At 45.4% G+C, this 72089-nt stretch overlaps 1 protein-coding gene across 1 annotated transcript; it reads left to right on the top strand.

The window, feature by feature from the left end:
- Positions 1-13287: 13287 nt before the first annotated feature.
- Positions 13288-71571, top strand: LOC308439258 (elongin-B-like; the record flags this gene model as incomplete). Its single annotated transcript, XM_080941000.1, has 2 exons — positions 13288-13300; positions 71159-71571. 2 exons carry the CDS (start codon positions 13288-13290, stop codon positions 71569-71571), a joined length of 426 nt encoding a protein of 141 aa, XP_080797126.1.
- Between the last annotated feature and the right edge of the window lie 518 nt (positions 71572-72089).

The raw sequence follows: 72089 nt of genomic DNA, 5'->3' as shown, positions 1-72089 counted from the left end.
ACCTTTTGACAGGGTTGTGCTTTGTATCCCTGGCTTGGCCTGGGACTCACTATGTAGTTAAGGCAGGCTTCTAACTCACTGCCTGACTCTGCCTCTCAAGTGCTGTCATTAAAGGCGTATACTACCACAGCTGGTCCATTTTGATTTTTAAGATCTCTTCTATGCCAGCTACAGCCTTTGAGGCCTACATCTGCTGTGAATTCCAGCTCTATGTCTCTTCCCATTTGCTGGATACTTTCATCTGGGGCTCCCATTGCCTCAAAAAAAAAAAAAAAAAAAAAAGTCCCAGACAGTGCCCATGGCCTTCCATCTTATCCAGGATCACCAGTCTTCTCGGAAACAGGTGTTGGATACTTGTGCATTTTCTATTGCTGTAACACAATTCTACAGACTGCATATGTTATAGAGAGAAAGGATCTATGTCTGATTCAAGGTCAACTATGAACGAGAGAGGAGGGGTATATGAACGATCCAGACAGGAAGGCTACTTCACTCAGAATCACTCCTTAGAAAACCCCATAACCTACTAATCCAATAAATGTGGAAGTGGATCGGTCCATTCAGGGGGTTAGAGCCCTATTCACCTCTTAAAGATCCCACCTAGCTTTGCCTTTTGCTATCTCACAAGAATTAAATTTAAATCAGTTTCAGAGGAGGCAATAGCATATAAATTCCACCTGTTCTCTTTGCTGATCTGCTGATTTCTGAATCGAAATATCCAATGTTCAATGGTGAACACCCATCTAAATGCCCCAGTGAGGGGCTGGGGTGTGGCTCAGTGGTAGAGCCCCTGCCTAGAATCCCCCAGTGAGGGGCTGGGGTGTGGCTCAGTGGTAGAGCCCCTGCATAGAATCCCAGGCTGACCTCAAACCCACAGAGATCTGCCTGCCTCTTCTAAGTTCTGGGATTAAAGGTGTACACCACCACCCTTAGCTCAATTTTTCCTTTTTCAGAGTTGTGTTTCGATGTGTGCTCCACACCTGTGGGCTGCCTTCCCTCACCTTTAATGTCATTTCCTGTATTTTTAATGATTTTAAAGACAGGGTCTCATTGTGAGCTCAGATTGACCTCAACCTCACGAGAGTCCTCCCATCCTGGCCTCCCAAGTACTGGGAGTGTGCACACACTGCCCAGTGGGAGGAGCTCGTACTTGGAAGTTCAAGGCTTGAGCACTTTCCTCCAAGTTGAGTGATCTGTGTCTTGTTATATACTCTCCACATACCCCAGGGTCCAGAAAGAAGATTGCCCTCCTTCCTCCTGGAGTCTGCCTTTGTGTTTACCTCTTCCTTTAGACATAGTCTGCCTTGTACAAAATGAGTTTGGTATTTGTGGGTATGTTGTGTCTGTTGATTATTATTGTGTGTTATGCATGCATGTTTCTGTGTGAATGTACATGGGTAGGTTTGTGTGGTATGTGTTGTATGTTGCATGTGTGCATATGTATTGTGTATGTGTATTATATGCATGTGTGTGTTTACATGTATGACTGTTGCCTGCAAAATGGCATGTGTATGTATGTTACACATGGTCTGTGTGTGTACATGCTAGCATATGTGTAGTGCAAATGTTGTATGTATTGGGGGTGCGTGTGGAAGTATCTTTGGGTATCTTTGATTGCCCTTCACTTTGTTTTTGATACAGTGTCTCTCGCCGGCTGGCCAGTGAGACCCAGGATTCCATCTTTCCATACTGGAAGGACAAGCCTGCATTGCAGTACCTGACTCTTTGTGTGAGTTCTGGATGATCAGACGCCAGTCCTCAGTTTGTGTTGCAAGCACTTTATCAACAGCCATCTCCTTGGCTCCTTTGGATACAATTTTTATATGTGAGACAGGTGTCAGGATGAATATGCCCCTGTGGATATTCAGTGGCTGCCGGGGCGTTTTTTGAAGAGTAATGCTGTCAATCAAATGGCCATCCATGTACAGATCTGGCCTCTGTTCTGCCCCAAATGGCCCCCTAGTCCCTCTGGGTGCCTATAGCATACATTTCATGACTACAGCTTTTATGTAAGCCCATCTCCAGACTTTATTTCCTCCTTTCAACTTTGTCCTTCACAACTGCAGAGAGCCCCCTCGCTCAGCAAGGCCAGCTTGTCTTTCTATTTATTTATTTGCCACTTTGTTGACGCTTTTAGAATCCAAAATGAAAAATTGCACCAACACCTCCATATAAAGCCAAGGCCCTGCTGATACTCGGTGCTTGAGACGGTGAGAGAGGCTGACGAGCACCCACTCGCACCTCATGGCTCATTTCCATCCCGTCCCCCGTCATCTGCTCGTTCCATATGTATTTATCGAACTCTTGCTGTGTGTCAGGCCCTGTGCAAAGTGTGTGGGAAGGAAAACGGGTGAGCAGAGCACAGACTCGGGTGCAGGCGAGACGGCACTGTCAAAGTGCTGACTTCATCGTCAGGATATCTGGGGCGTGGGGAGCCAGGCAGAGAAACGTGTGCCTGCGATTCCAGTGCTGGGGTCATGGACATAGGTGGATCCCTGGGGCTTGCTGGATGATTGGGCTAGCAAAATTAATGAGCTCAAGGTTCAGAGAGAGACAACTACCTCTTGACACACACACACACACACACACACACACACACACACACACACACACAGAAACAGAGACACATAGAAACAGAGAGAGAGAGACAGACAGACAGACACACAGAAAGATAGAGAAACAGAGATCCTTCAAAGAGAAGACAAAGATGCCATTAGCTACAGACAAACCATTGCATTTCCTATTGTGAAGAGGGTTATGAAAGAGAGAGAAAGCCATGAAAGAGACTATCCAGAGGGTCTTAGTGTGGGCGGTTGGGAAGGCTGAATATGGGAAGGTGTGGGCAGCTCTGAGCAGGAGCTAGAACATTGCAGGGGTCCTGAGGCAGGCCAGTGCCAATCAGCCCTGAAAACAGCAAAGGGGCACATGCCTTAGACACTAACTCACCACCTCCTTCTCCTCTCTTTCATTTCTTTGTCTCTATCTTTCTAGACAGAGTCTCATTATATATCTAAGGGTGACCTGGAACCACTAATCCTCCTGCCTCCACTCTAAGCTCTCCCTGTGCCCAGTGCTATATTACAGATGTGCACCATCCCACCACACTCAAGTGACATTCTTTTAGGCGTAGCTTTGTGTAGAAATGGCTCCTTCAGAGGCTTGCAGCTCCCTGACATGGGGATGGAGTGCCACCATTTTGTTTTTATTTTCTGAATAATTTACGGTGCAGAGGGGGGAATTCGGTAGCATTTGTGGAACGTCCTGTCTCCACTTAATCAGGATTTAGACGTGCTTGTTCATACAGACCACAAGCTCACCTCTGGCTTTTTGAGTAGATGAGTTATTTGCCTTGTTTAAGTGTTGGTAAGAGAAGGAAATCAAATTAATAACCCATGCAAGCATGCCCCAGACCTTCTGGTTTATGTTTAAAGATTTAACATCACCCATTTATTAACTTCTCCATTAATTTATAAGAGCCCCTAGCTCTTAGCTACCTAAAAACCCTTCTTGGAACATCGTAGGATGCAGAGAAATAGGCAAATAATTAGACTGATAATGTCTTCTGACCTTGGGATCAGCGAAAGTAAAGAATTGGATGTTGCGGGCCGTATGCTCAACTTACCGTGGGCAGCCTTGTCATTAACAAGGTCAATAACAGCAAAGTCAGAAATGCTGGACACCAAGAGGACATCACATGATGAATGCCATTTATCATACATGGTGACAGTTTAACACTGGGTACAGTGGCAAGACACAGATCTGCTCTGCTGAGGTGAGTGTAGGCCAGACACACCCATGTCCTCACTACTCTGCCCTTGGTGGTGTGGCATTGGAAAAGCACATTCATAATGGCTTGTCAGATTCTAGGGACACTTGCTACTACCCACCTCATAGGACTGTCCCTCCCTCCCTCTCTTCCTCCTGCCTCACTTTCTCCCTCCCTTCCCCTTCTCTCTCTTCCTCCTACCTTACTTCCTCTCTTCCTCTTTCCTTTTCTCCTTTCTTTGAGACAGACACTTATATACCCAGGGGGTGACCCAGAGCCAGAAATCCTCCTGCCTCTACTGCCCCACTCCCCGAGCCTTGTGCTATGTCACAAGTATGTACCACCCTGGGGTCTTGGAGCTAGTCTGAACTCCCACTCATTTATTTAAAACCTGTCTGCTGGGTAGCTTTTACTTGTATGTGTGCACATGTCCATGTGGGCTTGTGTACATAAGTGTGTGCGTGCAGGCAGAGACCAGAGATCAACACTTGAGTGTTGTCTGTAATTGCTCTCTGTCCCGAGCAACCGTCTCGCCAGCAAGAACGACTCGGCACACGAGTAGGATTCTTCTGCGGTAAAGCTTTAATGCATCTCGAGAGGCAGAGCATAAGCTTGCAACAAGTGAAGACGAAGACCCTGAACTATCTAGCCCGTCTCCTTATATAGGAATCAGTCCTCGCCTTGGACATGGAGCCCCCTGATTGGTTGAAACTCATCAGGCCCTATGACGCCATGGGAGAGGCAGAGCTCAAGGAGTGGAAAGTTACCCAGCGCGTGCGCACACGACTTGTTTACTGCTAACTTCAGCCGGATGTCAGCGCCATCTTGTAATGGAGAATGTGCAGGCAGCGCCCCACAGCTTGGTTTTTGAGACAGAGGTCAGAGCCCACTGACTCACACAGCTGAGCAGCCATGTGCTGGGATCATAAGCACACAGAGACAGCACATAGCTTTCTATGCCTGTGCTTTTTACATGGGTGCTGGGGATCTGAACCCAGGTCCTCATACTGCATTGGCTGGAGTTCTTAGCACCTTTCCTCAGGTCACTGTGGGCTCGTGTTTTCGTTAGGGTTCCATTACTGTGAACAGACACCATGACCACCACAACTCTTACAAAGGCAAACATTTAACTGGGGCCTACAGTTTCAGAGGTTTAGTTCATTATCATCATAGCAGGAAATATGGCAGGATGCAGGCAGACATGGTGCTGGAGGAGGAGCTGAGAGTTCTACATCTTGATTCAAATCAACCAGGAGAGACTGGCATCCTTGGGCAGCTAGGAGGAAGCTCTCTTCTGCAAATGGGTGGAGCCTGAGCATAGGAGGAGACCTTCAAAGCCCACCCCCACAGTGACACACTTTCTCCAACAAGGCCACACCTCCTAACAGTACCACAGCCTATGGGCCAAGCATATTCAAACCACCACAATTCATTTTGGCCACAACTTCCCATTGTGGAGTTTTTCTTTCCAACAGAAACACTATGTGGCCCTTCAAAGTTGTGTTTCTGGGTGCTTCTGGATGTTCTTTGAACTGTTAGCTCAGCAGCTTCCATTTCTTCCTCTAAAACGTCTTAGATAACCCAGGTTTCCTTTGGAAGTTAGGCAGTCTGTGGTTTTCTTTTTAATGAGACATTTGTTGCCTTCAGTTTGGGTGGCTCACTTCAGAGAATGTGTTCTCATGCTGCACAGAACTTCTCTCCGGCTTTGGATGGAAATTCTCTTTAAGTCCATTTCTGTCTGGGAGGTTGGCACAGGTGGAGAAATTCATTTAGGATCAGCCAGAATTCCTCCTCCTCAGCAGCAGCCAAGCACAGGAGACTGTGGTCACCCTGGACTAGATGTCAGCATGATCATGTTCTGTAGAGGTATTCAGTTTAGAGGACAGTGAAAAGACTCTACTCCAAAGACTCCTCTGTTGAGTTGTCATGGAGCACGAGAACAGAGATTCACTGCTTCATTCTCAAAGAACTAAAATTAGAAGTACCATATGTGACCCAGCTGTCCTCCCGGGTAGACAGCTGAGGGACTGTCAGCCAGCCTGCCTCAGGGTTACCAACATCCTGTGTCTATTGCTGCAGTGTTTGCATTTGGTGGAAGCAGCCTTCATGTCTGTCAACAGAATGGTAGAGAAATCATGTGTACACACACACATACACACACACACACACACACACACACAAAGAGTGGTGTTTTCATTAGCAGACTAGAAGAAAAAATTATGTCACTTTCAGTAAAATCACAGATCATTGTGTTAAATGAAATAGGGCAGGCTCAGAGCAGCACAGCATGCTTACTCTCAAGTATGGTATATACATACCTATACATACATATGTTACATGGTAAGTATATGTGCATTTGAGGAGAAAATAGAAGGGCAACTGTGTGGGAAGAGAAAGGTGCTAAAAGGAGGGAGGAGAAGAAGGAGTACACTGGAAAGAAGCAAAATATTTTGTTTTCTCTCATGTGGAGTCTAGACATATATTTTTATATATTTTATGGCTATATGTTATATGGATGTATATTACGTGGATATGCATATTACATGGTGTCCTACTTTGGTCCCTCTGTTGCTGTGATAAAACCCATGACCAAAAGCAACTTGAAGATACCATTTCATCATGGAAAGGAGTCAGGGCAGAAACCAGGAGGTAGGGACTGAGGCAGAAGCCACCAAGGAATGCTTCTTATTGACTTGCTCCTCATGGTTTGCTTGGCTTGCTTTTTTGCATACTCCATGATCTCTTGCCTAGGGATGGAACCACCCACAATGGGCTGGGCTTTCCCACATCACCCATTAATCAAGTAAATGTACCACAGACTTGCTTACTGGCTAATCTGATGGAGATATTTTATCAGTTGAGGGTTGCTCTTCTCAGGAGGCTCTAGTCACAACAAGTTAACAAAACCACACAGGACAATATTGTATTGTTATATAAAAATGTGATGTGGAAGAAGAAAGATGGACTAATATCTCCTGGAACTGTGAGTCAAAATCAGCCTTTTCTTTCTTAACTTGCTGTGGTTAGACATTTTGTCATAGTAATGGGGTTAATAATTAACACAGCTCCCTAAGCCCAGTGTGTATGTGTGTATGTGTGTGTGTTTCAACTCTAATCAAGTGTGATATCAAACCTTATTGAAGAAGATGTTAAACTTTAAAAGACACCAAGTCAAGCATTTAATTTAGCATTTTCCTTATAAATTGTACAAAATTTTCTAGAATTTTCCAACACATTCTCTGAAAAAAGCAGGGAAGCCAAAATAGAATAAGGGCTGGGAGATGCTCAGTCAGTTAAATGATTGTCACACAGGCATGAAGATCTGAGTTTAATTCCCAGAACTGTGCAAAAATCGGTGAGGCTGGAATCCCAGCACTGATGACAAGACAACAGAGGGTCTGTAGGGATCACCAGCCAGTTAGCTTAGCCTCATGGTGAGCTCCAGGCCAATGAGAAATTTGTCTCAAAACCCAAGGGCATGTGTAGTGAGAACCTTGGTTTCTTAAAAAACCCAGTTAGGTGATGTGAATATGCTTTTGTTTGAATCCCAGGTGTGGAGAAGAGGCTGCTTTACAGCAGGTGATTATGATTTGCCTCATGCACTAGCAGGGTGTAATTTTTGTCAGCTGCAGGTAGTTTAATTCTAAGGACCCTGGAGAGGGTATATATGAGAAAGTCCCACGAGGTCCTGAGGAGGCTGCTGTTGTGGGTCCCCGTTGTTGATGTTTGTCAAGTGGTCATGAGCAAAAAGACAGAAGAAGCAGGATATATCCCAATAATAATGAGGATAATATTATCCTGATAATAATTCCAAGTTTCTAATTAGCTGGAAGGAGTCTAAGGAGCTCTATGTCCTATTTCCCCTCTAATCTTTCCCTCTTACCTAGTGTTGGGGAGTTGGAAGGGTGGTAGATATAAGAACCCAATAAAATATCTAACAACAAATATGCCGAAAGTGAGGCTGGAGAGATGACTCAGTGGTTAAGAGCAGATACTGCTCTTCCAGAGGTCCAAAGTTCTGTTCCCAGCAACCGCATCCAGTGACACACAAGTGGCTGTGATTCCAACTCCAGAGACTCTGCCCTCTGCTAGAGGGCAGCACACTGCCACAGACAATACATATGCATTAAAAACAAAGTGGGTCACACCTAGGGCTGACCTCTGACCAGCACAAAGACATGGAGACACGTACATGAACATACACACTCCCCCAGTGCCACAGGTGCACACAGACAGACAACACACAACCCAGTCCTGCCCTCCATGCTGACACAGTGCAGATCTTCTAGAATCTCAAGCTTTATTCTGCCCCTCTTCTCCATCTGCAGTGTCCATTTCTCTACAGCTGGAAATGCCATCCCCTCTCTAGCACCCAGAAGTGGGCTCCCATTTTGCCTTCTCAGCATCTCTGCCCTTTACCTGAATTTGATTTTTCTAAAGCATCAGGTATAGAGAAGGGAAAACTCCAAGTTCAGCAGCCAGGCCAGCTCTGTGCCGGTAGCCTCAGACTCTCACAGCTGTCTCCTCAATTAGGATGTTTTCTGCACCGTTTGTAGGAGATGTAGGTCATAACCTGCCAGGTTTTCTACGCTGGAGAAATCCCACTGATTCTCTTGACATCTCCATGTGAGTGTTAAAAAAAAATCCCATTATAGACATTCAACTTCTGAGAAAATTCTGGAAAAACTGAGCTTGGCCAAAGCCCAACTTGGCATTATAGTTTGACTGTGCAGTGTCCCTCATGGGCCTCCCAGTTGATGGTATTATCCTGGGAGATTATGGAACCTTCTAGAAGTGGAACAGCTAGAGTAGTTAGGCCAATAGAAATGTATCTTTGAAGGTTGTACCCACTTTTAGTTTTGGTGTAGGCTTTTGCTTCCAGGTCAGGGGTCACTGGGGGTGTGGAGACAGGAGGATCGCTCGGCTCAATGAGCAGCCAGCCTCACCTACTTCTCAACTTTAAGACCAGTGAGAGACAACATGGGAAACTGTCTTTCAGTTTCTGTTCACATGTGTATCCATCTCCCACAAAGAGAAATCCATGTCACAGGGAAAGCCCACAAAACAAAGGCTAATTTTCATTTCTTCTTGCTGGAGTATAGTTGAGGAATCCAGAACTTTGTCATGAAGCTGATCTCTCCATGGCTTTGGGATAAACTTCCAATTCTGCTCAATGACTGCTTCTGGCCACTGTGGTTTCTCCAGGAAGGGGTGTCTTTGTGCTTGATCACAGGGAATAATTTGGAAAAAGGACTTGTGTAATCTGTAGCCAACCTCCAAGTCAAATGGAATCCTTGACTATGTCTGTCTTTTCCTGGGCTTCATGGTGGTCTTTCCTTGCTGATCGTCACTCCTGTCAAACAGATCACACACAAAAGTACACCTCCCCTTAGGATCTTCATGCATGGAGTTCTTTCTTCTTTTCTTTACAGTAAGGTAACAACATTAAATAAAATCAATAAGGTAATAAAACACATTCAGGCATTTCCCCTGTTTACCGAGTCTAATGCTAAGAACACATGGCATCCTTCTTGTCTGGGGGTGGGGGTATGTGCAATGAACTTTATTGATGCTATTCAAGAAAGTAGGGCTCTTTAAGGCATTCCCCTCCTTCTGGGGTTCTGAGATGGAAACTGAAGGAGATGCTCTGTGTTGGGGGCTGAGTTGGGACAGAGACTCTTTAGTAGCAGAGGGGCCCTCTTTTTATCTTGTTCTCATGTCCTTGCTGGGGGGTGGGTGGTCCAGGGTTTCTTACTCCTTAGAGGCCATGTAGGCCATGAGGTCCACCACCCTGTTGCTGTAGCCGTATTGTCATACCAGGAAATGAGCTTTACAAAGCTGTCATTGAGCAATGCCAGCCCCAGCATCAAAGGTGGAGGAGTGGGAGTTACTGTTAAAGGTGCAGGAGACAACCTGGTCCTCAGTGTAACTCAGGATGCCTTTTAGTAGGCCTTCGGATGCCTGCTTCACCACCATATTGATGTCATCATCCTTGGCAGCTTTCTCCAGGCAGCATGTCAGATCCACAATGGACACACTGGGGTAGGAACAAGCAAGGCCATGACAGTGAGCTTCCCGTTCAGCTCTGGGATGACCTTGCCCGCAGCCTTGGCAGCACCAGTGGATTCAGGGATGATGTTCTGGGCAGCCTCATGGCCACACCACAACTTTCCAGAGGGGCCACCCACAGTCTTCTGAGTGGCAGTGATGGGATGGACTGTGGTCATGAGTCCTTTCACAATGCCAAACTTGTCAGGGGTGCCAAGCAGTTGGTACAGGATACATTGCTGACAATCTTGAGCAAGTTGTCACACTTCTTGTGGTTCACATGTCACAAACATGGGGGCATTAGCAGAATAATGGAGATGATGACCTCATTGGCCCCACACTTCAAGTGAGCCCCGGGGTCATCATTTGTGGTGAAGACACTGGTAGATCCCGCAGCATACTCAGTGCCAGCATCACCCCATTTGATGTTAGTGGGACCTTACTTCTGGAAGATGGTGATGGCCTTCCTGTTGATAACAAGCTTCCTGTTCTCAGCCTTGACTGTGCTGTTGAACTTGCCGTGGGTAGAGTCATACGGGAACATGTAGACCATGTAGTTGAGGTCAGTAAGGGGTCATCGATGGCAACAGTGTCCACTTGCCAGATGTGCAGGCAGCTAAGCAGATGCCCAACACAGCCAAATCTGTTCACTAATTTTCACCATAGTGTCTCAGGGGTGAGGCTGGCACTTCATGAGATGTGGCTGTCTCTGGATCAGGGAGGACGAGACACAGTCACATGTATCTCAAGTCTTTTCTCACCATGCAGCTGAGGAAAACTGAACTTCTGATCCTCCTGATTCCACCTCCAGAATCTTGAGAATCCAGATGTGCACTACATCTGTCTTATGTGGTGCTGGGAATGAAATCCAGGGTTTTTGCATGCTAGGCAACCAACTGAGTCACCTCCCAGGTCCTCTCAACTACTTTTAGATAGAACTGTGACAGCTTATCAAGAGCTAGAGCCCTGTAACTCTCGTTTCATCTTGCCTAACACGCATTAAGTCCCAGGTTCTACCCTCAGCACTGGATTTTACACGTAGTGATATATGCCTGTAATTCTAACAACTGGGATGTGGAGGCAGGAAGATCAGAAGTTCAAAGTAATCATCGGCTACATAGTGAGCTCAAGGCTCGTTTGGGCTACATGTGACCCCTTTAACAAAAGAAAACAACAATAAAAGAAGCTATAAGAATGCACCCCTGAGAAGAGCCTGTCTGCATTCTCAGTGTGGTTGGTATCTCTAGGCTTAGTCAATTGCCCCCGAGAGATAACTTAACTGTATCGTAACCATGAACATTTTCCTTGTTAAGGGCAGCCATGCCTATAAAGAGCATGTGTCATTGTCTTGGAGGTAGTAACGACCTCTAGCTGTTTCCCATTGACAGTCACCTGTGTGGAAGAGCTTGGGGTAGAAAGAGCAAGTTGGTCTCTTTAAAGTGAGATTCCACCAGGCTACAGCATGGAGAAAACCTGATGTCTTCAGCAGCTCTTGGGGACTCTTGACTAGGTTGCAGAACACACACAGTTGCTCCTGTCTCCCAGGAAACAGGATGCCCATCCATAAATTCCACTGAACTGTCACATATGGAAATTAGACCCCTCAGACCAACACAGTGAGTATTTACATAGTCTGAAAATCTACAATCTAACTGCCCAGCCTCTCCTTGAACCTGAATCCATTAATTTGTGTGTGTTGTATGTTGTAAATGCATGTGGGTATGCTGGTTTGCATATGCATGCATGCATATCTTCTCCTCCTCTTTCTTTTCCTCCTCCCAATCCTTCTCCCCCACTCAACCGGCTCCCCTCTTCCTCCTTCTTGTGCAATCTTCTATGCAGAGCATCCTGGCCTTTTGCATATAAAGATCCACCTGCCTCTGCCTCTTGAGTGCTGGCATTAAAGGTGTGTGCCACCACATCCAGCTGTATTATTATTATTATTATTATTATTATTATCATTATTATTAATTGATACAGGGTTTCTCACTAAAATTGATTTGGTTAGCTCTGAGATTACAGGTGTATGTGCCACACCAGGCTTTTGCTTGGGGGTCAGGGGCTGGAGATTGGAATCAGATCTTTTTTTTTTTTTTTTTTTTTTTAAGATTTATTTATTTAGTGTATATGAGCACACTGTAGCTGTTTCAGACACACCAGAAAGAGTATCAGATCCCGTTACAGATGGTTGCGAGCCACCATGTGGTTGCTGGGAATTGAACTCAGGACCTCTGGAAGAGCAGTCAGTGCTCTTAACCGCTGAGCCATCTCTCTAGCCCGGAATCAGATCTTTATATTAACACATGGAGTACCTTTCCACTCGGCCATCACCTCAGCACTTGGCCTTGAACCTAGGTCAGAGTGCTCAGTGGTTGAGATGGAGTTGTCTGGGGGCCCCAAAGGAAGAAAGCCTTGTGGTTTGGTTCCTTTTCCCCAGTACTTATGGTGCTGATAGCCAGGGAGTGACTGGGGTAAGTACCGATTGCCTGATAGGCTAGGTAAATGGTTAAAGGAAAAGCCATCCTAATTTAAACCTTCGCTGTCATTCTTAGAAAGTTGTGCTTGGAAGTGGGTCCCAATTAATTTGCCGTTACTGCAGATAAAGGAAGCAGACTGATGTTTATAGATCACAGGACACATGCCAGGTGTGCTCAACTCTGCCCCTGTACTGTACCGAGCCATGATCACTACCATCTGCACTGGAGAGATAAGGAAGGGGCTGGGGAGATGGCTCTGTGTATAGAGTGCTTGCAGTGCATGAGGACCTGAGTTCAAATTCCCAGTTCTCATTCAAAAGCAGACGTGCATTACAGCCCCAGTGCTGAGGAAGCCAAGACAGGTGGGCCCTGAGAGCTCAATGGCCAGCCAGCAGCTCAAATGGTGACCTCCAGGTTCAGTGAGAGACCTTGGCTTGTGGAAGCAAAGCGTGAGTTTTCTAAGAAACATCCATTCACCCCAGAGAGGGAAGGAAGAGCAACTCCTGTGCAGCTGGACTGCAGACAAACCCCCCCTTACAATGTGGTGCAGCTTGAAGCTGTAGTATTAACAGACTGCCCACCTCCCAAACTTCCTGCTTCTATATACTCTATATAGTCTATATACTTCTATATACTCTATATATTTCTATATACTCTATATACTTTTATATACTTCTATATACTCTATAAAGTTCTATATAGTCGATATACCTATATATACTCTATATACTTCTATATACTCTATATACTTTAATATACTTCTATATAGTTTATATACTTCTATATACTCTATATATTTCTATGTACTTCTATGTATTCTATATATGTCTATATAATCTATATATTTCTATATACTTCTATATATTCTATATATGTCTATATAATCTATATAGTCTATATACCTGTATATACTTCTATATACTCTATATACTCTATGTACTCTATATACTCTAGATCTCACCAAGACCATATCCAGCTGGGACTGCAGGGGCGGTGATGGGAACCTCAGGTGAGGATCATCAGGTGCTCCAATCTTCCACAGGGGAATATTGACAGCCTGATCATAGACAGAACTCCATAGTTCTGACTGTATTACTCCTTCTGAGCCACGCCCCAGCCCCTCACTGGGGAATTCTAGGCAGGGGCTCTACCACTGAGCCACACCCCAGCCCCTCACTGGGGAATTCTAGGCAGGGGCTCTACCACTGAGCCACACCCCAGCCCCTCACTGGGGAAATCTAGGCAGGGGCTCTACCACTGAGCCACGCCCCAGCCCCTCACTGGGGAAATCTAGGCTGGGGTTCTACAGCTGAGTGTGTCCCCAGACCCTCACTGGGGGATTCTAGGTAGGCACTGTATTCCTGAATCAAACTGTTGGTCCTGCTTGGGTTTTATATAAGCATCCAGTTATCATAATGAGAAGGAGCTTTTGCCGGGGCAGTCAGGAGCCCACTGGGCAGCAGCTCCTTGCTGCAGATCTCTGTTCTGTCTTGTGTCTTTTTCTTCTTATAGCTGTTCTTACACTCCCAGCTCCTTGTGTTGAAAGTGTTGCACATACGACAGATCCCCAATGACAAGCTGGTATTCTTCCCTAGATCAATAAGTGACGCTGGAAGAGAGCCGCCGTCAAAAGATGCCACGCAGCAAGCAGAGCCTGCTCGCCTGGTTCTGTGATCACACGCACTGCGCACACAGCCCAGTGAGTAACCAGAGTGGTGCTGGGTTCTAAATCACAGCGGTTCACCTGCCACACACAGGCAGCCTCGCTCATTTAAAGGACAGACGCACCTGGAGAAGTCACAATGCCATCCCTAGGAAAAGTCAAGTCACAGTTAAAGATAACTTACTCGTTTGCCTACACTTTTTCTTCTTAGTAGAAAGTCTCACTGTAGCCCAGGATGGCCTCGAATTCGCCATCAAGCCATGGCAGCTCCCGGGTTTGTCTGTATGGGATGACACTTGGAATTCCCACCAAGATGCTAGGAAATCTTCAAATGGCATCAGAAGTTGGTGGTGTCACTCCTGTCCCACAGGACGATCGTGCAAGGGGATCCTGCATCATGGCGTCTCTCCATTGCACACTAAAGTGTGCAGGGACTTTTCTTTGAGAGTGGATTTCCCTAGAAGCCCAGGCTTCCATCACCGGCACCACATATGCAGTGTAGTGACTCACATCTGCAATCCCAGCACTTGGGAGGTGGAGGCAGGAGGGTTAGTAGTTCAAGGTCATCCTCAGAGCCATGGTGTGTTTAGAGTCGGCCTGGGCCCCATGGGACTCTCTTTAGAAAACAAACAAAACAAAAACCAAAATGTTTTGCCTTGCCCAGATCAAGGCATGCCTTCTGTCTGCTCGGTCCTCTATAGTTTTGTGAGGAAGCATTTTCCTCCGTTTGCAGATATTTTGCCCTGAAGGTGGTGTTGTGTGTTGTAATTTGGAAGTGCAGGTTCCCATAGTTTCTAGAAAGTTGAAAAAAAAAATCAGTGAACAAGACCTGGAAAGGGAAAACAAGAAACTGCTCACAATAACACATTATTACTTCTCATTTCATGGAAAAACTATTTATTTATTTTAATGAGAGTTATTTTGTAACCTTGTTTTCTTTGTTCAACCCATTATCTATTTTGCTTGTGAAAATTGTTTTGGTAGTTCATGTGGGATGGAACATGACATGTCTTTTTCCTCTAAAGATGGGGGGAAATTTCCTTTTAACAGTTCCTTTTTCCTTTTACTACAAGAGTTTTCAGGAATAAACCACACTTGTTAAATGTACCTCACTTGCAAGATTCGAGGTTTTTAAAAAATTTAAATTAGGTGTGTGTGTGTGTGTGTGTGTGTTGTGAGTGTGTGTGTGTGTGGGGGGTTGTACATATGTATGGAGTTGCCTGCAGAGACAAGAAGAGGGCATTGGAGCCCTTGAAATTGAAGTTATAGGTGGTTGTGAGCTGCCCAGTGTTGGAGCTGGGAACCAAACTCAGGTCCTTCGTCCTTAACCACTGAGCCACCTGATTAGCTCCCACCAGTCACTGCCTTTTGTTAGTTTTGTTTTGTTTTTGAGACAAGGCCTTACATCCCCCAGGTTGGTCTGGGGCTTGCTATGTAGCAAAGGATGGAAGATGGCCTTGAACTCCCGATTCTCCTGCCTCTACCTCCCAAGTGCTGGGATTATAGGCATGCAGTATCATGCCGAATTGTGTGCAGAGAATTAAACCCAGGAAGGGGCACACTAGGCAAGTACTCTATCAGCTGGGATACTTCCTCAACCCTTGTGATGGTTGGAATGCTTGGCCCAGGGGGAGTGGCACTATTAGGAGGTGTGGCCTTGTTGGAGTGGGTGTGGCCTTGTTGGAGTGGGTGTGGCCTTGTTGGAGTGGGTGTGGCCTTGTTGGAGTGGGTGTGGCCTTGTTGGAGGAAGTGTGTCACTGTGAGGGCGGGCTTTGAGGTCTTCTGTGCTCAAGCTCCACAGTCTTATTTTGCTGCCTGCGGATCAAGATGCAGAACATTCGGTTTCATCTCATCGTCCCGCCATGATGACACTGTGCTAACCTCTCTACCCGTAAGCCAGACCCAGCTAAATATTTTTTCTTTGTAAGAGTTGTGGTTATGGTGTCTGTTCACAGCTGTAAAACCCAAACTAAGACAGCCCCATAGGCTTTAAAGAAATACAAATACAAACTAGGCAAAACTGTTCATTCTGTTGTCCTTAGTGGGCTAGGGAGTCTTGTTCTGTTTGAGTAGAAGTCTCCCTTAGAATTAGCACCTTTCAATGTGAGACCTTTGGCTCCAGTTGCATATGTAGCTGAAGACAGCTTTGTCTGGCATCAATGTGAGAAGAGGCCTTTGGTCCAGGGAGGGCACGGCTTCCCAATGTAGGGGAAGCCAAGGCGCTGAGGTGGAGAGGGGGATTGGGAGCTAGTGCACCTTCATGAAGACAAGTGGAGGGGGAGGGGGGATGGGAGCAGAGTGGGGGAGGGGAAAACGTTTCAAATGTAAATACAGAAAGTATCTAATTAAAAAAAAAGATTTAGCACCTTTGACCTCTGAGTGCCCGGGGTATACATATCCATGGTTTGAAAACCAAAGGCTGACAGCTCTCAGAAACCAGAGGCAACAGCTATATTGGTGACCCTTGATGGCTGCCCAACTGAATCCACATGCCAGAAACTCCCTGTGAATAAGGCTAGCACTCTTTTTCAGGCTCTGCTCTCTGAAGGCCCTTTGCTATCTGGAATGCTTCACCCATCTTCCCACGCTGGGCCACCTCATCCTGGCTGCCTGTGGGGTCACCAGCTGTTTTTGCTGCTAGCAGGACACACTGTAGCTGTGAAAAGACTGGGGTACTTAGATGAGGACTTATTTGTGCCTGGGTGGTGGCAGGGGGTGGGAACAATGCATACAGGAGGGAGAAGATTCCATTCTTCTGGAATGTTCTGTGAACTTTGTCATAGGAGGGCACTAGACTCTGCCTGACACTGTGGGACTCTGGGAGAGCAGCAGCTCCAGAGCAGCCGAGGGGAGGCTCGTCTGGAGTGGCTACAGGCCGAGTTGTCTGAGTCTGAGGATAATAATGTTGGTTTTTGTCACTGGTGAAAAATGAACGTGAAGATGTGATCTCTTCCCTAGTTATTAGATACTTGCTGACTTCTTCACTTTCTCAAGCACAGTGCTTGACACTGCTGATTAACTTGACACGGTCTAGAATCAACTAGGAGACAAGCCCCGGGCACAGCAGTGAGGGTCTTCATTTGGTTCCGTGTGGTGGGCGGCACAGATGGTGAGTGTGGGCTGAGTGGCAGCAGACGTCTCTTTGCTTCCTGACTGGATGTGAATCACCAGCTGCCTCACGCTCCCGTTGCTGTGACTTTCCCCCCATGCTGGACTGTACCGTGGATGGCAAATCAAACTCTACCCTTGCTCTCTCATTTTGTTTTAAATTTCAAGTTAATCAGAGTGCTTTATCACAGCAACAGAAAAAGAAAGTAAGCCAGAGTAATGTCCGCTCCAAGATGCCTGCATTTGATTACCAGGATTGTTGGGGTCCAGGAGTTGCCTCACAAATCACATGGCCACAGGTCTCTGTCAGATGGAGATGGTTTATTGAGCCCCAGAACTGATTGATCAGGGCCATGGTTCAGGCATTGAGTCAAGATCCTATTGGGCTTTTTAAACCTGAGATCTACAAACATCTGTGTCAAGTTATTCCACCAATCAGGATTTAGGGACATTTAGCAACTTATCCTGCTCCCTCTGGTTGGGGTGTTCAACCGAGGCAGGGGACTTGCCTTGTCTAACATTCATGACTTAACTTGCTGACCAGGATGTCAGTCACCCACACATGTGTCTCTTTCTGCCAAGTGGGATGTCGGTTCCCAGGGAGGTCTTGGGAAATTCAACTTTACTTGACCACTACTCAAAATGGAAGTCTTATTCCAAATAGTTTCTTATATTGGCACAGGTATTTCTCTTATGTTGGAGTCCATTCCCGGGGCAGCTTACAAAAGCAAAAATCATAAAAGCTTATACACGGGTGAAGGAAGTGCTGTCTGGTGGTTAGTTCAGGTCCAAGCTTATTGTGGGTAACTAACTATACCAAGCAGTTCTAACTGATTTCTGTTGTGATTGGTTTCCAAGGGCACAGAACATATAGAATCTGTAGTCACAAGGGCATGAGAAAGCTTCCCAGTAGCAGCAGAAACAACATAGAAGAAAGTTTCCTTATATTAGTAATAGCACAAAATAGCAGGCTATTTAGGTAACAGTTCCCTAGAAATTAACATTTCGCCTAGGCCTTCACAAGAATATCATTATTATTAGTAGATATGCAATGTCCATGAGTTTTGTGTGTGTGTATGAGTGTGTGTGTTTGTGTGCATGTGTGTGAACATGGGTGAGGGGTCAAGTTTCGTCAATATAATTATTTTTTATTTTTTCATTTTCATGTGTGTATGGTGAGTATTAACATGTATGAATGTTTGCCTGTTTACAGCCACTAAAGTTGGGTGTCTTAGTCAGGGTTTCTATTCCTGCACAAAACATCATGACCAAGAAGCAAGTTGGGGAGGAAAGGGTTTATTCAGCTTACACTTCCACATTGCTGTTCATCACCAAAGGAAGTCAGGACTGGAACTCAAACAGGTCAGGAAGCAGGAGCTGATGCAGAGGCCATGGAAGGATGTTACTTACTGGCTTGCTTCCCCTGGCTTGCTCAGCCTGCTTTCTTACAGAACCCAGGTCTACCAGCTCAGGGATGGCTCCACCCACAATGGGCTGAACCCTCCCCCCTTGATCACTAGTTGAGAAAATGCCTTCCAGCTGGATCTCATGGAGGCATTTTTTCAGCCGAGGCTCCTTTCTCTGTGATAACTCCAGCTTGTGTCAAGTTGACACACAAAACCAGTCAGTCCAGTTTGTTTTTGTGTACACGTGTGTAATGTATATGTAGAGGTCTTGACGTTGATGCTAGGAAGTATTCTGCCATTCCTCTTCATCCCTGAGTCAGGTTTCCCCAGAACTCACTGGTATGAATGCTCTAGCCAGCCCGCTCCCTTGGGGTGCCTTGTTTCCACCTCTGGAGGCTGGCATTGCTCATAGGTGGCCATACCCACCTGGCATTTTTATAGGTGCTAAAGATCTGAGTACTGGGATTCACACTTGTGTGATAGGCATTTAACATCGAGCCATCTCTCCAGCCTAAATTTAGCCAATATTCTCCTTGGAATGTTCTTGCATTGTGTGGAAGCTCCAATGCATCAACTTGACTGGGCTAATGTAGCTGGGTACTCAGTCCCACAGTCATCTTAGAGTTACTGCGAAGGTATTTGGTTCCACATCTACAATCAATTGACTCTGAGTAATAGAGATTAATCTTGGTACTTTGCCCAATCAGTTTTAGGGCTCGAGGTGGGAAAAACAGGTTTATAGAAGAAGAAATTCTAACTTTAAGACTCAAGATCACAGCTTAGTCCTGACTGCATTTCCACTCTACTGGCTTAAGCAACAGTGGGGCAGGGGAGATGTAGGTCTGTAAGTGCTTGCTATGCAAGGGTGAGGATCTGAGTTCAATCCTCAGCCCACTCCCCAAGTAGAAAGGCAGGTGTGGTGGTGTAGGCTTGTAATGCCAGCACTGGGTAGGTAATGGCGGGTATAGTCCTAGGGTTTGCCACTCAGTTCATCTAATCTAGATTAGCTCCAGGGTAGTAGGAGAAACTCTCAAAACAAGGTGAAAAGTGAACCGAGGGATGACATCAGAGGTTGTCCTCTCAGTGTCATATGTATGATGAGCACACATGCACACATGTGCATATGCACACACATGCACATAGATTCTTGAGCTAATAGCCTATACAACTGAGTTAGCCAGTTCCTTCAAGTAAATGTTCCTATTCAGAATTATAATTATATAGGTAGCAATAGAGTACAATTAATAGTGCTTTTTTCAAATATAATTAATTTATCGCATACACTATGTACATGTTTTAAAGATCTATATCTTTATCATATGTTTATATCTATGGGGGATGTACGCATGTGAATGCTGGTGCCTGCAGAAGACAGGAGGGCATCAGATCTGCAGCTGCAGTTACACGTGACTCTGACCTGTTCAGTGTGGGTCCTGGGAGCTCTTTCTTGACTGCTGAGTCACCTCCCCAACCCCTAATTTTTATATTAAAAAATTGAAACAGAGTCTCAAATAGTCCAGACTGGCCTTGAACTTGGTAAGTAGTCCAGGATTGCCTTGAACTTCTGACCCTCCTGCCTCCACTTACCAGGTACTGAGATAGCTCTTTTCAGTGTGTATAATATGGTGTTATGTACAGAGGTACATATGTATAGATATGTAGCCTGGTACATGCATTATACAATATTTCATGTGCAAAGTTATTTGAGAGTTTGGATGACAGGCCATGTTGTCATGGGAATGTGGCATGAGAGATACTTGAAATTAGACCAGCTCAGACAGCGATGACCTGCAGGCTGGGCCTGGAGAGTCCTCTATTAGTCCTCATGTTAACAACATGGTCCCAGAGAAGCACAGCTCAAAGGTGGGTCCTGGCAGAAAGTTTCTAGGTCACTGGGGGTGTAAGTGTGAAGGGGATTATGGTGTGGAACCCAACCCATTTGTTTCCGACTCTCTTTTGCTTCCTGGCCGCCATGATGCCAGCAACTGGCTCCATCATGAATCCTGCCATGGCAACTGGCTCCATCATGAATCCTGCCATGGTGCGTGGTGCTGCCACAGGACCAAAGCGACAGAGAGTGACCACGAACTGGGAATCCGAAACTGTGCACCAGAACTAACCTTTCCCGGTGATGAATTGGCTGGCTTTGGTATTTTGTGAAAACAATGGGAAGCTGGCAAAATCCGCAGCCCCAGCCTCAAGGGGCAGCTCAGGCAGGAGAAGTGCCTGAAAGTATGTGGATGTGAGCTTGATCCCCCAAATTACATGAAAAGGCTTGGGTGTGCACACACATGTACACATGCATGCACACATGCAGGAATACATATGAAATCCCAAGTCCAGCTGAGGTCCAAGTCTACAGATAGATGCATATTACCAAAGGTAACTCAATTAGTACTATTCAAAATAGTGGCCATTAACTACTTAAATTTAAACTACTTGAAATAAAATTCTCTTCTCCCTTCTTACTTTTTTTTTTTTTTTTTTTTTTTTTTGAGATAGGATCTCTCTGGGTAGCCCTTACTGTCCTGAACTCACTTTGTAGACCAGGCTGGGCTCGAACTCAGAGATTCACTTGCCCCTGCCTTCTGATTAAAGGTAGGTACCATCACTTTTCTCTGAAATTTAATTTAAAAATATGGGCTCTTAGCTGTACAGGCCACATGTTGCTGTACCAAAATGCACTGTTCTAGAACTCTAACATCCTCCCAGACTTAGGCATGGTAGAGGTACAGAGCTAAACTGCTCTGAAAGAAGTGAGAAATTTTCTCCCCCCCCCCATCTATGTGGAAACAATGGCCCAGAGGTCCACTCTGCCTTGGCCTAAGGGAATTCTTTGAGTAAACAATTCTCAGGAGAATTGTAAAATGTGCTGACTGATAGCCATCTGACCCTCTGAAGAGTCCCAGTTAGGGTCCTGACTGCTTACTAACCCAATAAGTTTAAAGGTCAATATGCTTAGCCAATGAATTTAAATTATAATCTTGCTAATGTAACCTGTACCCCTAAAACGTATAAAAAGAGCCTTTTGGGGTTGCTTCTCCTCTGGATTGCATCGATTCCCAATCTCTTGTCTCATTCATGGGAGCCTCTAATAGATAAGACTCAATTTGGGTCTTACAGCTCTTAAGACTCTGACCCCTGCCTCACAGGAGTGAGCATGCTACATTAGTTCCCCCAGTTTCAAAGCTTCTATGTGGTTTGCTCTGTAGTTGTAGCATTGGGTGTCCCACAGGAAGGCATGACATTGTTTCTTGGGAGAGAGGCTACTATTAACCATTTTACACACTCAGGAAGGGGACAGAAGGGGACAGAGACACATGGACAGGGTCATTGTCTTGTCTGGGTATGAAGTGTCTTGCCTTGTATACCAAGTATCTGGAAACTTTATGTGTGTTCTCCTGTGTGCGTTCACATGCAAGTGTTCCTGCGATGTTTGGACATGTATGATATGAAGTGTCTTTATCTAGTTCTCTATTATACTCTCTAGACAGGGTCTCTTGATGATCCCATTGATCAGCTAGTCCTGACAGCCCTCTAGTCCCATGGATTCTTATTCCCGACTTGACTCTTGTGTTCCAGGATTACAGGTGGGCTACCACACCCATGTGGCTTTTCCGCTCTGGGAATCTGAGCTCAGGGCCTCAGCTTTATCGACTGAGCCTTATCCCCAGTCTCCATGTCTAGAAACTCTACCCCCGGGTCTTGTTTCATTGGACAACTGCAGAGTATCCTCCAACTCAAATTCCTGGGGACCCAGAGGAGACAAAGGAAGGCAATTCACACTACAGCTTTGCAAGGTTGGAATTTGCAGGCAATGGTTTTCCTAACAACACAAGTCCCTTCCCGACTTTCTCATTGCCTGTGGAATCAGGAGGGTACGTCTTCTCCATCATCTTCCCACCAACCACTCCTATTTGTCTATTCCTAACACAGGCAGTGTGGGGGCATCTGTATGTTTAATCTCTTGTCTATTTTAGATATGAATATCAGGTACATGACCTTGTCACATCTGAAGGTCACCAGGCAAGCTTGGCAGTTTAATTTTCTACTCCAAGTCTCTAGTTTGGTGGGGAGGGGGCTGGGGGATAGCCCAGCAGAATTTGAGCTAACTTAGCAGGCTGCCCCTGGGGAATGAGTGTTTCTTGCTCATCTCTGATTGGACAGAAGCTGGCTCAAGGTACTTTTGTTTTGACAACAAACCATCAAGTTTTATTTCTTACTGTCCCCATTTGCTGCTTAAAGAGTTTCTTCTAGGAATTCTTCATGCTGACTTTTGGATAACAATAAAAAATACATTTCAACTTGGGTGGAATAAAAGAAATCACATGTATTTTATAAGTGGGAAGGCAGGTGCTGTGACCGCAGTGGTTGTGAGGCAGTAAAAACAAATGTGCTTGACTGACTACCTTTTATCTGGCCATTAGAAAAAGGGACATTTGGAGGAAAAATGAGTTTAAAAAAATCAAAGTAGAAAGTAGTGCAAAAGAAGCTGTTAGCACAGAGTACATTTTATCTTACTGGTTTATGTGTGTATGTATGAATATGTACTTGTGTGTGTGCATGTATGTGTACATGTGCACTTGTGTATGTATGCATGTGTGCATGTGCACTTGTGTGTGTATGTAAGTGTGCATATACATTTGTATGTATATATATGTGTACACGTGCACTTGTGTGTGTATATGTATGTGTGAATGTGCACTTGTGTGTGTATATGTGGGTAATTTGTATGCATGTGCACTGTGTGTGTGTATATATATATATATATGTGTGTGTGTGTGTGTGTGTGTGTGTGTGTAGGCCAGAGGACAACATAAGCTGTCATTACTCAGGACTCATCCACTTTCTTTGAGACAAGGTCTCTCACTGTATTAGTCAGGGTTCTCTAGAGTCACAGAACTTATGAATAGTCTCTAATATAGCAAGGTATTTGTTGCTGACTTACAGTCTGTAGTCCAATTCCTTAGCAATGGCCGGCAGCAGCTGTGAAGTCCAAGAATCTAGCAGATGCTCAGTCCCACAAGGTAAGCAGGAAAAACCCCACAAAGCAAGCAGATGGAGAGAGAGAGAGAGAGACCTTCCTTGTTCCAATGTCCTCATGTAAGTCTTCAACTGAAGGTGTGTTCCAGATTAAAGGTGTGTGCCACCACACCTGGATCTGGGACTTGCTTGTCCCAGATGACCTTGAGCTCAGTGATCTCCTTCCTTAATTTCCTAAGATTCTTAGCCTCTATGCCTCAAGATCAGGATCAAAGGTTGGCCTCCCAATTCTGGATTGTGGTTCATTCTAGATATAGTCAAGTTGATAACCAGAAATAACCACTACACTCACCAAACCCAGGACTCACCAAGCAGGCTAGGCTGGCTGGCCAGTGAGCCCAGGAATTTGCCTGTCCCTGAGGAATAGGGCAGATCCTGTCCCCAGGATTTTTGTATTAAAAATTAGAAAATTTTAGATGGGATCAAAATAAGGCACGTGGGTTTGTTGATGCTGTACAGTTGTGAGCACAGTTGTGGGTGTCAAGATTCCTATATTGAAGCTGGAACCCCCAGTATGTAACATGAAAATGGAGCCCTAGGGGAGTGGTTAGGATGTGATATTAGCATCCATGTAATAGGATTGGTTTTCTTTGAGAAGAGACATCAGTGCTTGCTCACTCTCATCCCTCATCCCTTCTCTTTCCCCTCCCCCTGCTCCTCCCATTGAGATGGCTCAGTGGGTAAAGCACTTGCTGCATAAGCATGTGGACTGTAGTTTAGTACCCCTGTAAACACTAACCTAGTACCCCTGTAAACACTAACCTAGTACCCCTGTAAACACTAACCTAGTACCCCTGTAAACACTAACCTAGTACTCCTGTAAACACTAACCTAGTACTCCTGTAAACACTAACCTAGTACCCCTGTAAACACTAACCTAGTACCCCTGTAAACACTAACCTAGTACTCCTGTAAACACTAACCTAAGTGGCAAAGCATCGGTAGTCCCATCACCATTCAGAGATCCTTGGGACAAGCCAACTAGCTCTGATTGGTGAGCTCTGGACTTAGTGAATGTCTTAGTTAGGGTTACTATTGCTGTAATGAAACGCCTTGACCAAAAACAAGAAAACAAAAACAAAAACAGTGGGAGGAAAGGGTTCATTTGGCTTACATTCCCAGATCATAGTCCATTATTGGAGAAGTGCAGGCAGGAACTCAAGCAGAACTGGAACCTGGAGGCAAGAAACCATGGAGGGATGCTTCTTTCTGGCTTGCTCCACATGTCTTGCTCAGTCTGCTTTCTTATAGAACCCAGGACCACCAGCCTAGGGATGACGCCACCAACAATGGATGGGCCAGCCCCTATCAATTACTATTTGAGAAAAATGCCTTCCAGTTGGATTTCATGGAGGAATTTTCTCAACTGAGGCCCCTTCCTCTTTGTTGACTGTAGCTTGTGACAAGTTGACACACAAACCAGCCAAGTTTTATGACAAATTCACCTCCATCCCCTTTCTCCTCTCTTCCCTCCCTCCCTTCCTCTTCCTCTGTCCCTTTCATCTCTCCCTTACTCTCTTTACCTCCCTCTTCATTCCTTTCTCTTCTCTTCCTCCCTTCCTCTGTGTCCTTCTCTCCCATTTCTCCAACACCCTCTCTCCTCAGTGAGAGGGCACAGAAGAAGGCATTGGCTCTCCAAGGGCAAACCAGGAACCCATACGAACCTCCCAACATTACATCCCTGCCACCCCCACACTCCCCATCTCAGATCTTCAGCTTCCAGAGATGGGAGAAATAAATCTCTGTGGTTCCAGCTCCAACCCTGAGCTCCACCTGAGCCTGATTTTCAGGCAGCAAGCCCAGGGACAGATGACCAGCCTTATTAGTGATCATAGACATGCAAATTAAGGTGATCATAGACATGCAAATTAAGGTGACAGCTCAGCGGAATCTTAGAAATGCCGAGGACCTGAACAGAAACTGGCATATACTGCCAAGATGGTGACATCAAATTCTGCATCTTGGAAAACCACTCCCAGCGCTCTCCATGGTACCCTCATGTCATCTCAGAGCCTTCCCAGCCCTGGTGTGGACCCCAGAGGACACTGAATGCATTTGTTCCCAAGGCTTTCTTGGAGGACATTCATGGTGACCTTGTTCATAAGGACAGTATGATGGCAGTAATAACTATCACTCAGTGCCTGGGCAATGAGCTGTGTACTCTCTTAGGTACAGGGAGGGGGCTTTTAGGGGTGTAGACCCCAAGGTGTCTATTGCTTTCTTATTGGAGAGTAGAGCTATTTGGGGGTAAAACAGTCTTTTGTGATCATTGGTGCCTAATTAATCTTTGATAACAGTCCTACCTCCCAACATCTCCTGCTGAAAGCTGATGGGAAAATAGATCTGGCTCTCCCTGTCATGGTTTGAGTATGAAATGTTTCTCACAGGCTCTCGTATTTGAGGACTTGATCCAGATGGTGGCACTGTTTCAGGAGGCTTGGAAAGCTTTGGGTCCAGGATGTACCACTGGTTGAGGTGGTCACTGGGGGCGGACCTTAGAGAGTCATAGCTAAGCGACCAGCAAGTGTTCCACCACTAAGCCGTATCCTTATCCACTGCTTCTTGTCTGAGCTCTGGTCTACTTCTGCCAGCAGCTCACAGGACCCTCAGTTGAATTCATCCTCAAGTGGCTAATTGTTCTTTGCCCTCTGGGTTCATCTCCTGATGCCAGGCTGAGCTTGTCTTGGTTTGCTGTGTAGGAGCAATCCCTGGGGTGTCCCTGCAGGTTCACTGCCCCCATGAATAGCAAGGAACAAGAGCTCACATTCTTTGATTCCCTGCAGCTGACTCTGATGTCCCTTTGTGGTGCTTGAAGATGCCAGCGCTCTGCTCCATGTGTAGTTCAGAATCATGATCTTCCAGAGTCATTTTCCGAACTAAAACTCTTAGAACAGCGGTTCTCAACCTTCCGAATCCTGTGATCCTTTAATATAGTTCCTCGTGTTGAATGACCCCCAACCATAAAATTATTTTTGTTGCTACTTCAGAACTGTAATTTTGCCACTGTTATGATTTGTAATGCAAATATCAGATATGTAGTATCTGATATGTGGCACTTGTGAAAGGGTCATTTGACTCCCTCCCCCAAGAGGCCATGTCCCACAGGTTGAGAACTGCCTTAAACTCTAACACCCCAGGAAGTGGGTGCATCACCTGTTCTGGAAGGATTTTCCCACCAAATGCCCCATGACATCTCCGCTGACTCCTCTGTCTGGCTGCACATCCACTGATCAGAGAACACTGAAAAGGGAGACTTAGTTTCCAATCCAGACTAGAACAGCCTTCCATGGACCACACACATCTCATCTTTGGGGAAGGGGCTTGTTATGCCCTTTGTGTATCAGAGAAGGACATGCTAAGCCATGGGCTGTAGAGGGACAGTCAGCTACTCTTGTAATGATTGATATTTAAATACCATATACAAGTTGTCTACTGATAATACACATTTGTTCTCAACACTGTCTCTCTCTGTCTCTCTGTCTCTGTCTCTGTCTCTGTCTCTCTCTCTCTCTCTCTCTCTCTTTCTCTCTCTCTCTCCTTTCCTCCCCTCTTCTTCCCTTTCCCTTCCTGAGACAATGGCTCACTATGTTGCTCGGGCTAGCTCCAAAGGAGCAGTAACCATTCTGTTTTTGATTCTTGAGCATGGGCTGATGGGTGTGTGCCCTGCCTACCTCCCTAGCTTTCTCTTGGACAGTAAGCAAGAGTAGACTTAGATGAGTTAGGAAGAACATGAAGCAAAATGAAAACCGTTGGGTGACTTTAATTGCAATTTCTAACATTAGCAAGTCCGAGTTGTTTTAGCTGGGAATTGCTCACCTTAGCTGTAATTAGAGTAGGCCATGCAATGAGGCTTCAGATCCAAAAGTCTAATGAGGTTGTATTGAATGGTTAATATATTTTTAAACATTGCTGCTCCATTTAAAACAACTGTTGTGGATGTGGTTGTCATTTCATTTTCATTGTGGGTCCCAAACAAAGTTTTGAGGTTGAAAGGAGATGCTAAAATTTATTCTATTTTTTAAAAGGTTTATTTATTGGTTGAAAAGATGGTTTCTTTATATGTGTAGACCAAGAACTAGTTCCTTTCAAATATATTTTTAAAACACAAATAACTATACATTAAAGTAAAACAACCCTAAATTCTTTATGTTTGTTGGTTTGATAATCATAATGATGTGAGGAGAGTATTTGTTCTTGATAATCATTTATTTTACATTTTAGCTATTTGTTTTTGAAGTGAAAGGAAATTTACCAGATTAAATTTAGGGCCTTATGTATCCTAGGCAGGGGCTGTACCACTGAGCCACACCCCAGCCCCTCACTGGGGGATTCTAGGCAGGGGCTGTACCACTGAGCCACACCCCAGCCCCTCACTGGGGGATTCTAGGCAGGGGCTGTACCACTGAGCCACACTCCAGCCCCTCACTGGGGGATTCTAGGCAGGGGCTCTACCACTGAGCCACACCCCAGCCCCTCACTGGGGGATTCTAGGCAGGGGCTCTACCACTGAGCCACACCCCAGCCCCTCACTGGGGGATTCTAGGCAGGGGCTCTACCACTGAGCCACACCCCAGCCCCTCACTGGGGGATTCTAGGCAGGGCCTCTACCACTGAGCCACACCCCAGCCCCTCACTGGGGGATTCTAGGCAGGGGCTCTACCACTGAGCCACACCCCAGCCCCTCACTGGGGGATTCTAGGCAGGGGCTCTACCACTGAGCCACACCCCAGCCCCTCACTGGGGGATTCTAGGCAGGGGCTCTACCACTGAGCCACACCCCAGCCCCTCACTGGGGGACTCTAGGCAGGGGCTGTACCACTGAGCCACACTCCAGCCCCTCACTGGGGGATTCTAGGCAGGGGCTCTACCACTGAGCCACACCCCAGCCCCTCACTGGAGATTCTAGGCAGGGGCTCTACCACTGAGCCACACCCCAGCCCCTCACTGGGGGATTCTAGGCAGGGGCTCTACCACTGAGCCACACTCCAGCCCCTCACTGGGGGATTCTAGGCAGGGGCTCTACCACTGAGCCAAGAGTCCCAGGACTCTTCTACTTTTTGTCTTAAGAGGATCTCACCAAGTTTTCCAGTTTGGTCTAGAACATATGAATCTACTGCCCCGGTCTTCCTAATACTTAGAAAGACAGGCATAAACCAGTAGACCAATCTCCTATAATTACTATTTTCTATATAGTGTCAGTAGTATTTTTTCTGAAAATGAAGTTTTAAAATATCGCTGTGTTATTTTTTTGTAAAATTGCCTGCAATCCTTGTTAAAGTGACTGTTATGGTACAAAATGTGAAAACCTTGACACTTTCAATTGATTCTTTTCCATCAATCATAATATTTTAAGTTGTAAATACACTTCTCTACATATATTAAAGTGTCTGGTAAACCCAGAGTAGCTGTGATTAGTGGAAGCCAGGACCGAAATGTTAACAGTGTTAAACTGTTACAATGGGTAAACCGTCTTTGTTTTTTAAAGAAGATGAATTCCATCTTCTCTCTTCCTGATTACCTTCTGTTGACAAACATTTTTATGAGTTGAAATCTGTGAAATAAGCTTCCCATATTTAAGATCCTTTGGAGTGCTTCACTAATCAAACATGCTAGGAAATTATAGGGACTCGGTATGAACTTATCAAATCCTGAATAAGAACTGTATCAAAAGAGCCCCCTCCCCATTCCCCACAACTTTGGATATTCCCAATCACAGTCTTCAAAGTTTAAAATTAAATCTTGCACATGGCATGTGTTTATGGCATTTAAGTTGTTTACTTCCTAGCTGGCTTTTGTGGGGACAGATTTCAATGCCTTCTTGATTGCAGCCCTTATTCCCAATAATTGTGCTGTGGTAGGATCGTCAAGCATTGCAGGTCTTTTGAAACTTCTTGATTACCTTAATTAAAATTTTATAGCTGATTTGAAAAAAATAATGCGTCTACAATTCAGATGCTTCATTGACTAAAATAAAATAAAAATAAAAGAACACTCAGCATGGTTTCAGGCTGCTTCATTTTAATAAAGATATTCTAAGATTCAAACATTTCTAAAATGTTTTGATGACAGGCAATTAAGTGAGAAAGTATTAGTGTTTGCATATTTGGGGGGGGGCTGCAGAAATGGCTCAGTGGGTAAGAGTGCTCACTGCACATAGAGCTTAGATCCTAGCACCTGTGCAAAAAGCTGGCCTGGCCGTGCACTGTGAGAGGCAGAGACAGAATCTCTAGGGTTTGCTGTCTGCCAGCTGAGCTCCAGTGTCAGTGAGAGATCCTGTCACAAAGCAATAAGGCAGAGATTAATAGAGCAGGAAACCCAACTTTCTCCTCCAGCCTCTGTGAGCACACACACACACACACACACACACACACACACACACACACACATCCTCTTATATCACATGCAAATAAACCATATCCACACAGATATGCTCACACATCACTATCTGTTAACTAATGTCACAACTCACTCTTCGTTTAAACTGCAGTATACACAGTTTTATTTTAGTGGTAGAATATTGCTGTGTCATCAGAAACTATGTTATACCCAGCACAATTGGACCCAAATATAATCTTGTGTTGTAGATCTTTCACTTTGGTCAGAGAGACATTTTCACCTTGACACCACCAAGAAGGTATTATTATGGTCCAAAGACAGTTTTCATCTTCCATGTTGAGTTTTCAAACTGAATTTTCAGTCAGAGTCAATATAATCAATCTCCTATGGATCTTGTTCAGAGGCTCTGACTGTAGAAATTAGATTAAAAAAAACAAAAGAAAACCTACCTACTATTGAAATGATGAGATTTCTTTAAGAAACATCTCCCATCCTTGAAAATGTCAAAGCCAATGAAAACAGGGATGAGGGTGGAAGCATCCAAGAGTGGACACAGCCAGGCAACCTCACTAGTGGCTTCCATATAACTGAAGCTGAGCAATTTCTTAATGTAAAAGCCTACATTAGAGAAAAACAGAACATAAGCTCAGCCAATCAAAAGTGGTTGAGTACTTGGTATGATTAGGAACATCATTAGGAGATAGACCAAAAAGAAGATTTCTATGGCTGTTTTCTATGTTTTCAGTTCTCTCTCTCTCTCTCTCTCTGTGTGTGTGTGTGCATGCATGCATGTGTAAATGTGTGTTGTATGTGCACATGTGTAGGCTTGTGAATGTGTATGTAGTCAGGAAGTGGATGTTGAACACTTTGCTCTACCATTCTTCTTTTGATTCCTTTGACAGAGGGTCTCTCACTGATACTGAAATTTGCAAGCTATATATTTCCTCTTGTCTTCATGTCCCCCGCAGTGTTGGTATCATAGGTATGTAGAGGGTCACACCTGGCTTTTCATGTGGCTGTTGGGGTTTGAACTCAGGTCTTCAGGTTTACATAGCAAGTGCTTTACCCACAGGGCCATATGCCTTGGCCCTCTGTTTTAATTCTTTAGGCAAATCTCTTTGGCATGCATGATCTGTTCATTTCTGGTTTGGATTTTATAATTCACAGAACTGATCATTTAACAATGAGGAAGATTCTGCAAACAAGTCAATATGTATGCTCCTATATATGATAGCCAATCTTCATCATTAACTTGACAGGACTTGGATTCATCAAGGAGATAACATGGCAATGGTTGGTTTTAATGTCAACTTGACACATCTTAGAATCACCTGAATGGTGAACCTCAATGGAGAACTTGTCCTGATTGTCTTGATGTGGAAGACCCATTCCCAATGTGGCAGTGCCTTCAAGTAGCAGCCCAGATGGATAGGGGCCATGGCAGAAGGAGGAGCATTTTCTGTTTGCCTGGGCCTGCCTCTTACAGCCAAGCTGCTGTTTCTGATTTCTTCACTGATAGCAGAACCAGCATTTCCAGCTTTCCATGGGTCACTAAGAACCAGTGGCTTCCCAGGGAATCTTTAGTGTTTTGCCACCAGATGGGGAAAGTTGAGGCACCCAGCCTTGTGGACCAGATACCTCCTGGGATGTCCACCTTTCCAGGGTGGGACTATTCTGACCACTGAGGCTCCAAGCTCTAAGACCAAGAAACTACTGGGTTCCCAGGCTCTGAGGTGTGAGGCAGCTATTGTCACTGTTTCAACATCAGCTGACTTAGTGAATTCTTGATCTGGGCTTTGTTCCTCTAGAGCAACAGTTCTTTTCTTTCTTTTTTGTTTTTATTATTTTTAGAGATTACTATTTGTTGTTGTTCCATAATTCTTTGAACATTCATTTTATTTTTTATTGGATATATTATATTTACATTTCAAATGCTATTCCCTTTCCCGGTTTCTTCTCCATAAATCGCCTACCCATTCTCCTCCCCATGCTTCTATGGGGGTGCCCCCTGCTCACCCACCCCCTCCCATCTCCCTGTCCTGACATTCCCCTACACTGGGGCATTGAGCCTTGGCAGAACCAAGGGCTTCTCTTCCCATTGATGCCCAACAAGGCCATCCTTGTAGCTGTGTCTGTCCATTTGTACTCTTTGGATAGTGGTTTAGTCTCTGGGAGCTCAGGTTGGTTGGTATTGTTGTTCTTATGAGATTGCAAACACCTTTAGCTCCTTCAGTCCTTTCTCTAACTCCCCCACTAGGAACCCCATTCTCAGTTCAATGGTTGGCTGTGGGAATCTACCTCTGTATTTTTCATGATCTGGCAGAGCCTCTCAGGAGACAGCTATATCAGGCTCCTGTCAGCATGCACTTCTTGGCATTAGCAATATTGTCTGGGTTTGGTGGCTGTATATGGGATGGATCCATCCAGATGTGACAATCTCTAGATGACCTCTGCTTCAAACTTTGTCTTTGTATTTCCTTCTGTGAATATTTTTGTTCACAGAAAAAGGACTGAAGCATCTCCATTTTGGTCTTCCTTTTTTTTGAGCTTCATGTGGTCTGTGAATTATATCTTATGTAACCAGAGCTTTTGGGCTAATATCCACTTGTCAGTGAGTGCATACCATGTGGTTTTTTTTTTTTTTTTTTTTTTTTTTTTTTTTTTTGGGATTGGGTTACCTTACTCAGGATGATATTTTCTAGTTCCATCCATTTTCCTAAGAATTTCATGAAGTCATTGTTTTTAATAGCTGAGTAACACTCCGTTGTGTAAATGTACCATACTCTCTGTATCCATTCTTCTGTTGAAGGACATCTGGGTTCTTTCCAGATTCTGGCTATTATAAATAAGGCTGCTATGAACACAGTGGAGCATGTGTCTTTATTATATGTTGGAGCATCTTTGGGGTATATAGAGCAATAGTTCTTAACCTGTGTGTTATGACTCCTTTGGAAGTTGAATGGCCCTTTCACAGGGGTTGCCTCTTACCATCATAAAATGTAGATATTGATTCATAACAAAATTACAGTAATGAAGTAGCAAGGGAAGTAATTTTATGGCTGGAGGTCACCACAACACGAGGTACTGTATTTGAGGGTTGCAGCATTAGGAAGATCGAGAAGCACCCAGTAGGAGGTCTCTGGGTATGTCCATGTGGGTGTTTCCAGAGAGGTCTTAACTGAAGACGGAAGACTAAGTCCAAATGTGAGAAGCTGCGTCCCATAAAATGGAAGAAACAAGCTGAGGACTGGCCTCCAACTCTGCTTCCTGACTGTGGATACAATGTGAGCAGCTGTCTCAGGCTCCTGTGCCGACCCTTCCCACCACCGTAGACTGCGCCCTCGACTGAAGTAAACCTTCCTCCCTTACGGTGCTCTCTCTGGTATTTAGTTACTTAGTTACCACCTTCCAAAAATGTAACAAATGCAATGCCAATACAAATAATATGGGAAACTGCGACACCTGTGTGCACGTGGGGGCAGCTGAGGAGTGGAGAGCTGACGCGGGGTCTGAGGAAGATCCAGGCTTTCCCTGGTGCTGTGGTAACAGATCCTGCCCAATGGCACATATGGGACCACTGTCTGCCCACAACCCTTTTAAAAACTAACTCCTGGGGAAGATACCGCAGTTTCTCTTCCTCTCTCTCTCTCTCTCTCTCTCTCTCTCTCTCTCTCTCTCTCTCTCTCTCTCTGTGTGTGTGTGTGTGTAGACATTTTTATCACTTGGCATCCATGTCAGATAACAAATGCACCTTATGTCAAATATTTACATGTCGTCAATCTTACTGAGAAATGGAAATTCAGTACTCAATTTTCCATTAAACTTGAGTATCTGCCTGCCTGTCTTCCTTCCCTCCCCCTTTACCCTCCCCCCCACTCCTTTTCTGTCTTCCCTTCCTTCATGTTTTGGAGACAGAATCTCATTATGTAGTCAATGCTGGCCACTCTCAGTGATTCTCCTGCCTCAGCTTCCTGAGTGGTTGGTTTACAGGCATCCATGACCACACTATTGTTACTCCTCTTACTTTGTTTATGCAGTCTTAGGGTCTGTTGCCAACACAAAAAGACATCGACAAACACTGAACCCACAACTAGCTGTGTGCATTTGTGTTTGTATCACTGCAGACAAGCACTGAGCATTGGTTTTTTCTAACAAAATCTTTACAATAATGTTCCCCATATAAGGTTCAAGCTCCCCTGTGGGTTTTTGATACCCACAGTGAATCCCAGTAGTGATTTAGGAGTTCTATGTGTTTGTAGAGTCAACAAGCTGGTGGACTGGAGCAGCTGCACCAAGGATGTCCTCTCTCTATCCACGCCCAGATTCTCCTTCCCATCACTCACCTCACTCCAGCAGATCTCCTGGAAAGAGGAGTGTCAGTTAGTGTTGGAGATGAGCAAGCTACTGATTTAACCACAGGGGATTTTGTTCCTAGCAGATGATGCTAACACAGGATTAGGAAAGATAGTTCTGTCTCAGCTGATGGTGAGATCTAGACACACAGATAGTCATAGACAAGAGAAAGACAAGTAGCAGATAACAGGAAGGTAGCTAATTAGGTAACTATACACAAATCCGTGGACAGATCAGTGATAGATTAATATACAGATGACAAAAATATGATAGATCAACGGTAGTTGGATTGGTGGATAGATGTGTGGACAGATAGCTGATACTTCTTAAATCAATTACAGAGAAGTAGATCAATGATAAATGAATGGACAGATGATGTCTTGATGTATAAATTGTAGATATAAAAGTATGTACATAGACATCGATAGATATATAAATATAGATGATGGTAGAATGATAAATATTTAATAGAGAGATGATTCAAAATAGGCAAATGGCCGATAGATAAATGATGGCTAGATGAACAGATAGATAATAGATTGGTAGATAAGTGGGTACGTGGATAGACAAATGATAGATAACATGTAGGTGGTGGGTAGCTAATCAGACCATGCAATTGGCTAATTGTTCCTTTGCAGCCAAGGTGTGCGTGTGAGAGCATGAAGAGGGACGATCACTCATCTGGCCTTTTGTGAAATCTTGGGGTAGCACAAGACTAGTGTGTTGAGAATTTTTCTACTCTGGGACTCCTAATCACTGTCTGTGAGTTTCAGCTTTCCTGAGTTTGAAAGGAAGAGAAGGGCAGCGCTTTCAGCCCACCCCGCAAGAGTGAACATGTAAACAAGGCATGCCTGTGAGTGAGCAGTCTTTGAACAATGCAGAGTAAAGCATTCTCTTTCCAGGAGCTAAAGGTCCCTGGTGTGCTACCCCACTGGCTCTATTCTCTGACTTTCTGTGACATTGCTGCTTTTGGGGGAGAATTTTCCATTATTCCTCATGCTGTCAGGATGACAGATAGAGAGAAGAGATGAGAAGGTATGTTCTCATAAAGATTTACTTTCCTTCCAGCTAATTCTGCTTGGTTTTTCCATTGTAAAACATTTATCAAAGCATTTGGTACAGTTTTCAAAATCAAATTGTATCACAGGGGCTATAATGAGACTCAGACCTTCCTACATCCAGAGCCTTCTCATGCACAACTACTGTGGACTGTGTCATTGTGGTAAATTATACACAACATAAACTTACCATGATAAAATTCTTTAAGCAAGAATTTGAGTGGCTTTTAGCAATGGATAGTGTTGTAAAACCATTACCACTATTCCCCAGATTAAGGCTCCCAGTTAAAATCTCTCTGTAACGTTTAGTTTCAATTCTGTTGCTGTGATAAAAATGCTTGACCCAAAGAAACTGAGGAAAGGAAGGTTTTGGTTGGTTTGCAACTCCATGCTGTGAAGCTCACTAGTGGGGGTGTCAAGGCATGAACTTAAAGCATCATATCCACAGTCCAGGGCGGGGAGAACAAACACATGGCTTCTCACTTGCCTGCTTGCTGTTCTCTCATATTGTCAAGGAGCTCTGCTAAGGAATGATGTCGCTCATGGTGGACTGGGTCTTCCCTTCAGACACTGCCCACAGACCAACCTGATTTAGATTAATTCCTCAGTTGAGGCTCTCTCCCCAGGTGATTCAGGGCTGTGTTAAGTTGGCAGATAAACTAACTAGGACAATTTTCACTCATACTATTTTTTTCTCTCTCTAGGAATTTGACTATTCAAGGGACCTCATAGATATGGGGTCATGAACTGTAATGGCTATTCCTGGTTGCCATCTTGACTATATATTGGTCCAGATATTGAGGCTGGATCTTGTTTCTGACCTGGATCTTGGCATGGAGATCTTGAGGCAGAGTGGCCATGAAAAGCTTAGGCCCAGGCAAGGTAGTACATGCCTTTAATCCCAGAAGACTGAGGCAAGGAGATCTCCAAGTTCAAAGTTAGCCTGGGACAAAGCAAGTCCCAGATCCAGGCAAGGTGGTACACACCTTTTATCTGAACCACATCTTATGCTGGAGACATGCATAAGGACAAAGAAGGAAGACTCTCTCTTCTTTGCCTGCTTGAACTTACTTGCCAGCACATCTGTTGGAACCCACTTCTACAGAAGAGCAGCTGAAACAACCAGCCTTGTGTGACTGAGCAACATCTAGATTCTTGGACTTCCATTCACAGCTGCACATTGTTGGGTTAGTTGGACTACGGACTGTAAGTCATCATAATAAACTCCCTCAATATAGAGAGACATTCCATAAGTTCTGTGACTCTAGAGAACACCGGCTAATACACACATTATATGTGTTTTGATGACTGGCTTATTTCACTCAGCATCTGTCCTCAGGGTCTGTTGGTGCTATGTGGTATGGTTTAAACATGAACTGTCCTCCACAGCCTGAAATACTTTGAGTACTTAGTCTTCATCTGGTGGCTTTCTTTGGGGGAGTTATGAAAAGTGTAAGGAGAAAGATCCTTGCTGGAGGAAATTGGTCAACTGGAAGGGGGGCTTAGGGACTTTCAGTTAGCCCAGATTCTAAGCTGTTTCTATTTCATGACCTGTTGAGATGTATAAGACACATCACAAATTTCCAAGGCAGCAAATGGGAGCTACCATATCATGATGAACTGTATGTATCCTTTTAAATCACAAGCCCAAATAAACCTCTCCTCCCCCTTTCTCTTATTGGTTCCACTTGGAATCATCCATTGGGTAGTTCTACCCGCTTCTGGCAGTTTTTGGAACCCTCTAGGGACAATAAATGGTCCTTTTAAGGGGAAATATCTTTTCTTTCTCTACCTACCTAAGTTTCCCTAACTCACATTATTTCTGGGAGATATGTCTACCCACCCCAGAGAAGGAGCTGACAAGCCAAAGTACAGACACCACCAAAGAACAACTTTATGAACCATTGAATTTTATTGGGGTTACTTAAAGGAACAAAAATGACTCAAAGACAGCTGTATCACTAAAGCCTACCCCAGCATGGATAACAGCCCAGAAAGCTCGGGACATGGAACATACTAAGGGGACAAACTTCCCCAGTGAGGTATTCTAGCTCCAAGGGGAAAGTTTCCCCAAAGCCAAGTGTTCCAACTCTGAAGGGAAAGGTATCTTGGCAGTCAGGAGCCAAGGAACACCATAAAGTCACACTGTAGGACACATGCCTTACAGGGGTCTGAGCAGAGGAAGGGTTTCTTTGGGGAGGAGTTTTCTAGGGTGAAAATTTCCAGGGCATGGACTGTCGAGATTTCAAGCCAAGCCCAGGGATTGGTGGAGTTTAAACTCAGGAACTGGTGGGTTTCCATAGGTTTTTCAAAAGTCAGAGCTTTTACCCTACACTGTTCAGCTTGCAGGCTGGAGGGTGGACATTCCAGGCAACTCAGCCTCTTCTTGGTAGCTTGGCCAGTCTTTGTTTCTTCTAGGTAGGTCATCTGCTCTCAGATTCTTCCAGGCTGCTTGGTCTGAGGCTCTTCTGAGTAGCTCGCCTTGTCTGAAAGTGACTCTCAGCTGTCTTTATGGCTTATATCCTCTTGGAGTAGGGGAGTGCTTAGTGAATTTGGTTAGTTTTGGGGGCTTCCTGAAGACTTCTGAGTTTACTTCCTGTATTATTAAGCCTTCCTTTAGGAATCAATGTTTCAATCTGGGAGTAAACTGCCACCCAACAACACTCCTTCTTGGTTAAAAGAATGGGTCCAGGAAAGCTAGGATTGAGAAGTGAGAAGCTTGTGTCTGGGCATCATAGCCAAGACCAGCGATGAAAGCCCACGAGGAACATGTGGAAGGTGCTACCATCTTTCACATATCCTTGCATTTAATGAAGCTAACTGCAACAGACTCAGTAAAGATGGCTTCTAAGCAAGACTGTCTTTCAGGAAAAAGACCCAAGGCCACCTCACAAACAGAGCTAACTAGTAACTATGGCTACTTATGTATCATCATGTTTAATTAGCAGAACTTGAGCATTCTGCAAAGATGGAGGTTAGCAAAGCAGGTGAGGTGACTAACAGATACAAGGTTATCTGCTAACAAAACAGTGTCAGAGATGGACAGAGGAAGCTTCAATCCTCCCTGCTGGTGGTTGGTGAATGCACACTGATCATTTCTGGTGGTCCCAGTGCCACACAGACTGTGTGAGCCCTCCATTGGCTCCCGTGATAGCCCAGGAGCTAAGTCATCTCGTAACAATGCTCTTATCCTTTTCTAGGATCTCCACGGCACCAAGACAAACCCTCACAGGAAGTTTAATGGCCTGCTGGGAACTTCTCCCTCTCTTGGGAGTTTCTCTTGCTTTTTCTATCTCCTCCTCCTCCTCTTCCTCCTCCTCCTCCTCCTCCTCCTATTCTTCCTCTTCTCCCATACAAGGTCTATGCAGCCCTATTGGAACCAAACTGGTATTGAACTCATAACTATCCATCTGCCTTTGCCCTCTGAGTGCTCAGATAAAAGGCATGCACCGCCATGCCTAGTTTCCTCCATATTTCTTACTAAAGCTTGCTTGTTCACATTCACATGCACACACACACACACACACACACACACCAGGGTTTTAATCAAATATTGCTCTAGAACAGTTATGGCAGCATTTTTTTTTTTTTTTTTTTTTTTTTTTTGATGGACAAGGGTTTTAAATGAAACCAGTATTTCCTAGTCCATTACTGTAAATCCCACAGTCATGTGTGTAAGCTGTGTGGGTCAGTGGCTAGAACACTCATGGCTCACACAGTCATTTCAGCAAGGAAATCTTGAGTAAGATCATCATTGTATATGTGGTACATGTACATACTCTGTGGATGTGCGTTGGCTGATGTGTGTGTCCGTGCACGCAGAGGCCCGATGTTAACATCAGTGTACTTTTCTCTGGTCTTTGAGACAGGGTCTCTCGGTGATGCTCCCTGTCACCTCAGCTGGCTGGGCGGTGAGTCCCAGGCTCTGCACTTCCCCAGTCCTTAGGTAAATGTTTTCACCGTTTTAACTGAGAACTATTTAAAAGCCTCCAGTGGTACACCGAGTGGCCCCACCTCTGAGTTAGTGTGATGTAGGTGGCTATGACATTGCTTTTACATCTGTGTGGCCACTGCTGGGATGACTTAGGCCACCAAAGCATAACGAGTGTTAAAGCATTTAATTGTGTCATTTAGATTGTTGCTATCCTTGACCGCTGTTCAGTGTACGCTCAGAATAAACCATGTCCAAGTGTAGGAAGCAGAGAGAACTGCGTTTCAAGCGAAAGCTAAGTAGAAGAAAAAGAAATGAGAATTCTTCAAATTTATCTCCCACACAGCACACTCACCATATCAAAATGGCACGAGTTCTTTCTGTTTTTAAAAAAGTGCTATAAAGAGAAAGCAGAGCAGTGGCAGGAGCCACGGCCACTTTCCATCCTTTGAAGCTTCCATCGGCAGTCTGTCTGTCTGCAGTGTGAGACCAGGGAACAAGATACCAGGGATGGAACGGCCTAGAATGTGCTAGGCAAGGGTTCTACTGATAATGCACATCCCCAACCCCTCACTGGGGATTCTAGGCAGGGGCTCTACCACTGAGCCACACCCCAGCCCCTCACTGGGGGACTCTAGGCAGGGGCTCTACCACTGAGCCACACCCCAGCCCCTCACTGGGGGATTCTAGGCAGGGGCTCTACCACTGAGCCACACCCCAGCCCCTCACTGGGGGATTCTAGGCAGTGACTGCCTCAGCTTCCTGAGCTGGGTTGATGTCCTGGGCCTTCGAGTGTGGCTGCTGTTCTTTTTCTCTTACAATTGTTTTGTTGTTGATTTTTGACTTCTGCCAGTCTGGATGATATGCTATACTTCCTCCACCATTGGTCAGGCTCTCTCAAGTATAGTCTGCTAGTCAACCCTCCTGTATTGGTTCTAGAACCTTCTAAGACTGCGCTTTTCTTTGTTATTGTATTTTCCAGTGAAGTTTTCCTTCCATGGTTTCAGTGTCTTTCCCTAGTCAGTACTGAGTTTATGTTAGATCGCTCCATGTGGACAGCAATGGCTACTGTTCTGGTTTTTTGTTTTCTATTTTTCTTTAATTTTTTTTTTTTTTTTGTGTGTGTGTGTCTGAGTGAAGGTATCAGATCTGAGACTCCCAGACAGTTGTGAGCTGCCATGAGGTTGCTGGGAATTGAACCCGGGTCTTCTGGAAGAGCAGTCAGTTCTCTTAACCACTGAGACATCTCTCCAGCCCTATTTTCTATTTTCAGTTATGTGTACATATGTCTGTGTGTGGGTTTGTGCGTGTGAGAGCAGGTGCTTGCAGAGGGCAGAAGACAGAGTTGGCTCACTTAGACCAGTCATTTTAGTGTGAGCAATGGAACCAAACTCAGGTCCTCTGCAAGAGCAGCAGTGTTCTCAGCTGCTGAGCATCTCTTTAGCCCTGCCCACTATTGAGCCCTCCCTCCAGCCCTGCCCACTATGATTTGGATGAAGAATAGGTGTTATATGCCTCAATCTGGCCCCATTCTTTTACCACTTGCTGCTAGTATCCCATGGTTTAGCCACACCAAAGTACCCAGAGACCTTCAATATGGCTGACCCCTTTCTTCTTTGTTTTAAATGCCCTTTTTCCTCTCTGACTACTCTGATACTCTGACTGTTCCCAGTTTATAGCACCATCCATCAGAAATGTCCACCAATAAGAAGACGTGTACTGCCTCTGGTTCTCCCCAGTGCTGGAATGAACTTTTGCATAGCACCTATTTTCTTTTAAATAAAAAGATAGTTTTTTTTTAATTTGGATTAAATATGATAATGACATTTATCTGGATTAAAAAAGATAATGAAAAATACTGCATTCTGTAATTGGGTGCATTCCTTTGGTGATAAAATGATCATCCTTTTTTAAAAACTGATTTTATTGGATACATTTTATTTACATTTCAAATGTTAACCCCTTTCCCAGATTTACCTCCATATCCCCTATCCCATCCCCTCCCCCTACATCTATGAGGGTGTTTATCCATCCATCCACCCATCCACCCCCTTATGCCTCCCCGTCCTGACAGTCACCTACACCAGGGCATCGAGCCATTGATGCCTGACAAGGCCGTTCTCTGCTACGTGTACTGCTGGGGCCCAGCACCTATCTCAAGATCGCTCACTGACTTATGATTTCCCTTTAACTCCAATTTAACCTCCTTAATTCTGGAACCATCCAGAAGTTAAAGTTGCTCAACGTTGCCCCATCTACCCAGTTTGACCCTACAGTGAATGTGTATTAGTCAGCTAGTGCTGCATAACAAGACATTCCACACCCACTAGTATATAGTAGCAGTTTTTCTTTGAACTTCACATGTCTGCTAGTTGGCTGGGGCTTATGGGAACTGGATTTGTCTGCTCTGCATGTTTGTCATTTTTCTGGGATTAGTAGGACACTGGGGTTATAGTCTTCTTGTGACACTTATCTATGTGTGAGAACGCAAACTCATCCAGATGGAGATATCACACTTTACTCACTGACATTTCATTTCTGTTGCTATGAAAATTATCAACTGATAAAAAGCAACTTAGAGGTGGATGGGTTTACTTTAGCAGAAAGTTCCAGGTGACAGACTATGAGAGAAGGAGTCAAGATGAGAAATTAAACACCTCACCTCCATAGTCAACAGCAGAGAGAAACACATACTTGTTTGCTCTCTCAGCTAGCTTTCTTCAGCCTTATACAGTATGGGGTCTAGCTTAGAGAATGGCAGCACCTATAGTATGGGGCCCAGCCTAGAGAATGGCGCTACCCACAGTGGACTGTCAATTAACAATCAAGACAGTCCCATATGGACATATCCCTTGGCAAACTTGATCTAGATAATTCCTTAATCAAGACTGTCTTTCCAAGTGGCTCTTGTTTTTTGCAAATTGACAGTTAAAATTAACAATCACATCTGCTAACAACCATCACATCTAACCTAACCATCACATCTGCCTGAAATGTGACATCTGGCCAAGCCCAAAATCAAGTTGTAAAGGAAATACACAGCCCACCATGGATCCAACCATGTAGACAAGGATTTCATGCCATTAATTCAATCCTTCCCAAGGTGTTTGTGAAATCAATAACAATAAACTATTCCAGTGATTCCAGTAGGTTCTTCCCCAATTGCATGGAGTTTAATCTCTGAAACTTTACATATATATTGCTGACTCTTGGGGCTCAGCAGCCGTGGCTTCCTGTGTAGCAGAATTGTGGGGCAACAAGGTCTAGTGTCAGATGATGGGGTTTGCTGGAGGCAGTATCTTGTTACACACATTCCTTAGGGAAGTTAGTGGAAATCTCTTGGAATTCTGGTTAGTTCTCTTGAGAATAAGTCAGTATAAAGTCAGGCGACCCCAAGCACTAGAGCCCTTCTGCAAATAGCTGGTTTTCTTCTTTATTCCTTTCTATATTGTGATGCAATTAGAGGACAAAAAGATTGAGCTGCCCAACCTTAGACTTACAGCCTTTAAAGCTGTGAGCTAAACAAATCTCTTTTCTTTATAAGGTATCTAGCCTTGGGTATTTTGTTTTAGCAACAAAAACAGTTTAGTCCAGGCAGGCTACTATATCCTCTGTATTACCTCACTCAGGCTTGCATTGCCACCTGTGCGTGTGTGTGAGACAGTGTGTATGTGGTGTGTGTATGTGTGTGTGTGTGTGTGTGTGACAGTATGTGTGTATGTGTGCGTATGTAGGTCGAAGGTTGACATCATGTGTTCATCAATCACAACCTTATTTTCTGAGACAGGGTCTCTCACGGAGTCTGGCTTGTGCTGTTTTAGCTGGAGTGGCTGGCAGTGAGGGCCCAGGATCAGGCCCAGCAGCAGGGTTACTGGTTCACGTGACCACATGTGGATGATGCGAATTCATGTCCCCTGCTTATATGACAAGCACTTCACTAACCACACCATCTCTAGCCCTAGCCCCTGGGTCATGTTTCATGACTATATCAGATCAAGCTATAGGTGGAGATCAGAGCCTGGTGGCATAGACTGCGGCCATCCTCCACTGTACTCTCTAGCTCTGGCATGGTGGTGCAAGCCAGCAACATCCGGGTAAGACCAGCTTTCTCTGATCATGGCTTCCCTCGTGCCCTAAAGTGGAGTAGAGGTAGGAGCCATATTAAATTCTCACAGGCCGTCTCGTTTTATTAGGCTCCTGCTATAAGATGGGTTTTGGCATCTGTGTGGGAATTATTAACCAAGCGGGCGAGAAACAAATATTTTGGCTCATTATTGTCCCTTTATTAATGTTTGTCCTGTTGATTATTTGTGGAATTCTATTAAAGGGAACCAAGGAAGATGAGGCTCTTTCCAGGTTCCTATTCGTAGGCATTAATCTTGGGGATATTTTTTCTTTTGCAATGAAATTTGTTTTCAAGGCTTATTTTGTTGTTGTTGTTGGGTTGGTACAGCATTAGCCTTCATAATTTTTAGAGAATCAGGGATTGGGAGTAATATTCATAAATATTTATTTCCTGAAAGGTTTAATTCTTGTGCTTAAAATGTTTGGGGGAAATTGGAGGGGAATAGATTTTTATTACATGGCAGAAAAGTTGAATAATTGAATCTGCACTTTGGGTACCGTGCTGGAGAATTGAGAGTTAGGGGTGTTTGAGATGGTGCAGTTAGGAAACTCTCCTTGCACAGAGAGGGGACCAGGAAGGCATTCTGAGCACTGTGTGGTCTTGATCTTTATAGCTCACAGATTCCTACCGCACCAGGGTAGAGTTATCAGTTACTCATTGGTGTATGAAACTTTCCTGGGGAGAGGTGAACACATGCCTAGTCACCCAAGATAGACCAGCGATGACAGACCAAAGCAAGGATGCCACCAAAGTCCGAATTAAGGAGCAAACTTGAGCTTCCTCACAGAGCATGAGTGAGGGGTGATTGACAGGAACATAGGTGACCCCAAAGCAGCTGCCTCAGGGTAAAGCTACATCCCAGTGTTACTGACATCCCCATCGAAGCTGTAGCATGGAGACCCCCTTTCAGCCAATATTCCACCCTGCGTACCCTGGCATCTCCCAAGATCACTGTGGCTGTGAGAGGGCAGGAGGAAATTATGGCTAGAATCCCCTGTGAGGCTTCCTTGCCCCCCCCTTCCACCACAAAGTATCAATAGCGTCACTACCTTTACCATAGACCTGGCTACCTCTGTATCTTTCTGCTCATTTTGTTGCCATGGCTACTGGGCCGAGGTAATCTCTACTTCAAGATGGCAATGGTTGTATCATACCATATTCACACACTGTAGACAGCCATATTGCTAATTGTCATGATAGGATGTCCCCTTGGCTGGGTGGATTAAGTGCTCAGCGCTGAGGGGCCATACTCCAAAGCCCGTGTGCAAAAGACGAGGTTTGTCTGGGAAATGTCTCAATATGACCTTTTAAAATAACCCTAGAGACTATTTCAAAGTGATGTGTTTCAGCTTCATGGTTTAAATACAGTGATTGTTTATTGATCCCTTTGAGGGCCCTGAGTTTTTCTTCATTCGGACCGTGGACTCCTCAGCCAGGTGCACGGTGGGCTGCTGGACAGCGTCCATGGTGTCTACCAACAGACATCACGTGACACCTGAAATGTCTGGAGACAGTGTGGAAAAAAATTGTCCCTCATTGAGAGCCACTCACTGGCTTAGTTCAATCTGAAAATGACTGTGTGGTCGGTAATCAGGGAGATGCAAATTAGAATAGAATGAAGCACTTTCTTCTTTGGTTTTGCAGAAACATAAAGCAGGATCATGCTGGATGCTGGCCGCCCCGCAGAGTGAGGGCTTGTTCCAGCAGCTGAGGAGTATTTAGGATGAGGGATTTGGGGGGACATTTGGTGTGTTCTATTCAAAGTAGCAGCACTCGTCCAGTAGTGGGAACATTTCTCAGGATTGGCTCAGGGGGAAGAGATGGGCTGTTGTTGCAGAAGCCTGTGAATGGTGTGCTCTTTGCAAAATGACCACGGGTGATTAGACAAGGTGCAGCCCTAAGGGCAAAGCAGCAGCCACAAAGTGGACACATGTATATGTGCCGATGAACATGAAATGGCATCAGTAAGTGCATTAATTAAAATGAACAATTACTTCATTACCATCTATTAATTACGAAAAAGGAAAATTACCCAGGATTTGATGTGCATATGCTTTCAGCTCCCACACATGGGTGGTACCCACCCTGACAGGGATGTTGATTTTCTGAAGAGATTTGTACCCCTCCCGTTGGCTGTATTGATACCAGAAAAGGCAGGGGTCCTTGAGAGTGACAGAATCTTCTTTATTGTTTCATATGGGAAATAAACACTTAGGAACATGGAAAGGCAATGGCCACCAAAGTCACGTATGACACATGGCTTTACCTCATGAACTTGAAAAATAATTTTCAGGACCACAGACAGGGAGTGCTGGTGTTCAGAAAAGAGTTTACTACGTTGGTAAAGGGTGAGAAGTTAAGAGACAGGAAGGAAGCTGAGGTCCTGTACAGTAGGACTAAGTCCCAAATATGAGTTGCCGCTAAGAGTCCCTTTGATGGTTAGCTTTAAGTGTCAATGGATAGAACCACATGGGATGGGAGTCTCTATAAAGGATTGCCTACACTGGGTTTGGTCCATTGGCATGTATGTGTGTGTGTGACAGGGGTTCTTAAATAAATGTGGGAAGTCCTGGCCCACCATGGGTGGCATCAATCCTTATGCAGGCGACTCTGAACTTATTAAGAATGGAAAAAAAATTGAACTGATCCTGAGCAAACAAGTGAGCAAACATGCATTTTTCTCTGTTCTTGATTGTGGATGTGATGTTGCAAATGGTGAGAAGCTTCTGCCTTGACTTCCATACACTCAATGACTGGAACCTGGAACTGTGAACTAAAACAAATGCTTTCTCCTCAAGCTGATTTTTTGGGGTGCAGGGGAGGGATGGTCCTCATGTAGGAGTTAGTAAAGTTTTACTGAACAGAAGCAGGAAGTATGGTGAGCTGGTTATTCGGTTTCCCTGCCATAGAATAATAGGAAATAACTGGAAAATCACCCTGTCCCTGACCTGACTCTGAGCTCCAAAAATCCGTGCCTTGTGAATTTAGCAAATAATGTTGTAGAAAACTTTAATCCCAACTTAGGGTTTCTATCCAGCCTTTAACCATTTAGTTCCCAGATAAAAGATACTCACAACCTTTATATTTACAAAAAGCCTTAATCAACCCAAGAGCTGGGCTGATATCTACCCTCAATGCTATTACAATTGACTTTCCTATTGATGATACTTAGTTATAACTTACTTTGTTTCATCTGGGCTGCTCTTAACTTCAATTGGCCACCCACGGGGCCACATTTTTATGGCTCACTTAGCCCATGGCAGCTTCTCTTCCTCCTCCACTTTCTTCTTCTCCTCATGGTTTTCTTCTGACCTCAAGACCTGGAATCCTAAATCCCACCTATGTTTCTTCTGCCCAATTATTGACTGTCAGCATCTTTATTTAACAACCAGAAATAATTGGGGGCAGGGTCACACAGCATCTATGTGCAGACTCTCTTGTCTCTGGGGCAACCGGTCTAGAGGAACCTATATTAGCATTAGAATACAAGCAGCATCAGGCCAACCCACCACACAACATCTGAGGTAAAAGTGCAAGCAATACTTCCAGCCACACTGCTGGTCTGTCACCATTGTCTGTTTCCACTACCTCACTGTGGGTGTTCCAAAGACCCTATGCCAGCCTTCTTCTCCATGCAGTCCTCTGAAGTCTCTGTTCCTGGCCAGAGGAAACCAACATTCTTTCCTTCTTCCCAATAAATCTCTTGGTGTGCTGTCTTGTTTGACTTTGCTGTATTTTCTTGGCTCCTGACTGCCAGGATGCCCTTCTGCAGGAAAAACTCTAATACCGATCACGGGATGTTCACTCCACGCAGCTTGTTTTGGTCATCCCATCCTGTAACATTTTCAGGTAGTGGAGCTCAGACAGGGTGTGTAAAAAGTCAGGAAACCTATCAGTAGCCAGAATGCTAAACACTTCCAGCATCAGAGGACCAAGGAGATTTCAGCTTCAGGACACAGAGAAGACTTGGCTTCAAGATTGCCTTGTTTTTTAGGTCTCTCTCTCTCTTAAACTGCTTGACCAGTTTGTATCTCTCATGACTATTAGGACTATTGAATCTATAGACCTAAGAAATTGGAGTTTTCCTCATAAAGCTTCCTTTGGGAGTACTAGGAAAAAGGCTGAGGCTTGTGTCAGCTAGAGCAGGAACTTGTCTTCCTGGAAGAGATCTCACACAGTTCTGACGACTTGGTAGGTCACTGAGCAGGAGAGACTGAGGCTGAGACAGTGACGGGCAGGACCCCACCTGGACTGGGACTGCTTAGATATACACACCTCTTGCCATCAGGACCCAAAGACAGCCTGAAGGTTGCTGAGGGGTGGCTGGGGCAGTCCTATTTGTGACAATTTGGCTACATTGAATATATTGGCTACACTGTGGCTATATTTTCTACCTTTCCTTATTGTCTCTATGAGTGGTCTATGGAAGGTGGATGGCTGAGTCTAGACTTTTAGATGTTGTCCCTAACATCTCTGGTAAGAATATATAAAATACATATTATATATGTATATAACTATACATATATTATATAGTGCATATAATATATGAAATGTAATATGTATGTGTATTATATATATAAAATTTACTCACAGGCATGTAATCCCACCTCTACCTGTTTTTTAATTTCTTTGTTTGCACTGAGGGGTATAGAGAACCCTTTTCAGATCCTGTTCCAAGTATGGGCTCAGCCACCTTTTGACTCGAACAGTGTAACCAACTTCCCTGACATAATCAACTCATAAAGAGCAAAAGCTGCTCCTGGGTTCATAGGTTTTTACTGTCACATCACATGCAAAGTGGGAGCACAAAGCAGGAAGCAGTCTGTGTCCTTCATGGCAATCAGGGAACTAAAGCCATGGAGGATCTGGGATGCCAATAACCCCTTCAAGAGTACACTTCCAAAGACCTCTGCTAAGCCTCACCTCTTAAAAATTCTGCCCTCTCCAACTAGCCCGGGAACAAGCTTTCACACAGCCATTTCGGGCCATTCACGATCCAGCTCCAGTCCTGGCGCTCTCTCCCTCTTTGGTGTTGACCTTTTTCTGAGATCCTGTGTATTCTAGTTTCTTTTCTTTATTGCAATAAAATACCCTGCAACAAGAAACTTAGGGAAAAAAGCATTTGCTTTAGCTCACGGCCCCAGGCTCCAGTCTATCTCTGAGGGGACATCAGGACTCTAGGCTAAAGTCCACCACTGAGGGGATGTCACAGCAGGAGCCTGAGACAGCTGGTTGGTCACATCCCTTCCACAGTCAAGAGCAGAGAGAAATGCATACAGGCATGCTCACCTACTTGCTTGTGCCAGTTCTACTTCTCCACTCATACACTGTTCAGACCTCCTGCCTAGGGATTGGTGCCACCCATAGTGGGCTGGGTCTTCCCACATCAGTTAAGACAGTCCCTTATAGACATCTCAGGCCAAACCAGTGTAGACAATCCCTCCTCGAGAATCTTCCCAGGTGATTCTATGTTGTGTCAAGTTAACAATTAAAGCTAACCTCATACTTTCTGACTTGGTTTCCATCTTTCTCTCTTGCAGCTTTTTCATTGCATTTATTATTGTTGACATTTCTTTCCATTATTAGCATCCAACTCTCCAGAGATCCCAAGCTCTAGTGAGCCAGGCACCAATTCCCTCTGTGCTGATGTCAGATCTCCAGTGCCCAGCACAGCACCTGGCAATGGAGTGATACTTGATAAATATTAATATCATTGGCTAATATTAATGGGAATGCTAAATTGCTTCCAACACACCTGGAGGTAATGTCTGTAAATGGATGCAAAAATTATCCTAATGGCTTCCCCTCTTCAGAGCAGGGGCAGGTTTCTAGTAGAAATGCTTGTGAGAATAAATTATCATTGGCTGCACTTGGGGGAATCTTGTATGTGTATGTGCATATATGTGTGTACATGTAGACATGTGTTTTTGCATGTGTAGGTGTGTAATGTACACATGTGTGCATATGTGGAGGACAGAGGTATTCTGTCATATTTGCCCTTTCCCTTGGTACAGGGTCTCTCTCTGAACCTGGAGCTAGATCAGCAACCAGTACAACTTAGCTATCCCCCTGTCTCCATCTCCTGAAATCCCAGTGCTGGGTGGGGTTTGGGTGGATGTACAGTCACACCTGCCTTTTTAAAAAACATGTGAATACTGTAGTTTCAAACTCAAGTCCTCACACTTTGCTACAAGTACTCTCACGAACAGGGCCAGTTCATCAGCCCCAAGCTGATTGGCTTTTGAAGCCATTGAACTTTCAGGGACATTTGTGACTGTGGTACAACTTTGCCTATCCTTGGGAGTGTGTGACTGAGGATACAAATATCCTGAGTGGCCCTGCATGGCTGTTATCTCAGCCCAGACTAGGAAGAAAAATACTGATGTTCTCACTGGTAACCGATCAGCTGAATTCTAGAAAGCAGAAGGTTTCCACACAGAGCAGATAAGAGCAAAACAAATGACACTCATTTTAGCAAAATGAAACATCTTCATATTTCAAAATTCTGTGCAGCAGACAAGGACTCTGATGACCACAGACTGCATTTATTTTGTGACCTCTGCAAATGTAGTGCATGATGAAAGAGATTTCCAATCTGTAATAAAACATCTTTTGACCTATTTGTTCAAAAATTATTTATTGAGCACCTATTCTGTACTGGGCATTTCTCTGTGTGATTTATCAGAGAAAACAGGAGAGTGAAAGTTCCCACTGGCCTGGAGTTTACATCCAAAGGAGATGCATGTGATAAACAGCCAACACAACACATAGATAAAGAGGAAAATGTGACAAAAAGTTACAAGTGAAGAAAAAAAAGTCCAAAACTGGTTTAAAAAGGTGTAGCCAAGAAAACTAGACTAGAAACACTGAGAGGAATGCTAATCTTCCACATGAGTATTCAGGAGTGTTCTTATTAAAAAGGTGACTTTTAAGAAAAAATGTGAAGGAGGAGTAGAGAGTGGGAAAGGGGAAGTAGAGAGAGAAAAGTGGAGAGAGGGAGAGAGATACAGTAATCAAGAGAAGAAAAATATTGCCTGTACAAAAGGGACAAGTCTGGTGGTGCATAGAAATATTCTCTGAGCTGACTTTGAATTTTTTTCTCTTTAAGACTCAGGAGGTAAACAACTCACAAGGCCCAGAATGTCCTGAAACTTACAGGATCATAAAGCTTTATCACTTCCAGGACATATAAGCGGTAGAGACCATCTCTGTCAGGTCTAATCTGCTGCGTAAGGCCTGCAGAATGCTCCAGGGTTCCAGTTTGTATGAAAAGCCCAAGCCAGTGTGGGCTTTTTGGAGATGCAGCTCCTTTTGAATCATCTCTGATTCTGTACATGACTGACCCCTCACCTGAATTTTTGTAAGTGACTCCAGTAAACTCATTAGTTAGACATATTTGGACTTTAGTAGAATTGCTTCTCTGGCCTGTGCTTAGTTCTATATCTGAGGTGAGATGTTTGTTTACATCTTCCCAGGAATAGTCACACACTGTCGGGAGCTCTTGGAGTACAGAGGAGGATACAGTAGACTGGCTGGGTGGGGAGAACGTATGAAGACACATGAATAGGAGAGCAGGAAAGGAAGAGAAACAAGTGTGTTAGTATGTATGTGTGCACATGCAAATGTGTCTATGCATGTGTGTTTGTGTATGCATCTGTGCGTGTGTGAGTCTGTGTGTGGGTGTGGGTGCATGTGTATGTACCTATGTGTTGGTATATATGTGCATGTATATATGTGCAAATGCATATGTGTGTGCATTCATGCTTAGGCCAGAGGTCAATCAATCTTGGGTGTTATTTCTCAAGGGCTTTCTACTTTGAAACATGCCTTGCTTGTGTGTATTTGTGTGTGTGCAATGTGTGTGTGGGCATGTATGTGTCCTGGAGTGTGTGTATAGCTCACTTTGTGGAGTCAGCTGTCTCCTTCTACCATTACATGAATTCCTGGGATCAAACTCAGGCCATTGGGCTTCCTGTGCTTTTACCCACTAAGTCATTTTGCTGACTTCCACATTCTATTTTTGAGAGAAAGAAAAAAAAAATCTCACTGGCTTGACACTTGCTAAGTAGACTAAGCTGGCCAGCCAGGAAGCCTGTCCTTGTCTCCCAGTGCTGGGATTGTAAATGCTCACCTCTGCAGAGGGCTAGTTTTCTTGTGGGAGAGGAACTTACATTGTGATTCTAGTACATCAAGCACATTACTGACTGAGCCACCTCTCTGGCCCAAAGAGTTGTTCATTTAATTCACCATTTCGGAAGACTAGAAAATCAAAACCATAGTCACTGTGAGGACTGAGCTGCATTACATCACAGTGTGCTCCTCTCTGCCGGACTTCTCTCCCTTTCCTTATAAAGCTACCAGGCTCCAATCACGGATGGTCACCTTAGTAACCATCTCTTATCTAACCACATCCCAAGGGGCCACCTCTACTAAAGCAGAACAAATGTTTCCAATGTCTTAACATCATTAGTGTAGGACTTTGGGGTGTAGGTCCTGTATGACTTTTTGACCCATCTGGATAATCTAGGATAACCCCTTTGTCTCAGCATTTTAATTATGGGCTGGGATGTGACTCAGTTGGGTAGGGTACTTGCTTAGCATGCACAAAGTCCCAGCACTTCACAAACAAGATGTGGTGGCATAGCCCTGTGATCTCAGCATTTGGGAGGGGGAGGTAGGAGGATCAGAAGTTCAAGGTTATTTCCAGCTATTTGGCAAGTTAGAGGCCAGCTCAGGAAATGTAAGACCTTCCAGAAAAAAAATTCCTCGTGTAGCTCTACAAAGACCCTGCCCTGGGGATGGTCACCTTCACAGGTTTCTGGAATCAGAAGTGTGTGGATCTCTATATTGCAGTGGAACACCTTCAAATTTGTCAGAGTAGAGAGTAGATATGAGCAGAATATATTGTATACATGTATGACATTCTCAAAGAATAAATACATATACTAAAATATATAGACGGTAAGACATTTTAAAAAAGCATCTGACGGGGGAAAAGCATTCTGCGTTTTAAGGTGTAATGGTCTGAAATGTCTCTGATACGCTCATCATTTGAACACTTGGTTCCCAGATGGCAACTCTACCTTAGATGGGGGCCAAACTGGAAGAACTAGGTCTCTGTGTCGGGTCCTTGATGGCTGTGCTATCCCTGACCACTTCCTGTTTCTCTCGCTAGCCCAGCAAGATGTGATCTGAGCTGTCCCATCAGGCCCAAACCAAACATTTGGAAACTTTGGGAAAACAAACCTTCCTCCTGTAAATTATCTGCATCTGGCAATGTGTCATAGCAACAGAACACTTGCTAATATAGTAGGGGTTGGGCAGAGTCCTCAGTGTTGTAATTCAGGTTTGGGGCAGTAGCGAGATAGGGGCTAAACCAATTCAGTGTATTGTGGTTATTTAATGACTCCATGATTTGCTCTGTTGTTATAAGTTTCTTCTCTGTGACAAATATTCAAGAGAAGTCGTTTTAGCAGGAAGATTTCACTTTGGTTTATGATTTTGGAAACTTTCGTGCATGGTTACTTGGTTGTGTTGTTTCTGGGCGGAGCATCCTGTGTGGGATTTGGGAAGACACAGGAGCAAGTTGCAATGGTGACCCTCTCTACCTCGCAGCTGAAAGTCCAGGTTTGTGTTTCCAGTTGTGAGACCCACTGGCTAAGTGAAGAAACTGTAGATGAACCCAGTTCTCAAATAAGATGCAGTGAGATCCTGGCCCCTTTACTCTGGGCTAAGACCAGCACAGAAAGCCAGAGAGCCGGAAGGGAGAATCAGAACCCAAGGCCCTGATTTATGCATAGAGGGAATCTGGGTTAGGTATCACTTCTTTACGTGGTCCCCAAACTTCATCAGCTGAGGGGCATGACAGTATTCTAGCTATGAGTGTGGACCCAGAGAATTGCAGATACCTTTAGATGGGGCCTGAAGAAACGGGAGGTTTTACAATGTCCTAGAAATGGGGGGTTTAGCTGACAGAACCTTAGATGTTGGCCTCTGAGGGTTATAGTCTAACCCCACTTCTGGCTCCTTCCTGTCTGTGTCCTGCCCGTCAAGACGCGTAGAGTCACCATCACGTATTTCTGCTGCCACACCTTCCCCTGCTTGATACACTGTCATCATCAATATCCTATGGCTGTGGAGAGTCGACATGACCACTTAACTCTTACATGAGCAAACATTTAACTGGGGCTGGCCTACACTTTCGGGGGTTCAGTCCATTATCAACATGGGAGGAAGCATGGTGGCACACAGGCACAGGTGCTGGAGAGGTGGCTGAGAGCTTTCATCAGATCCATGGGCAGCAGGAAAAAGAGAGCGGCTGGGCCCAGTTTGGGCTTCTGAAGCCCCAAAGCCCACCCCCAGTGACATACTTCCTCCAGCAAGGCCACACCTGTCCCAACAAGGCCACAGACCCAAATCCATTCATAATCCTTTTGAATGTGCCACTCCCTGGTGACCCCTCATTCAAATCTATGAGCCTATGGGGCCAGTCTTATTCAAACCATCACATTTCACTCCCTGGTCCCAATAATAAAACCTGATTTCAGTCCAACCTGAGAAGTCCTCACAGTCTGTAACAGCCTCAACATTGTTTAGAAGCCCAAAGTCCAAGGTCTCTTCTGTGTCTCATAGCAATCTCTGACTGTAACTCCCTGTAAAATCAAAGTAGAAAAGCAGATCACACACTCCCAAAATACAATGGCACAGGCCATTACCATTCCAAAGGGAGGAAAGGGAGCGCTGGGAAATACTAAAGGGAAACATTAAACCAAGACCTAAAGCCAGCAGGGCAGACCCCAAACTCTGCATCTCCACGTCTGACTCCAATTCCTTTCAGCTTTGTTGACTGCAGCATACTTCTCCCCTTGGGCTTGTTCCATGGCCTGTTGTCAGGCACCCCAGGGCTCAGATGTCTTCAATATTTTGGCATCTCTAAGGCAATTCAGGCTTGGGCTTCACAGCTTCATAAAATGGCCTCTCTGGGACTCCATGCAGGGACACCCCTGCCACAACCCTGCCTCATGGGCTTTCCTCGCCATGGAGGGAGATTCTACAACCCCCCTTTCTATGTTCTTGACCTTTCTGTGTCCTTGACTCTCAAGCCAGGATCACATGACCAAAGCTGCCAAGTTCTTCTGTTTACTGTGGCTGGGATATGAGTCTTTCATTCAAACACACTTTCATCAATTTTCTGTTTTCAATGGTTTCTTCAAGGCCTATGCTTTTCTCTGCATCTCTTTTACAAGTTGGAAGCTTAGCTGGGTAAGGTTGGGCCTTGAGGTTCCGTCTCCCTTTATTCCATTTAGCATCAGACTTTTTGCAATATCTTTGAGCACTGGACTTAGCTTTGTTACACTTCTTGGGACACCGTTTCTTCTTAACCTGTACATTTTGTATCTTTTCTCTTTCACTTTCTTTTTTTCTTTATAGCTCTGCATAGGAGTCACCACGGATAACCACACCACAGAATCAATACGAGGCTGTCTTGGAATCTCCTCTGCCAATGTCATTAATCAGAAACTCTTCAATTTAGCTTCAGGCACATATTTTGGACAAGGGCAAAAAGCAGTCACATGCTTTGTCAAAATAGCACACAGATGGTCTCTAGGCCACCTAGAAATATTCTTCCTCTCTGAAAGAGCCTCTTGAGCCAGGCTACCACAGCTCGAATCATCCTCAGCACTACTGTCTTCCATGTTTCTGCTGGGATAGCCAATTAAGGCCCCATTTAACGGGTTCTACTGCTTCCCTAATCCAAATCCCCAGTGTCCATATTCTGCCTATAAGTAGCATGGTTGGCCTGTCACAGCTCCCTGTCACCCTGTCACAGTTCCCTGGTACCAACTTTGTCTTTGTCAGTGTGCTGCTGCTGTGAAGAAATATGACCACAGCAACTCTTATTTAAAAAAAAAAACAAAAAACAAAAAAAACATTTAATTGGCTCTTGCTTACAGTTTCAGGCAGATATGGTATGGAGCGGTAGCTGAGAGGTCTTGCTCCAGGCCCATAGGCAGCAGGAAGAAGAGAGACCCTGGGCCTGGCATGGGCTTCTGAAACCTCAAAGTCCACCTCCAGTAGCATACTTCCTCCAACAAAGCTACACCTGCAAATCCTATTAAATAGTGCCACTCTCTCGAGACAGCATTCAGACCTATGAGACTGTGGGAGCTGTTATTGAAGCCACTACATAAACTTTCTCCTGAAATGGGGAGTGAGGACAAGCCTCTTTTCCTTAAGTTGCTTCTGTCAGGAATTTGGCTACAGTGACTAGATTAAGAGCCATACACAGTTGTGTTGTGGTAAATATTAGAAAGATGGATATTCTTCTATCCTGCACTCTGCTGGCTCCCATTCTGGGCCATCTGGTACTGCAAGGATCTCTAACTTGGTGGCCTTACACCATTTCTATGAACTCAGGCGTGGTTCACTCCACCGCCCCGTTGTTCTGTCCTGGGTTTTTTTTTCTCCACCGCCCAGCACAAACATGACTCCAAAGCCAGACAGCTTTTCATGTAGGTTTATATATTAAATTCTCAATCCACAAACTCTTTCTTGTGGCACCAGAGATAGAACTATAGTCCCAGCCTCAAAGATGTAGGAATATTCGGCTGTCTGCTTCAAGTTCACATTATCACGCTGAAAAGTCTTAGAGACATTGAAACTAAATGTCTTCTTATATACAGCATACAATAAGAGAGCCAGGTTCAAAACCTAATTATATCCTGCTTACGACTCAACTGTGACTTCCTGGGCACCCAGGATTTCCTGTGTATTGCTATGTTTACAGACCTCCCTTGTCTCTCTGGCTCAGGAGGAAAGACCCTCTGAGTATTTCAACTCCCCCCATCTTCAGACCGTCAGTAGCTTCCAGCAACTGACTGGAATTACTGCTTCTGACCTGAGATGCGCAGGTGCTTTTTGTGTTCCTAAACAATATGGTATTGTGTCTGATGGGAAGATATATGTGAGAAACATGCAAACCATTTTATTTAAATCTAAGGATGAGAACATTGGTAGAGTTTGAAACCTGCAGAGAAATCTGATCCCCATTAATACCAAAGGATGACTGGTACACTCTGTTCTTTCTCCCTATTGCTTCTGTCTGTCCTTCTGTTTCATTTCTTCCCACTTCTTCTCCTCCTACTCTACCATTCCACCTTCTGTCTTTGTGGAGTTTGATAACAATGGCATCCTATGGGTCTGACCCATACATGTGGTTCTCTTGTTCTCAGATAGTCCCTCCAGAAAACCCTTTGTGTGTCTCTGTGCTCTACCACTGAGCCACACCCCAGTCCCTCACTGGGGGATTCTAGGCAGGGGCTCTACCACTGAGTCACACCCCAGCCCCTCACTGGGGGATTCTAGGCAGGGGCTCTACCACTGAGCTAGAGACTCAGGCATCTGGTATAAACACTTACAGATAAGAGTCAACATTGATCTTGAGTTTTATTTGTGAATAGCAAAAAACAAAAGTAGTACATTGAAGTAGAGAAGCAATTTAGGGGGCTCTCGGAACCTCTCAGAACCTCTTAGAGGTCTAAGAGCCAGGTTTGGAGGCTGCTTAGCCACCAACAAGGTCCACAAGCCATACTGGCTAGCAGCTGCTGCAGCTGCTACATGAGGTCCTCAAGGAATCTGTTTGCCTGATCCTTCTTATTCCCCATACTGAGAGCTCCTGCTACTGGTGGCTTTCACGTGGGCAGAGCTGCTTTTCTGCAGTCACTCTGGGCAGGAGGGGACCAGTGAGGTTCATTTCTTGGCCTTTTCTGGCTCCTATCTCAAACCCTCCTGTGGGCACTGATGGCTGGATTAGAGATGGAGGCATCAGTGCACACACAGTGCCCAGGGAGGATGAGAGATGGGACATAGCATTTTCAGACAGGCTGACAGCAGGACCAGCAATTGCATCTGAGCAGAGGCAGAGTTCCAGACCGATATAAGAAAGTTGGAGGCACAGGGGACGGTAATATTCACAGAGAGCCGTTAGAATGTGCATGCCTGTGACAGTGACAGCGTGACTGTGTTTTTGAAGCACTGCTCATATCACTTCTTTACACTAATGTCACTGGTGCACACAATTCGAGTTAGCCCTACCCCAGTCCATCTTCCTAGCCTGGGCTCCCACATTGACCTCCAATGGTAGCTCTACTCAGCTGCGCTGGGCCACTCTGAGTCCCTGGGCTCCCTGCCTTTGTAAGCCTGCTATTCCCATGGCCAGGGATTCCATTTTCCAATGTAGTCAAGGTCCACACACAGCAGTTTTCTTCGATAATGACAGTGTTGCTGACTTCTTGAGCCAAGATCCTGCCTTCAGTATCCAGGGTTTTTACCCAGAATTCAATTAGCTACAGCTCATTCCTTCCCTCATCAAAGAATCCACTATGATACTAAATTAAATGCACCTTTCTCAGGGATATGAAAATAATGTCTGTTCACTCAAGATGGGGGACCCATGGCAGAACAAAGAAACACACAAGTCCAGTTTGGTGAATGAATGAGTTTATTGGTCAAAGCTCAAGTAACAAGGGGTTACCTACAGGAGCATGGGTGGGTATTCAACTGAAAAAATACCCTCCACTGATAGTTATCAGTGGTTGATAAATATCCTTGAGGAGGGACAGAGCCTGGCTTTCTACCCCTAGTGACTGTCAACTGTCTAATTTTCAGAGAGGGGCTTTGGGTTTTAAGAAGTTCAAACACACAATTTGTTGCCTCTCATGGACATGTACACACATGTGAATGCACACACATGTACCCACACCACATGAGCATGAACACACACACACACACACATACACACACACACACACACACACACACACACACAACCATGCACACACACACATACACACGAGCTGTGGTTTGCAGAGCCACCATGCCTTCGCCTGAAATTATGAGCCCAACTAAACTCTTTTTGTTTTAGATTGAGTCTGGCAGCCATTTGTCTTAGCTACAAGAAAAGTAATACATGGACTGACGTGCTAAAAATTTGGGTGATGGGGTTTACTCTTGTTTGGTGAGATTAACAAGACCTCAAGTAACCTTAGACACTCTCTTCAGGAATAGTAGTCATCCTGATGACATCAGTGAACAGTTAGGAGCAGGAAGAACTGGCAGGGATGTTATTACCATTAGGGTTTTACTGCTGTGAACAGACACCATGACCACAGCAACTCTTATAAAGGAAAACAGTTAACTGGGACTGGCTTACAGTTCAGAGGTTAGTCCATTGTTGTCATGGAGAGAAACAAGGTAGAACCCAAGCTGATATGATGCTGGAGAAGGAGCTGAGAGTTCTATATCTTTATCTGTGGGAATCCCACCCAAACAGGCCACCCTTCCACCAACAAAGCCACACCTTCTTTTTTTTAAAACAACTTTATTTTACAAAACAAAGATAAATGTACAGATTTTAAACATTTTTTTGCTTAAAATTATACATTTTTGTCAGTACTTATTTTTCAGATTTTAACATAATTTTTACATAAAACTATATGAATATATTTTTTAGTCAGTACTTGATTTTTTTCAAGGTTTGATAGTATGCCTTGAAAACTTAATAGTTACAATGAGCATAAAGCACATGTAAAATAAAGTGTAACATGGAAATAGTTAAAGTTTTCTTGTTTTGTAAATATTTTGTTTTGTTTTGTTTTGTTTTCTTTATTTCTTGGACTTCATACAGTCTGTGAGTTGTTTCTGGGGGAGTGCAAGCCTCTGGGGTTAGCATCCCACTATCAGTGACTGCATATTATGTCTGTTCTTTTGTGACTGGGTTATCTCACTCAGGATGATATTCTCTAGATGCAGCCATTTTCTTAAGAATTTGGTTAAGTCATTGTTTCTGGTGGCTGAGTAGTATTCCATTGTGTAAATGTACTACAATTTTTGTATCCATTCATCTTCTGAAGGACATCTGGGTTCCTTCCAGCTTCTGGCTATTATAAATAGAGCCGCTATAAACATTGTGGTGCAAAGCCACACCTTCTAAGAGTGCCAGTCTCTATGGCCTTCAAATACTGGTCCATGGGGGACATTACTGTTCAAACATCTACAGAAGCCAACAGCGATCAGGACCTCCATCAAAATTTTATGAGCCCAGAAAAACAGAAAATAGGTCTGTAGAGAAAATCTTCTACATTCAAGTTTCTTTGTCTGTTCCATAAAACCCAGAGCCCTTATACCTGGGGGCAGTCTCCTGCCCCTGCAGAGAGACCCCAGACTTTTGTTCTGGTTAAAGGGTGTGGCTGTGGAGGATGGGGTTCTCTTCTCCTTTCAGTCACCTTAGTCAATCCTGATCCAACATACTGGGCTGTGATTGGTTCAAAGTCCCCCAGACTTCAGGTTTATCAAGTTGGCAATTCCAGTTGGATACTTAAGCTTCATCAGTAGCTTACCTAAGGCCCATCAGTTAGGTAGCTATCCTCCATCAGTTAGGTACCTATCCTCCACTATTGGCTGCCCACACTCCATCAGTTGGGTACCTGTGTTGTCTTAAGACCTATAAAGTAGCAAGCCCTGAATGATGGTTCTTGTCCAGGCTGCTGTAGGGGAGAGCATTCATTCCCACATGGAGAACATTTTCTGCTACCACAGGAGCTACACCCTCTATTCTATTGTAATTTTCTCTCACAAAACCTAAGTTTGTTATCGGAAACATTTTTGTGTTGTTTAGTGTTTTGTATGTGCACGTAGTTGTGTGTGTGTGGTCTGTGTGCATGTCCATGAATGTACAGGAGTGTGCACATGTCTGTGGAAACTAGAGATCACTGATGACTTTCTTTTTCTTTTTGTGAGACAGTTTTTTTCTTGGCTGTAGTTTGCTGGACCAGCTAGATCATCTGGGACCCTCAGGGTTCCCCTATATCCCCTTCCCTGGCCTGGGATTGCAGCCTTTTACTATTTCTCTGCCTTTTACAAAGGTTCTGGGGCTTGGACTTGGGTACTTGTACTTTACAGATCGAGCCCCTGGTTTTGTTGTTTGTTTTGTGGTTTTAAAGGGAACCCTAAAGGCTGTCCACTGAGGTTAGTTCTTGCTCTGTGTGCTGTGTGTGGAAAGTTGAGGAAGCTCTAAGAGATGGGATGAGTAGGGGAAGTTAGGTAACTAGGAACATGTCTCTAGTGAGGAAGTCAGGATCCCAGCCCTTCCCTCTCTCCTTGCTTCCTGTCTACCATAAAGTAAGCTGTATTTCTGTCCCCTGCTCCAACTGTGTTCTCAGCCTCAGCAGCAGGCCAGAAACAATGGGCTCATGTGAGGACTACAACCTCTGAGACCATAGGCCACGACTGACCTTTCTTCTCTATAAGTTGGTTAGCACAGGCATTTTGTCACAAAGCTGACTAACAGTCCTGAAGATGGACAACTGGAATGGACACTCATGATGGCACATCTACAAGCTTGTCTGTGAGTCTGTGCCATCCGTGCTGCCTCTCCAGAACAGAGGTCTCAGTGTAGCTGCTGTTTGAGGGAAACTTCTCCGGTGTGGTCCTGGATGTCACTTGGTGTGATGGATGTTTCATTTTGCTGGTCAGGCAAGTCACTGAGGTCAGTGGTTCCACTGAACCGGAGCTGTTGAAAGACTTGTTTCAAAACTACTACAGACTCTTGGGAGAAAATCTACTGGAGATGATACGGGAGGGACATGTATTGTTAGGACCTTGTAAGAGGAACAGGAAGCAAGGTACGGTGGACTAACTGGATTCCTTCTCTCCCTGCCTCCACCCCCTTAATGTCTTCTCTCTCCTTTCTCCCTCCCTCCCTCCCTCCTTCTCCTCTCTCTCCCTTTCTCCCTCTCTCCCTCCCTCCTTCTCCTCTCTCTCCCTTTCTCCCTCTCTCCCTCCCTCGCTTCCTCTTTCCTTCTCCCTCTTTGCTCTTCCCATTCTTTTCCTTCCTTTCTTCCTTCTCTTTCTTTTATCCCCGTTTCCGCATTGTTTTTTGAAGACACTGATTCGTTTCTAATTAGAAAACACAGCTGTAGAAACCAGAAGGCCAATAGGTAGCTAAAGACCAGCCACACGCTCCCCATCAGGCCTGCAGCCCGGCAACCCCTTGCATTTCCGTTCAGTTCTCCCTGTCAAAATAACGTGCCACAGTTAGCTCCATGCCAGGATGTTCCTGAGTCCATGGGAATTCAAGCATGCGCAGAAGGGCCAGAGGCTCACGTGGCCGATGTACACAGATAAACATGGCTCCCACCTTCCTGCTTTGGCTCTCACTCTGCAAATGAGCGTCCTTTTCAGGCTAAACAGTACCACGATCTTTGAAAGTTTTGAACTTCTTGTGGCTCATTTCATTGTTTAAAATGAGGAGGTGGCTCAGTGAGGGCAGTGGTTGCTGTGCAAGCGTGAAGACTTGAGTCCAGACCTCCAGAAACGTTCTGAAAGCTGGGCACATCACTGCACATGCGCATTGCACATCAGTAAACCTAACACTGGGGGTGGAGACAGGCAGATTCCTGGAGCTCATCGACAAGCCAGTTTAGTGGAATGGACAAGTTCAGGTCCAGTGAAAGAGCCTGTCTCAAAGATAAGATGGAGGGTGGTTAAGAAAGTATAGATGAACCCAAATGGGCAAGTGTGTCCGTATTGTGCGACACACACACACACACACACACACACACACATACACGCCCCAACCAAGGGCGGAGTCAAATGTGACAAGGCTATGACATGTCTTCCAGAAAAATGTATAAGGCAGTTAGGCTCCACGGAACCCTGAGTTCAGTGTTAACGAGTCAACAGTATGGGTTAAGGACACACGCCGCACCGGGTGCCTGTGGGACTGTAGGCCTGCAAGGCTGGGGATCTGGTACTTCAATATTTGTATGGAATGAGGTTACCAGTATAGCGAGAATCTCTGGCCAGTGCTCTCAGGAGCTGAAGATGATCCAGCACTGAGGATTTTGTGGGTGCAAATTTCACAGTGTCATTCACAGGGAGCCTTAGAAGATGGGGGCATAGGCTGAGGATGTTCTCAGTTGGTAGAGAGATTGTGTAGTGAACAGAAGGCCCAAGGCCATCCTCAGTGCTGCACAAACAGGACATGGTGGGGGCGCCATAACCCTAGCCCTCAGTAGAGGCAGCAGGATCATCCTATATATAGCAAATGGGAAGCCAGTTTGGGCTGGCTATGGGAGACCCTGAATCAAAAGATAAAAAGAAGAGGGCTGGGGGATGGCTTGGTAGGCTAAGCGTTTGCTGAGTTTGGACCCCAGCACCCATGTAAGGCTGCACTCAGCAGCATGCACATGTGATCATGTCATGTGAGGCAGGAGAATTCCGTAGTTTGGGTGCCACTAGCCCAGCACTTGTGGCTGTGATTGGCAAGGTGGAAAGCAAGACCTGACCCCCGAGGGTGTCCTCTGACCTTCACACGTGTGCCATGACATGCCTGTACTCACATTTACATGTATTATATACAACACAAATCTCTCTCTCTCTCTCTCTCTCTCTCTCTGATAAAAAAAATTACAGGAACTGGGCTTGCTGGTGTTCCTAACACTCAGGAGACAAAAGCAGGGGATCACAAGTTCAAGGTCAGCCTGGGCTACACAGCCAAGCCTTATCTCTAAACAAACTAGCAAACAAACAAACCCAAGATGGAGTGTGCCACTCCTTGGGCTGTAAGAATGCAGTCTACACTCAAATGCAGATTATTTGTTGCAACAACAACAACAACAACAAAACTTGCTTATGTGTGGCCATGGCAACAATGATGCTCGCTCCCTCACCTTCCTGCCCACACGGTGTGAGATCTGGAGTAGATGCTTTGCTGTGCTTGAACGCTGGTTCAAATCCTCAGCAGCCGCACAAACATTGAGCTTAGTATCAGGGTGTCAGAGAGGCGGGCAGGTCCCTGGAGCTCACTGCAGCCAGTCTGTCCCATTTGGTGAGCCCCAGGTTCTGTGACAGAAGTGTGGAGGGTGTTGGAAGAATGTGTTGGACAGCCACATGCACAGTCAAATGCCACCCCATCAATCAATCAACCAACCAATCAATCAATCGGTCAGTCAGTCAGTCAAAAAAGAGAGGAAGGAGAAGGAGACGAAACCAGCTGCATCTCTCCATGAGCTGCCCTGCCCCCAGCAAGACGGGAAGACACATGGTTCGTGCCCGTAGACCAAGGCAAGTCCACCATGAAGGACCAAGGAAGCAGGAGACATACATTTTGCATTACTGAAGCATTTATTTGAAGACCTAATTAACTCGGAGAATAAGACAAATTCCAACTGATTGATTCAACACACTCCACGGGAGCTGGCTGCGGACCTCGGAGGAGCACAGACCGACCAATCAGAGCTCCGGGAGCTGCTTCTCAGCAAATGGAATGTGTTCGGGGGTTTGGCTTTCTGCTGGGTGTGAGCGATTGTTAATCCGAGTGCAATAAAATAAGAACGGCGCATAAACAGTGCTCAGTGTCTTAAAAAATGAAGCCATTAGTGTAAAGGCAGCTGCTGCTCGTCCTTCCCCTGAAACAGGTGACAGATGCTGTCTACAGGGCCAATTAGGATCTTCCACTATTTGGGAAAGAAATGCCACTTATTATTAGGTGACATCGTGATGCTAAAAAGACACTTAGAAATAAAACCGAGGCCTAATCATTTGGCTGAGTAAGCCTCCCTAGCGTTGGCAGCTCGTATATTTGGTGAAAATTCTTCTCCTTTTTTACAAGGGCTGCATCCCCATTTGCTGTTTATTACTGCGTGTGTGCTGTTGGGAGACCCAGAGCATCCATCCATAACTGAGTGCGCTGGGAGTGTCTCTGAGACCTGCAAACCGGGTTAATCTCATCTCTGGGTCCCCTGTTCTGCCTGGCTTGTGGGATACAACCTTTGGATTTTCCAAATGTCGGTGGCTTCAGAATTTCAGTTAGGACCAAGATATCCATGGGTCACCTGTTGGGTCCCCAACAGGTGGCTTGATTATTCTTATGAGACCTTCAAATTAGGAGCTCATTGGATGATTCTTTGAATGTGAATATGTGTTCATGCGTGTACATGTGCATGTGTGTACTTGCACGTGTGTGTACAGGCCATAGGTCGGCCTTTGGGTGCTGTTCTTCAGGCAAAGTTCATTGTTGAGTCAGAGTCTTTGTTGGCCTGGAGTTTGCCCAGTTGGCCAGGCTGGCCTGCAAACCTTGAGAATCCTCCTGACACTGCCTCCCAGTACTGGGATTACAAACATTCACTCCTAAACCCAGCTTCTAGTTTCCCCACCCCCTTTCTTTAAACAGGGGTCCCCAGGTCCTATCCTAATACTTGTGAACAATAATTAAGCAACTGGGTCATCTCCAGAGCCCCTAAGCTTGCTTTATTTTTTTATTTTTTTGGAGGCAGGGTTTTTAGACCAGGCCGGCCTCACACTCACGGAGATCCACCTGCCTCTGCCTCCTGAGTGCTGGGATTTTCATCATGTGCCAACACTGCCTAAGCTTTTAAACAAAGGTTTATTTGAGTAGGTCATATGTGCAAGTGTCTGTGGGTGTCGTCATGAGAGCAGGGAGGGCAGAGCTCCTGGAGTTGGCTTTACGGGACGTTCTGAGCTACCTGATATGGGAGCCAGAGCTTGGGTCCTCTGCAAGAGCAGCTTGTGTGACTTTGTGAGACCCTGACTCACAGTAAAAAGTAAAAAGGAGGCTGAGGGAGTGATCTGGCAGTATTGTGCTTACCCATAACACTCCCTACCCCAGTGAGGGGCTGAGAACACGGCATATCAATTAGACATTTGCCCGGTACGATTGAGGACCTGGGTTTAGTCAGCACCACCATTAAAAAATGATGGCAAAGGTGGAAAACCAGGACTTTCTGCATTGCTGGGGGAAGAGGCAGTAGTTGAACCACGTTGGAAAACACTATCAGCTCCAAGATGTTAGGTGGGGAGTCAGCAAGGGGTCCCACAGCCCTTCTTGGAGATAGCCAGTGACAGCAGATAACTCCACACACTGTCACCCTCAGGAACGTCTTTAGGAGGGTTAGGCAGGTAGGAAGAAGGACATGTCCACCCACAGATAAAATGTTAAGCAGTAGGAGCTTCATTTGTGCAGTGGGACACTTTCTGGTAAAAAACTGAATTACCAAAGCATGCTGCAATATGCTCAGAGCCATCCTGCTAAATAAAATGAGCCACAAAACTATTCTGTGCTGTGTTGTGGGAATCTGTCATGAATGAAAGCCCCTGGGAAGAACAGTACCAACAACCATTAACTCCTGGCAGGCTGACGAGAACGTCTGTGACTGTGGGGAGGTTGGAATGTTGCAGGTCCTGGAGTCTAATTGCAACTTATCTTGGGCTAGTCTCAGACTTATTAATACGGTCCTTACCCTTCTCTGTGTCTGACCTGATGTCTTGGGACTAACAGATAAAACCTTCGAGGATGTGTTAACAGACTACCAGCTTCTACCCAGCAGAGGACTAAGGTTGTCATCATAGGGCATCTGAGCACAGAGTTGAGAGTTCTCTACTTGGCTGTAACGCCTGTTTATTCTACCAATGTATTTGAAAAATACCTTGATTCACGACTTCCCTTGTTCTGTTACTATAAAAACTTCACCAAATGCTGCCACACTGAAGCAGGGAATTTGGGCAATTGTGAATCTGTGTCCTTGGGCTGTGATCACTCAGATTTGGCTCCAGAATAATCTCTCTCTTAATAATCTCTCCTTTGAGATGAGAGTGCTTTTCTAAAAAAAATTATTTTTTCTGCACTGTTTATTTATATCCAGTCTTGAACCATCAGATCTACAGAGACAGTAGGCAGCGGTGGCTCAGGGCAGAGATACAGGGAGAAAACACTCATGGAGTCCACTCTGTGAATATTCTGAGTCTGTTAACTACACACTGGAGACAATAAGTTGGCTTACTCCCCATCTTGGTTGATTTATATCATTTCTAAGGTGTGTGTATATGTGTATGTATGTGTGTGTACGAGAGTGCTTGAGCGTGCCCCTCCTGCGCACACACAAGAGGTCAGCCTCAGGTGTCGTTTCTCAGGAGCAATCTGACTTGTCTTTTGACACGGGTTGCTCACTGGCTTGGAGCTCACTGAATCAGGCTGACCGATTTCACCTCCCAGTGTTGTGTGTCACCAGGCCCAGCTTTGTTATGGGAACTAATAAGTTGTAGTCTTGAGATCCTTGTGCTTGCAGGACAAGTCACCCGAGCTACTCCCTGCCCTTGTGTCACCTCCTGTGTGTTGCAATAGCAACTGTCATGGTCATCGGCTATGTCTGTGAAAAGTGCCACTGTTGACCTTAGAGTCAACATGTGCAGATCCTGATGTTCTGCTTTGGGATCTTCCTGGCAAGCTTGTATTTTGGCATACCCCACGCTGGCTTTGGCAGGATAGGTTCACAGAGAGCGTGTCACATTGTGTTAAAGTGACTGACAGCCAGTGAGTCTACAGCAGGATATGGAAGCTCCAGTCAACTCCAAACTTATCCCCAGTGCATGTGCCTCCCTTAGTAGTTGCTATGGAAACAGATACCTGTTGAAGGATGCTGGTTTGGTACAAGGATCTGGGGTACTATTTTAACATGCCCTAGTTCAAAACAAAACAAAACACAAAACAAAGCAAAAAAAAAAAAAAAAAAAAAAAAAAAAAAAAAAAAAAAAACCCAAAACTGTGTTTTTCTCCTCTCTGTGGACTGTCCTTCAAACAACTCCAATCTGGGGCGTCCATGAAATCAGAGTCCATTGACCAGTTGGGACTGGTGGTGCACACCTGGAACCCCAGAACTTCGATGGAGGTAGGAGGATTGCGATTTCCAGGTTATCCTTGGTTCCATGGTGATTGTGAGACAAGCCAGGGCTACATTAAATCTCATCGTTAGAAACAAACAAATTATAGAAATTTCAGGAGCTGGATCACCTGTAAAGTGTTTGTTGTATAAACATGAGTACCCATGTTTAGATCTCTAGCCCTGTGTCAAAAGCTGGGAGTGGCAACGTGTCCTTGTAACCTTATAGCTGGTGAGCAGAGACCAGAGGATCTCCAGAGCTTGTTGACCTCTGGCCCCTATAAGGGTCCATGATTCATGAAGAATGATGCCCGGGACTCAATAGTGTGCAAACACAGAGTGCTTTATTCTGCAGAAGTCCAGCATGCTGGGGCCTCCCATTACCAAGACAGAGAGACACCCAAGTGAGCTTGTGAGCCTGATTTAAAGCAAATTAGGGGAGTCCAGGATAGGTGAACTTTTACTCCATCTCTCGAGACATTCCATGGGGGTTGGGGCTGGAAACTGTTGCTGAGGAAGTCTGGAAACTGCCGCTGACCCATTGTCTTTGCCTCAGGCCAGGTGGCCTGGAGGTCTGAACTTGCCTGGAATTGCCCAGTTCTTGGAAACAGATTTAGGCTTAGTCTCCTTAGCTGCCAATTTGGAGCCTGTCTTGGAGTCAGCCTAGCCTTCTCTCACCCCCACAAGTATATGTACACACACACACACACACACACATGAACCATGAACATCCCCCCACACAAAAATTTAAAAATAAAACAATAACAAAAAATAAGGCCCTGTATTTGGGTGACTGGGTGTCAGGCAGGGCTCATTTTAGAACAGTGGTTCTGCACAGGGGTCAGATGCCTTGCATATCAGATACTTACATCACAGTCATAACAGTAGGAAATTACAGTTATGAAGAAGAATGAGATAATTTTACAGTGGTGGGGGTCACCACAACATGAGGAGCTGTATTAGAGAGCCGCAGCATCAGGAAGGTTGGGAACCGCTGTGTTAGTAGGACGTATGCAGATTGAAGTAGGGACCTCCTCCAGCCTCAGCTCCCATATTGTCTGTTGTGTCTAACCTTGTTTGAGCTTCATTTCTCCAGCGGTGTGCACAAACATCTGGTGTGATGGGGACACCCCGGAACTGAGTCACAAGTCAACAGCGAGCACACCCTCATTAGGAGTGATGGCGGAGCTCTTGGGTTACGATGCTGTGGATGTTGGGTTGTGCCAACAGCTCTGTGCCTGTGACTTTCACACACCCTCCTCAGGGGCACAGGAGGAGCCTAGCTATTTTGAGTTTCTCCAAACACTTAGAATTTGAAATGAGAGTTTAAGGACCAAATATGTAAATCTGAGGTGTGGGTGTGGGGGAAAAAACCAGACAGAGCATTTTTGGGCTCAGAATGCATCTGGCTGTTACAAATCATTTTGTTTTGTTTGGCTCTACAGTGTTCCCCTAATCTTTATTATTCAGGCCTCAGGTGTCTGCCAGCCCCATCAAACTCCCTTATGAGGAGCAGAGGCGTAGCCTGGCTCTCTCCATTAAGGTTTTGGGGTTTCAAGCTTTCATTTGCCCATAAGCACATCTTCACTGTGGAGAAATTTGGGTCTTTTTAATCATTAAGGGCAGACTGTGGTTCTTTGCTGTGATCACTCTGACTGCCAAAGGGGCCAGAGAGGGGCGGAGCTCGCCAGAAAGCGCAGCCTCTGCTCTGATCGCGCACCACCTGCCCTGAGCAGCACATGGGGCCCGCCTGCCTGTGAATTGCTTTCCTGATTTTAAAACACAGCATCTCCAGCGTCGCACCTGCTTTCCAGCCAGCAGCGATAACTGGCTCTGATGGAAGTCACGGAGGTTATTGCCTGGAAACCAGAAAGTACAGAAAACCCATTAAAACGTTAGCTTTGTTTTTATTTTTTTTGCGGGGTAGCAGGGTTTGGCTTTTATCTCACCCAGAAAATGAGCTGGAAGTGAACTCCAGGCTCCTCTGTTACAGTCTACAGGTCAGCAGCTATTTGTTAAGATTTTTTATGGGATAGTTTCGTCTTCATAGACTTGTTAAATATGACGTCTTGGTCTTCCTCCCTCTCACCTTCCACTCTCCCTTCTTCCTCTCTCCCTCCCTCCCTCTCCCTCGATTTCTCTTTCCTTCCCTCTTTTCCTCTTCCCTCCCTTTCTTCCTCTAACCTGGTCTAACCTGGTCTCTGTATCCCAGGCTGCCCACAGCCTGTTGTGTAGTTGAGGATGGACTTGAACTCCTGTCTTCTGCCTCTACTTCCAGGTGCTGGGATCACAGTCATAGTCACACTGGGGTCAAAGACAGGGTCTTACACATGCTGGGGAGCACTGTATTGACGGAGCCACATCCCAGCCCACTGCACCCAGACCTTCTATGACATTTGTGATAGATATTCTATGATCATGCGTTTCCTACCATAAAAAAACTGTGTTTGAGCTGGTGAATTGACTCACTCAGTAGAAACTCTTGCGTGTGGGGATGAAGAACTGGGTTTGCTCCCTGGATCACACACTCACATGCGCGCGCGTGTGTGTGTATGTGTGTGTGTGTGTGTGCGCGTGCACACACACACACACACGTGCGCAGGTGCCTGCTGTGGCTGGAGTCACAGATAGTTGTGAGTCCTTCAATATGGGTGCTGGGAACCTACTATGGTCCTCTGAAACACCAGCAAGTGGTCTTAACCTCGAAGCCATCTCATTAACCCCCAAATAAAATTTTACAAAGAAGAAATAATATTGATTTCTAAGAAAACTTTAAAAATGCACCAAATCATAGAAAACAAAAATGCTTCCCAGGCCACGCCTCCCAGGCCACGCCTCCCAGGCCACGCCTCCCAGGCCACGCCTCCCAGGCCACGCCTCCCAGGCCACGCCTCCCAGGCCATGCCTTCCTATGGTGGCTTCCTATTCCGGTTTGCTTCTCTCCTTTTTAAACCTTTTGCAGGTCGAGTGAGGGCCGTGCCCTGCTCCTTCTCCCTTTCCTCTGCCTTTGTCAGTGCACTAATTTATTGCTGAATTAGGATCCTCTGAGATTTGATGCTGCCTTCTGCTCGTTTCCTTCCATCATGGGATGAATTTACCTTACTCTTTTTGGCTGTTTACTTATTAGTATCCACTGAGGAGTGCTCCCTGGCTGCTGCTCCCAGTCGGCCATCTGTACATGGGTATGGGCATCAATTTTGTAAGCGATACCGAAGCCTGGGCACGAGGCACCTGCCTTTAATCCCGGCATTCGAGAGGCTAAAACAGTTTAAAGTCAGTGTGGGACACGTAAGTTCAACGTTAAGCTGTGTTACTGGATGACTGTCTGGTCCACAGAGTGAAACCCGGTCTTTAAAATCCTTGCAGTTGTTGAATCTTCCCCACCAGCAGCCTGCCCAACGCTCGGGCACCATGGAAACCAGCGGGGAAGCTTCCAAGTCAGCGTCGCCTTGATTTCTCCGGGTCCTGTGATCCAAGTGTGCCATTAGTGAAGACACAAAGTGTGTGATGTCTTCAGCAATGGAGTCTTGCCATCAAATTGTGTAAGAGCAATGGCAACAGCCTGTGCTGGTTTTTAGCGGGGTGTCTTTGGGACACGCAACAGGAGGCATTGTATACCTGGCTCTGGGCTTTTTATTTGGCAAACTAGAGCTTCTGAGAGGAGTGTCAACCCCTTTGTAGGGGACCTCAGTTAAAATGTGTGTGTGTGTATGTGTGCATGTGCATGTGCGTGTATGTGCATTCATGCATGTGTTTGTGTGTGAGTGTGTGTATGTGTGTGTGTGTGCATGTTCAGGAAGCTCATAGAATGTTTCCATATGCTTTTTCAAACGCAGTTTAGCTAGTTCTCCCTCTGCACCCTTCGGCTGTCCTGCCTGCTGATTCTCTTCCTCGTTCACACTTCCACCAGGGCCCTCTTCACTATTAGTGAACTCTGTAAGCTACAGTAATGACTGCCACGTGCAGATGTGCCTGTGTGTTTCTGACTTTTCTCTTTTCTTTTATTGAAAATAGACTCTTCTTCTATATCTTCAGTATGTTTTTCTCTCCCTCTGCTCCGCGTTCCTCCCCATCTTTCCTCCCATATGGACCGCTAGGCTCTTCTAAGAATACGGAACTTCGGGGGGGGGGGGGGCGCTGAGCGCGGCCACGCGAGTGAGTCGAGCCAGAAGCAGCCGCCGGAATGTCCGGCGCCACAAGACCACCATCTTTACGGACGCCAAGGAATCGAACACTGTGTTCAAACTAAAGCGCATCGTCGAGGGCATCCTCAAGCGGCCGCCAGAGGAGCGGCTGTACAAGGACGACCAGCTCCTCGATGATGGAAAAACTCTGGGCGAGTGTGGCTTCACTAGTCAGACAGCACTGCCACAGCCACAGCCACAGCGGGCCTTGGCCTTCGGAGCTGATGATGCCTTCGAAGCTCTGCGCATCGAGCCCTTCTCCAGCCCTCCGGAGCTTCCAGATGTGATGAAGCCACAGGATTCTGGAGGCAGTGCTGACGAGCAAGCTGTGCAGTGAGGGCACCAGGCCTACCCCCTAGAGACCCATCTCCCCAGTTAAAAAGATTTGGGTGGAGAGAGAGAGAGAGAGAGAGAGAGAGAGAGAGAGAGAGAGAGAGGGAGGGAGGGAGGGAGGGAGGGAGGGAGGGAGGGAGAGAGAGAGACAGAGAGAGAGAGAGAGAGAGGGAGGGAGGGAGGGAGGGAGGGAGGGAGGAGGGGGGGAGGGAGGGAGGGAGGGAGGGAGGGGAGGGAGAGAGAGAGACAGAGAGAGAGAGAGAGAGAGAGGGAGGGAGGGAGGGAGGGAGGGGGGAGGGAGGGAGAGAGAGAGACAGAGAGAGAGAGAGAGAGGGAGGGAGGGAGGGAGGGGGGAGGGAGGGAGAGAGAGAGAGACAGAGAGAGAGAGAGAGAGGGAGGGAGGGAGGGAGGGAGGGAGGAGGGGGGGAGGGAGGGAGGGAGGGGAGGGAGAGAGAGAGACAGAGAGAGAGAGAGAGAGAGAGAGGGAGGGAGGGAGGGAGGGAGGGAGGGGGGAGGGAGGGA

The sequence above is a fragment of the Micromys minutus genome (genome assembly GCF_963924665.1).
Source record: "Micromys minutus genome assembly, chromosome: 29".
NCBI lineage: Eukaryota > Metazoa > Chordata > Mammalia > Rodentia > Muridae > Micromys > Micromys minutus.
Note: the sequence above shows the minus strand (reverse complement) of the source record. Positions and strands in the feature narration are given on the sequence as shown.